At 40.5% G+C, this 72089-nt stretch overlaps 2 protein-coding genes and 2 non-coding genes across 4 annotated transcripts; all 4 read right to left on the reverse strand.

Moving 5' to 3' along the window:
• Positions 1 to 32780: 32780 nt before the first annotated feature.
• Positions 32781 to 36582, reverse strand: LOC131253223 (probable LRR receptor-like serine/threonine-protein kinase At3g47570). The gene is made up of 2 exons (XM_058254131.1): positions 35215 to 36582; positions 32781 to 33474 (listed from the first exon to the last, which is right to left on the reverse strand). Exons 1-2 carry the CDS (start codon positions 35990 to 35992, stop codon positions 33029 to 33031), a joined length of 1224 nt encoding a protein of 407 aa, XP_058110114.1. The 5' UTR covers positions 35993 to 36582; the 3' UTR covers positions 32781 to 33028.
• A 61-nt stretch (positions 36583 to 36643) lies between these two features.
• Positions 36644 to 37948, reverse strand: LOC131254218 (putative receptor-like protein kinase At3g47110). The gene is made up of 2 exons (XM_058255216.1): positions 37216 to 37948; positions 36644 to 37068 (listed from the first exon to the last, which is right to left on the reverse strand). Exons 1-2 carry the CDS (start codon positions 37946 to 37948, stop codon positions 36644 to 36646), a joined length of 1158 nt encoding a protein of 385 aa, XP_058111199.1.
• Positions 37949 to 51723: 13775 nt separating this feature from the next.
• Positions 51724 to 51830, reverse strand: LOC131254459 (small nucleolar RNA R71). Its single transcript, XR_009175573.1, has one exon. It is a non-coding gene; the product is annotated as a small nucleolar RNA R71 (small nucleolar RNA).
• Positions 51831 to 67895: 16065 nt separating this feature from the next.
• LOC131254460 (small nucleolar RNA R71) lies at positions 67896 to 68002 on the reverse strand. The gene has a single exon (XR_009175574.1). It is a non-coding gene; the product is annotated as a small nucleolar RNA R71 (small nucleolar RNA).
• Between the last annotated feature and the right edge of the window lie 4087 nt (positions 68003 to 72089).

Raw genomic sequence — 72089 nt, forward strand, 5'->3', positions numbered from 1 at the left:
TGGCAGCAACAAGTAGTTTGGTTCTATAATGCCCGAGTCAAGGTCAGGTGTTTTCGAGTCGGGGACATGGTCCTCCGAAAAACATTCCTCAATACTAAGGAAGTTAGCGCGGGCACACTGGGACCCAATTGGGAAGGACCCTATATCGTCTCAAGCACCATCCGACGTGGAAGTATCGATTGGAAGACCTAACCGGGCAATTGCTACCTCACCCTTGGAATGTCGAGCATCTAAAGATATACTACCCTTAGGTCAACCGAATATGTAAGAAGACTCAAAGATGACAAGCGTGTAAACTGAGTCAAAGTGAATTAAAAAAAACCAAGTTATATTCATTCATCAGTAAGTTTGCTACATCAAATTACATTTTTCTTCAACGTTAAATTGATGGAGTAAAAGGATTAAGGACAAAAGAAAGATCAGCCATGACGTGCAAGCTTCTTCCTCGGCTATAGATACCCTCGAGCCTGCCTTAGAGGTCGGAGTGCTGGTGTGAGTGCCAAAAATCAAGCTGGTTAAAATGCTGGTGTGAGTGCCAAAAATCCAGCTCCAAGGTTCATCAGGAGCTAGCTCAGGAGGCAGCTCAGACTTAGCTACTACCGCCACTTGGAGCGACCTCTGGAGCTGCCTCGGATTCGACCTCGATACCAGCCGCAGCATCAGCAGACCCGGCAGCCTCAGCTTCTGGACCCTCAGATCCAGAGGCACCTTCATCAAATCTCGAGAGATCAAGGTTGGGAAAAGATTGCTTCATCAGAAGGATACTTGTAATGCCCTGAAAATCAGGGGTCGAGCAGAAACCCGACTCCCGAGTTCCAACACATCACTTATGCAACATAATTAATGATGATTTAATGTTGTCCATATTAGTGCGTAAAACATAAATGAGATTATACCAAATCAGCATATCATACTCCAGAGGTAATTAAATTTTACTAGCGGAAGACTGTGATATGTATATAAACTGTATAAAAGTAATAGCAAACCTTCAGAGTATGAATGTCACTAGGTTAAATAATTACAAGTTAAAATTCAAAATGTACAAAATAAGAAAGTGTAATATTCTCTATCCAAAACCTTGAAGCACCGACAGCGCAACTCCAGGTCTACATAGACCCACCAGAGAGTTGCATATAGGAGAACTCTTCGTCATCGAAATAGTCTGGCTTTGCCTCATAAGCATCGCCAACACCTGCAGCTAAGACAGAGTCTAGCTGGTGTTTAAAATACCATCCCAGAATGTGGGAGTGAGTGATCAACTCAATGGAGCTATAAGGCAAAGGTTAACATGTTATCAATTCAATCAAGCAGTAATAATAAAGCGATACAATCAAGCATCCCTAAGTACTCTGGTTAATGCATAATGATATGTATTAATGATGCATGCCCTCGCCTACACTCCCTCTGCGATCTTCCTCTTACAGTCGCGACATGCACCCCTTCCTCTGTGCTCAACACCAATGCCAAAGGCACATGCAATGCGGTGTATGAGCGTGATTACTAAGTTCTTATTAGACCTTTTCATACAGCAGAATTGGGAAGCTAAGGTACTTCCCTTATATCATTTCCTAAGCAATGATCCATTCTAGGGTCGTCAGTCCTAGTTAATCTCATAAGATGTTGCGGTATCAGGTCGCTACAAAGGGTTCGTCACCTCAATGCAGGCCTAGCTTATACTCTAGTTGCTACGAAAAGGCTCGTCACCTCAGCACAGTCTCAGAGTATGCTCGAGGTCACTACGAATGGATAGTCACCTAATCGTAGGCCGATAACTCGAATACAGTGTCCCATACCACCATATTCGGCTCATGAGCTTAGGTTGCTCACTGGTCACTACGGGTGGGCTCATCACCCCAGCATAAGCCGACAGCTTGACCACGGTGTCCCATACCACCAGTCTGGCTCATGAGTCTTAGGAGATTGAGGTACCAAGGTTAACGGGATTTCCACCGGTGAGTTTGGTACCTTAGGTTCAAGCAGTAGCGTCCATACATGGTGAACATACAAACCACACTATTTAGATTACAACTACTTGAAGGAATTTATGCATATAACTAAGGTAGTTGAGAATCCTTTCTCAACAACCCTATTAAGTACAGTTCATCTAACAACTTCTCATGCGGACATTTTATCGAACACTTATACTACACATATCAATATACATAACATATGTTGATTATAACATATATTTGGACAATTCCTCCCAACAAGGAGTTGTTACATACACAACAATCATGTATTTGCATTCTATAGACATGGCAGGCACAAATCATAATTCCACATTCATTCAGTCATTTCAACAAACACATAGAATGCATTGAAAATAGGCTAACCTACATATATGTGTAATATGCTGAAACATCCTAACTACGCATATGTGATAGCACTCAAGTCAGTCATAAATCATTGACTGACATTGAAAGCCTTGAAAACCATAACCTAAACATTTATAGTCCGCACCTTATGCCAGTAGACACGTAACGAACTCAGTTCGTTCTCTAAATCGCCGTCTACGGCATAACTGCAACCTACAGTATGAAATATATTAGCTATTTCATCCTTTACTCTATTTGAAACCCTAAAATAGGTTAGGGCTAGGATTTCTTACCCAAAAATGGAACCAGGATCGCTGGTATAGCGATAGGTAGTGGTGATACAATACGTAGAGCGGTAGGGAAGAATCTTTGCAGTAAACCCTAGATTTCCCTCACACTTTCTCTCTCTTTCCTTCTCTTTCGTTTCTCTTCTCTCACCTAAGGTTTTAAATTCGTATGGAATGAGAGAGAGGGGGTTTAAGGCCTTTTTATAAGCCCAGGACTGATGGAAATGGCCCCAGGGCCAAGGTATACTTGGGTTATAGCCAAGAGGTGGCTGTTTTAGTCTAACGGAGCACTTCTGGTGGCCCCTTTTCTGCGTACGGTCAAGGGAAAGTTCCCTAACATTGGATCTAGGTCAGTAAGTTTTCAGTCCAATCGGATTTATAAATCGACCGTGGCAGACTAGTTTCAGTTCAACGGTCATCGCCACTCGATCAGGGCCACAAGTATACTGACATGTGTTGAAAATTTTTCCTGATCCGAGGGTGTAATTGGGTCAGATTTGACGGTCTGAATCCTTATATTTGGCCTGCAAGTGAACGACTCAATTTACTTAAATATGAGTTCATTTTCTAAAGATATTCACGTTTCTCACACACTTCTCTCCGGGCTCAAGTTATGCATTTCTAAACACTGTTAGGACTTGATTTTTGAGATGGTTGTCAAGCCCAGCAAAGAGGTCATAGTTGTATAATTTCACAAAAATCAGACTTTCAACGGTCCAGGTCCGATATAGAGTTTCAAGGTGCTCCCGAGAGTAACCGGGTTTAGAGATTAATTCTAGATTTTAGAGTAAAGTAGCATTAATGATTCTACAAGTTTTGGGTCTTGCAGATCATATTTAAAGTGATCTAAGCTGATTTCACAGATAATCCCATTTAACACTCAGTTAATTCTCGTCTAATTTCTAAAGGATTTGGTCCTAAGTGATTTCTGCCTGAGGTGGAACTCGGATTTTTGCATGGATTTTTCTGAGACGTTACACAAGCTATGTACCCACTCTGATACAAGCGATCCCTCTCATCCGAAAACTCTTGAGACTCAAGAAAGGCATTTATGGCCTGGTCCTTGGCCTGCTTGGCCTCATCTTTGGCCTGCTCGATGGCTACCCCGACTTCAGCCTTAACCCGGGCAAGCTTATCCCCACAAGAGGCATGAACTTGATGGGCTCGCCGACTCTCCTCCTAAGCCTCTTTCAGTAGCAAGGCCACGCGAGCACATTCGGCCTTGGCATCTTTGACAACTTTTTTAGTAAGACCTAAGTCGCCCGACAGAAGCCGACCCGAGTTATAGTGCCTTCAAGCTGCACCTCCAGCTCAGTGATTCGTTTCTCAGCCTTAGTAAGATTTGAGCTACCCCTAAGCACGCAAGGGGCAAACTGCAAGAAGAAAAAATGAGGTCAAAATCAAATCACCGAGACGAGTGGGAAACTACTAATGACAACAAAATATCAAAAACCTTACCTCAAGCAGCACCTTCGTCGCATGGGTAAGAACCCTCCTTGAGGGGGAGCTACAGAGGCCAGCATAGTTCTTCTCTCCCGAATGAGAGATGGCCCAAGGGACCATGGCTGACACATCGCGCTGAAGGGTTGAAGGCTCCTGTTGAGTCATCTCCCCCCCTGAGGTCTCCCCCCTTTGCTCCTCTCTCAGGTCCGAGACCCGCTCTGCAACGGGCCCTGGCTCAGGAGCCACCTGGGACTCGGTCAGAACCGTGTCCACCTCTTCCGCCCTTTCTTCTGGGTCGGAGAGTACGACCACGGTTGGGATGACCAAGGTAGGGGCGACCGGGGCGGATGGCCCCTTAGCCTTTAGAGCCGGTTTCGGCTTCTTCGAAGGCCGAGTCTCCGACAGAAGCGCCGACCTCGGAGGAGCCTTCATCTTGGAAGCTGGTTTCAGAAGGGGCCGAGCCTCATCCATATCTTCATCAGTAGAAGTACAGAGTCAAACTAGACTCAAGAAAAGAAAGATGAGTTAAAAACAGCTTGAAGAAAATGCAGTAGGATTTTCTTAAGTTACCTCTTACAACCGAGTCTAAACTTGCAAGAAGATGACGCTCCGACTGAAGAAGTGTCTTCCAAGACCGATCTTCCGGACTCAGTGCCTTCAGATCCTTGATCCGAGCTAGAGCATTGGCTTCTAGCTTCGGCCTTTTCTTGAGAATATATGCAGAACATATTCAGTCAGACTCAGAAATACAATAGCAAGAAAATACAGAGAGAAGACGCGCTGAGTCACCTGCTTTAGAGAATGCTCGAGGAACACGAGGTTCGAAGAGTCCAGACTCGGCAGTCTCCCAGTGACCGCATGCCCAGAACCACCTCTCTCTCCAGTGCTTGTTGGAGATAGGAGGGTTGGTTATCAAAAACCGCCTTTCTTCCGCCAAGTGCACAAAAACAACCAGCCGGGCTGTTGGGGGTTTGGCCGTACTTGGTAGAGTAGAGGAACTCATCGATCGGCAGTGGGGGCTGCTCTGTCTCAGCCCACAATACTGAACATCCGAACAAGTTCCTTAACCTGTTCGGAACTATCTGTCTGGGAGCGATTCAGAGTCGGGAAAGAAAATCCCAAGCAACGGGTTGAAGGGGCAGACGCAAGCCACATTGCATGACAACTTGAAAAATTATGACCATCCCAGTAAGAGGATGGTCAGGTAATTCATTCGGGAGGGGGAGACAAAGAATAACTGAGTCAGGGACATGGTACCCGACTCGAACTCTTTCCAAGTCTGCCTCAGTTAAGACTGAAGGGACCAGACCCTTCTACTCATCTCCAACTTCCTCTCCCTCGGCAGCCTCCCCTTCCTCGTTTGCCAATTCAACGGCCCATGCCGATTTCCTAAGAGGAACCGACTCAGTGGTTTCCTTAAACTCCTCATCCTCTTCCTCTAAGTCTTCCCTAGGAGGATTTGGACTCCTAGGGGCAGTCGTCAGTGATACACCCCCACCAGAAGGACCTGCAGAAGCAGGACATTCCGCTAAAGTCCCAGACACTCTCTCAGAGAACTGAAAAGTTTCATTGGCACCAATCGCCATCTGTCAGCAATGAGGGCAATTCCAAGACATTCTAAAGATGTCTCGTTTCGTCCTCCTCACCGAAAATTCCCTCTTAGGGACTTGAAGAATGCATTACCATTAAGATTAAAAAGGAAAGGGAGGGAGAGAAAACTCACTGGAGAGGCGAGAAGCACACAGACGGGGAATGGAAAAGGAAAAGGAAGATGGAAATAATGGAGGAAATGGCGAAATGTGGAGACAGTGAAGACAGGCAGGGGAGAGAGGGAGAGAGAAGAAGGAATCGGGAGGAAGAAGGACACACGAAAATGAGGAAATGAATCTCGCTCCTCCTTTTATAACCCTGTCACGTGGTAGAGGCATTTAAGGAGGAGTCGTATCGATGCAAGTCTCGACTCCCCCGCCCGACACGTGGCGCACGCCGACTGACGCAAGTAACGCCCTCGCCACGCGTCCAACGTTCATAAGTGGGCAAAGCGTTCCGACGGCTGTCCGTTCGTGCGACCTCGAGCAACGAATCGATGCCTGTTAAGGATGATACAAGGAGCATTAAATGTTCCATCATAGCCCCGGTCTCCAATGCGAACCGACTCAAAAAACTCGTTACTCCTTAGTGTCGACATAGCTGACACAAGGAGTAAGGGGGCTTACTGTTGGGGAAAAATATGACAAGTCCGGAGACCCAGTTATGGAATGGACCAATTCTACTGACACTGCCCAAGAGTTCGAGGCAACAATTCAGACCGAGACAAAACGAAGCCTAAAGGAGAGACTTAACTCAAATTTGTAGGAAATGAATCCCGACCGAGGCTCAAGAGTCAGGAGTCATACACAAAATATATAAGACGCATAAAGTTAGCTCGGCAAACGAGGCAATAACGTCTAAAGGGATTGATTGAGGCCCAAATGCTAGAAGTCACTTGACCGACCATAAAACCGACCTGTGTTAAGTCGGTTACAGTGTCGGCTATCGGATTAAGGAAGAACATCGGCCATTAGCCGATCCAAATACCTCCCAATCCCACCTTCTTCAACTCATCTCAACCATAGATCCACTTTCACTACTAGAAAAATGGGCAAAGGCTACAGATTTAATCCGTAGCCATAGACATATAGCTACGAATTAAATCCGTAGCACATCCGTGGCACGACCGTCGTCGTAGGTCCCGAAATAATAGGTCAAAAACCTATGGTTACGGATCTAATCCGTAGCCATAGGTTAAAATAGCTACGGATATAATCCATAACAAATTTTTCTGTAGCCAAAAAAACCTACAGCTACAGATATTATTGGTAGCTAAAAGTAGTGTTGGATCCGTAGTAATATCCTGCAATTTATAACAACTACGGTTAATATCCATAGCTATAGCCTACATTAAAAAAATTTTTATAATCATTCATTCATTCATTCAACTACCACCTGCATAATCATTCATTCATTCAATTACCACCTTCATAATCATTCATTCATTCAATTACCACATGCATAATCATTCATTCATTCAATTATAATCATTTATTCATTCAATTATCACCTGCATAATCATTCATTCATTCAATTACAACACATATGAGCTGCCTCAGATTGAAGCAATTACTAATGGTGAAGAGTTACAAGACCATTCAGCAATGGTGAACCAAAAACCATTCTCTGGCCTCATATGAGCTGCCTCAGATTGAAGAAAGGCAAGAGAAACACTTTCATTTCAGTTGCGGATGACTTTCATGGCCAGCTGGTGAGTAGTCTTGTTCTGCAACTTTGCAAGTTCATCCATGGCATCATACGTGTCTTTGTTAGTAAAAAGCTTTAGATTAAATCGTGTCAGTGCCTTTGTTATGCCCTCCCACTTCTCAACTGTCTCTTTCAGTTTGTTAAAGCCCTGCATAGGACAAGAAGAAACTTAATGTATGCTTACTTTGCCAGTATAGAACCATTCAGAATTTTTATTAGTTGCCCCAGGAATGATATGTAGATGAAAATGGGGCAAAACCAAGCATTAAGACACTGCTGATATAGAAATTTTCTGTGGTAGTGTTCTTTTAAAAATGGTTAGACATTTGCTAAATTTCAAATCCCAAAACCCATGAAATAATTCAAGTTGCAAGTATGACTGGAAGAAATTCAGATGTTGTAAATAACATGACACAAATACAAACTTGGGTACTCACCAAGCGGGTTGTGAAATCGCCGAAAGATTCTCCTTGTTGGCGTTTGCGACTCCAGTTGTAGGTTTAGGGATTTGAGAATACATTTACGTTTTAGGTTTAGGTTTAGGTTTTACGTTTTAGGTTTAGGTTTAAGTTTTACATTTAGGTTTAGGTTTAGGTTAGGTTATAGGTTAAGGTTTAGGGAATTGAGTTTAGGTTATAGGTTATAGGTTTAGGTTAAGGTTTAGGATATAGGTTAAGGTTTAGGTTTAGGAAATCGGGTTCGGGTTCAGAATCGGGTTTATGTTTGGGTTTTCAAGTTTAGGATTAGGTTTAGGTTAGGAAGTTGAGATTAGGATTAGGTGTAGGTTTAGGTTTAGGGATTTGAGAATACATTTAGGTTTTAGGTTTAGGTTAAGGTTATAAGTTTAGGTTAAGGTTTAGGTTTAGGTTATAGGTTAAGGTTTTAGGTCATAGGTTTTGGTTTATGTTAAGTTTTTAGGTATAGGTTAAGGTTTAGGTTATAAGATATAGGTTTAGGGAATTGAGAATAGGTTAAGGTTTAGGTTTAGGAAATCGGGTTTGGGTTCGGGATCGGGTTTAGGTTTGGGTTTTCAAGTTTAGGTTTAGGTTTAGGTTAGAGAGTTGAGATTAGGATTAGATGTAGGTTTAGGTTTAGGGATTTGAGAATACATTTAGGTTTTAGGTTTAGGTTTAGGTTTTAGGTTTTAGATTAAGGTTATAGGTTTAGGTTAAGGTTTGGGTTTAGGTTTAGGTTAAGGTTGAGGTTTAGGTTATAGGTTAAGGTTTTAGGTCATAGGTTTTGGTTTAGGTTAAGGTTAAGGTTTAGGTTTAGGTTTAGGTTATAAGATATAGGTTTAGGGAATTGAGAATAGGTTAAGGTTTAGGTTTAGGAAATCGGGTTCAGGTTCGGGATCGGGTTTATGTTTGGGTTTTCAAGTTTAGGTATAGGTTTAGGTTAGGGAGTTGAGATTAGGATTAGGTGTAGGTTTAGGTTTAGGGATTTAAGAATACATTTAGGTTTTAGGTTTAGGTTTAGATTATAGGTTATAGGTTAAGGTTATAGGTTTAGGTTTAGGCTTAGGTTTAGGTTTTAGGTCATAAGTTTTGGTTTTGGTTTAGGTTAAGGTTGTAGGTATAGGTTAAGGTTTAGGTTTAGATTTAGGTTAAGGTTTAGGTTTAGGTTATAAGCTATAGGTTTAGGGAATTGAGAATAGGTTAAGGTTTAGGTTTAGGAAATCGGGTTCAGGATCGGGTTTATGTTTAGGTTTTCAAGTTTAGGTTTAGGTTTAGGTTAGGGAGTTGAGATTAGGATTAGGTGTAGGTTTAGGCTTAGGGATTTGAGAATATATTTAGGTTTTAGGATTAGGTTTAGGTTTTAGGTTATAAGTTTACGTTAAGGTTTAGGTTTAGGTTTAGGTTTAGGTTTTAGGTCATAGGTTTTGGTTTAGGTTTAAGGTTTAGGTTTAGGTTTAGGTTAAGGTTTAGATTTGGGTTATAAGGTATAGGTTTAGGGAATTGAGAATAGGTTAAGGTTTAGGTTTAGGAAATCGGGTTCGGGTTCAGGATCGGGTTTAGGTTTGGGTTTTCAAGTTTAGGTTTAGGTTTAGGTTAGAGAGTTGAGATTAGGATTAGATGTAGTTTTAGGTTTAGGGATTTGAGAATACATTTAGGTTTTTGGTTTAGGTTTATGTTTTATGTTTTAGGTTAAGGTTATAGGTTTAGGTTAAGGTTTAGGTTTAGGTTATAGGTTAAGGTTTTAGGTCATAGGTTTTGGTTTGGGTTAAGGTTATAGGTATAGGTTAAGGTTTAGGCTTAGGTTTAGGTTTAGGTTATAAGCTATAGGTTTAGGGAATTGAGAATAGGCTAAGGTTTATGTTTAGGAAATCGGGTTCGGGTTCAGGATCGGGTTTAGGTTTGGGTTTTCTAGTTTAGGTTTAGGTTAAGGTTAGAGAGTTGAGATTAGGATTAGATGTAGGTTTAGGTTTAGGGATTTGAGAATACATTTAGGTTTTAGGTTTAGGTTTAGGTTTTAGGTTTTAGGTTAAGGTTATAGGTTTACGTTAAGGTTTAGGTTTAGGTTTAGGTTTAGGTTATAGGTTAAGGTTTTAGGTCATAAGTTTTGGTTTAGGTTAAGGTTTAGGTTTAGGTTTAGGTTAAGGTTTAGGTTTAGGTTATAAGCTATAGGTTTAGGGAATTGAGAATAGGTTAAGGTTTAGGTTTAGGAAATCGGGTTCGGCTTCGGGATCGGGTTTAGGTTTGGATTTTCAAGTTTAGGTTTAGGTTTAGGTTAGAGAGTTGAGATTAGGATTAGATGTAGGTTTAGGTTTAGGGATTTGAGAATACATTTAGGTTTTAGGTTTAGGTTTAGGTTTTAGGTTTTAGGTTAAGGTTATAGGTTTAGGTTAAGGTTTAGGTTTTGGTTTAGGTTAAGGTTGAGGTTTAGGTTATAGGTTAAGGTTTTAGGTCATAGGTTTTGGTTTAGGTTATGGTTATAGTTTTAGGTTTAGGTTTAGGTTAAGGTTTAGGTTTAGGTTTAGGTTATAAGATTTAGATTTAGGGAATTGAGAATAGGTTAAGGTTTAGGTTTGGGAAATCGAGTTCGGGTTCGGGATCGGGTTTATGTTTGAGTTTTCAAGTTTAGGTATGGGTTTAGGTTAGGGAGTTGAGATTAGGATTAGGTATAGGTTTAGGTTTAGGGATTTCAGAATACATTTAGGTTTTAGGTTTAGGTTTAGGTTATAGGTTATAGGTTAAGGTTATAGGTTTAGGTTAAAGTTTAGGTTTAGATTATAGGTTAAGGTTTTAGGTCATAGGTTTTGGTTTAGGTTAAGGTTATAGGTTTAGGTTTAGGTTTAGGTTAAGGTTTAGGTTTAGGTTTAGGTTATAAGATATAGGTTTAGGGAATTGAGAATAGGTTAAGGTTTAGGTTTAGGAAATCGGGTTCGGGTTCGGGATCGGATTTATGTTTGGGTTTTCAAGTTTAGGTATGGGTTTAGGTTAGGGAGTTGAGATTAGGATTAGGTGTAGGTTTAGGTTTAGGAATTTGAAAATACATTTAGGTTTTAGGTTTAGGTTTAGGTTATAGGTTATAGGTTAAGGTTAAGGTTTAGGTTTAGGTTTAGGTTTAGGTTTAGGTTATAGGTTAAGGTTTTAGGTCATAGGTTTTGGTTTAGGTTAAGGTTATAGGTATAGGTTAAGGTTTAGGTTTAGGTTTAGGTTAAGGTTTAGGTTTAGGTTATAAGCTATAGGTTTAGGTTTAGGAAATCGGGTTCGAGTTCGGGATCGGGTTTACGTTTGGGTTTTCAAGTTTTGGTTTAGGTTTAGGTTAGGGAGTTGAGATTAGGATTAGGTGTAGGTTTATGTTTAGGGATTTGAGAATACATTTAGGATTTAACTTTAGGTTTAGGTTTTATGTTTTAGGTATAGGTTAAGGGTTTAGGTCATAGGTTTTGGTTTAGGTTAAGGTTATAGGTATAGGTTAAGGTTTAGTTTTAGGTTATAAGCTATAGGTTTAGGGAATTGAGAATAGGTTAAGGTTTAGGTTTAGGAAATCGGGTTCGAGTTCGGGATCGGGTTTAGGTTTGGGTTTTCAAGTTTAGGTTTAGGTTTAGGTTAGAGAGTTGAGATTAGGATTAGATGTAGGTTTAAGTTTAGGGATTTGAGAATACATTTAGGTTTTAGGTTTAGGTTTAGGTTTTAGGTTTTAGGTTAAGGTTATAGGTTTAGGTTAAGGTTTAGGTTAAGGTTTAGGTTTAGGTTATAGGTTAAGGTTTTAGGTCATAGGTTTTGGTTTAGGTTAAGGTTATAGGTTTAGGTTAAGGTTTAGGTTATAAGATATAGGTTTAGGGAATTGAGAATAGGTTAAGGTTTAGGTTTAGGAAATCGGGTTCGGGTTCGAGATCGGGTTTAGGTTTGGGTTTTCAAGTTTAGGTTTAGGTTTAGGTTAGAGAGTTGAGATTAGGATTAGATGTAGGTTTAGGTTTAGAGATTTGAGAATACATTTAGGTTTTAGGTTTAGGTTTAGGTTTTAGGTTTTGGGTTAAGGTTATAGGTTTAGGTTAAGGTTTAGGTTTAGGTTATAGGTTAAGGTTTTAGGTCATAGGTTTTGGTTTAGGTTAAGGTTATAGGTTTAGGTTAAGGTTTAGGTTATAAGATATAGGTTTAGGGAATTGAGAATAGGTTAAGGTTTAGGTTTAGGAAATCAGGTTCGGGTTTGGGATCGGGTTTATGTTTGGGTTTTCAAGTTTAGGTATGGGTTTAGGTTAGGGAGTTAAGATTAGGATTAGGTGTAGGTTTAGGTTTAGGAATTTGAGAATACATTTAGGTTTTAGGTTTAGGTTTAGGTTTTACATTATAGGTTAACGTTATAGGTTTTGGTTTAGGTTAAGGTTATAGGTTTAGGTTTAGGTTATAAGCTATAGGTTTAGGGAATTGAGAATAGGTTAAGGTTTAGGTTTAGGTTTAGGTTTAGGTTATAGGTTATAAGTTTAGGTAATTGAGAATAGGTTTAAGTTATAGGTTTAATGTGTGGTTTAGGTTATAAACACGGCCACTAACGCAAATGGCCAAGCCCTTTCAATGCTGTCCATAGGAAATGGACAGCTTCATCATGGTCATAACAGCGGTTCTCACCTTCTAGGGACCCCCGCTCAATATCCGAATAGCTCCGACGCACATCCGGGTCTGCTTCATCAATTTCAAAATAATATATAAACATGGGCTTGTCCAAATGGCCAGGCCACCCATATTGTTGTCCATAGAAAATAGACAGCTTCATCATGGTCATAACAGTGGTTCCCATCTTTCAAGGACCCCCGCTCAACATCCGGATAGCTCCGACGCATATCCAGATCTACTCCATCAATTTCGAGATAATATATAAACATGAGTCTGGTTATTTCATCAATGAATCATATAATATGAAGGAAAGAAGACTCACCAATTTAGCTAGCAAGGAGAGAAAGTGTGAGTGCTTGGAATGTCGTCCTTTCTTTGAATAATAGATGCATATTCCACAATGCAATCTGAGAATGAGTAATTTTTTTAGTTTCTCCGACAATGCATATGGGCACAGATGTACATATAAAGATTTTAAAGATTGTAAAATAGAGTAAATGATTATATTAACTTCCAAGTATTGATTAAGAAGAAAAATGTAAATGATGATGGGAATGAAATCTCGATATATTAAATTATTGAAGGACAATGAGACATACCAAGACTACAGGTGCTCGGAGCAAGATAACTGCACCAATGTTGTACCTAGCTGCATTGATAGAACAAAAAAATTATATGAATGAAATGACAAAAATCCAGGATATCATGGACCAAGAGGAAGATGAGTACCCTCAAGAAAAAACTTATGCCAAGCATATTTAATGTGACGAACTTTCATTATGTCTTTGGTTGGCTTCACCAAAGGTTTTATCTGCACTAGTAGGACAGATTAATAAATAACACCAATAAAACAGAAATTTACTTAGATGTAAAAGCTGAATGCCAATTTGCAACACAGAAGCAACAACCAAAAAATTGTGTATCTAAACATATAAATAAAGCGCTAGAATTTGAGTACATCTGAGTGAAAAAATAACCAAGATCTACTGATGACACTACCCGTAGAAAGTCAATACCCCTTGGATAACTCAATCCTCTATCAATGCAATTAGCATTTCTAAAGGAAATTTAAAAATAAATAAATAAAATTTAAATCTGACTTTTAAATTGTACTTACCGATAGTTGAAATTGTGGTAAAAATCTCCCCCAGCTTGAGCTTGAGTCTGTTTTCTATTACAATTAGTGAAATCAACACGAACTTATAACAATAGGTACTAGGTCTTTGATCCAGGGGTGATCCACAATAAAAGGTACCATTTACCATGAACTAAAACCATATATTATCCATACCTTGATTGGACTCACTACAAGGGTAATCTTTCAATGATGGCCCACTGCTTCTGATAATCACTACATGCATGCCTTTGTACACATCTCAAAAGAAAGAAAGACAAAAAAAAAAAAAACACTGAAAACAGGGATTGCAACTTTCGAACAAATGAGATTTAGGATACAGGGATGTATCTCAGCCTTGAATTTTTCATGAGCAGATTCAATTATCTTCAATGCAACTTCATTCACTATCAAAAAAATATCATAAAATATATAAATCCTTAAGAGTATCAAATAATAAATCCAAGTAAACTCACAAGCAAACACACCCTCAACTATAGTCCTTACTCAAGTTAAAATAAATAAAAACTTTTTTCCACACAAATACACATAATATAGGTCTGTAGTTATTTGAAAAATCTAATTCAACTTGAATTCAACCTTCTGATAGTATATAAGTGCCATTAAATTGTGTATTGTGGAGCTTCCCCAGTGTCCTTAATGCACTTGGTGTTTGGACCAGTGCAGAAAACACAGCCTGCATTATGCAGACTAGTGTTTTCCTTCCTTTTCTCCCTCAAATTGGGTCGACATGCATTTCATATCTCAACCCTAGACTGACGGCACACATCCTGTCACCCTTGAGAACCTAACTTCCAAATGTATCCTAAAGCAAGGCACGTGGTATGGTTTCTTGCAAGAGTTCTTGATGAGGTTTTTACTCTTCTGATGATCTCATTTTTGTTTCACTTGCTAGATATATAAGATTCCCTCTAGAAAACTGCAAGTTTCATCAGTTTTCAATTTTTTAAAAAGTACACAATGCCCGATTGAGCAACAGAATGAAAATAAATTCAAACATGAAACTATTTGAATTTCCAAAATAGAAATAACAGAAGAGCTTCACAATAGATAGAATCTTTGGCAACATTCCTAGGGCCCATTTAAATACCCAAATGATAAATAAAAATGCTCTTGAAGGACCATAAAAATAAGAGAAGCTTGAACCTCAGCAGTCAACTGAAGCATACCTCAACTGGGTCATGTCCCTCGTATGGTAATTCACTTGCAGGGACCATCGGCAACTCACATTCCACAACCTGCAACACAAACTATAGTTAACAAAGATAAAATTGGAGCAATTAAAATTCTTACACTTCCCACACATGGAGACGATATAGAAAACTTCTCCCATGATGCATGAGTCCAAGCCATATGTTGTCTGCATAGGACAATGGTTTTATTAGCAATAGCATGTCGAGAGGCAAACAACTGCTCTAGAGCAAATTTGGGTCATCCTACATCATCATATGCTGACCATCATTATCGTAAAACCATGATAGTGGCTGCACTTGTTGTTCACCACCAATTACTAACGGTACATGCATCCCATTATGAAACTACAAAATTATGATGGTATCAATCACTATTTTTCTAGAAATATAAGACATTTGTATTATCCACGCCCATGATCAATGCCATCCTGTGAATTTTCAAAAGTCGCAGGAGTGTGATTTTTGCACAATAGCAACAGTCACAGAAGGAGAGTAACTTTTGCACAATAGCGAAAGCATAATTTTGGACAGCAAAAAGTTCAGTTCATAGGAATTTGCAGTGTTCTGTAGTTTAGAAATGAATGTTCTTAGTTGGAGTTGCAACTGAGTTCAGCTTGACCCATAGTCCACGGGAAAATTTAGTTTTTTTTTTTTTTTCAAAAATCTGGATTTCATTGATGATCTAAGATTCTTATAAATGAGCAACAGACTCAGGCCAATAAAAGGGACCAAGACTTGAAGCTGTACAAGGCCTGCACATTCGGGAGGGCCACCAAACGGAGGCCCGCCTATCATATCTCAAAAAGAAAACAAAGAGAGGGCTAAGAAAATCGAACCACTCCTAAACCTAACCTATCAAGGACCAGCTCCCCTCGGGAGAAGAGGGGGAGATCCGAGATAGCCTGGAATAACCTGTTTTGCTGGTTAGAGCTACCTAGCGGGCAAGGCTGTCCGCCACGGCAATGGACTTTCTGGGGAAAATTTAGTTCAATAGCAATGAATTTAGTAATGCATTTCAGTTCACAGAAATTCCAATGGTGTGGACTTCAACAAAATGTTCAGTTCAAGCTACAGCCCGCATTCCAGTTCAAGTTCAGTTCACAAATGAGTTCCAGTTCACAGATTTGTCTAGAGTTTGGTCTATGAATCAGTTGACAAATTAGATTAGAATCTGCTGCAATCACATGATACAATCCAGTTCACATGAGTGCATGAATCAGTTTACAAATGAGTGCAAGAAAGAAAAGTAACCATTGATTTGGAAAAAAAAAACCATTAATGTGCATCACTTCACAAAAACCTGCAACCCATCACTGCAATCACAGAATAAGTCAATGAATCACTTCACAACCATCCATCGATCTGCATCACTTCACAAGCATGTGCATTAGTTACAAAAGTCTAGGATCTTTTGCAATAAGGAAAAGTCAATCAGTTACACAAATGAGTTGATGAATCAGGCGACAAATGAGTGCATGAAGCCCAAGTATTACTCCTACATGTGGTGACAGGTCTGCATCGATGGCTATCAGTTTAGAAATGAGTGCACAAAAGGAAAGTAACGATTGATTTGAAAAAAAAAAACCATTGATACAAACCACTTCACAAAACCTGCAACCAAACTCAGCAATCACAAAAAAAAAGGTTAATCTATGAACCACTTAGAATGCATCTCCACTGATCTGCATCACTTCACAAGCGTCTACGTTAGTTTCAAAGTCTAGGATCTGCTACAATCAGGAAAAGTCGATCAATGAATTAGCGCAAGGATAAGTTTTTACCATCACAACCTATTTGCATTTACAGTTTGTAATAGGAATTATAGAACATTCACAACCACATTTGCATTCATTTTAGTGATTCTAAAATGTGTTCATTTCACATTCCCAACCCTATTTACATTTATGAATCAGAAGTTTCACATTCCCACACATGAATATAATGGCAATACAGAAAACTCAGTCCACATGCATATTTAAAGAACCATGACATCTTCATTGTCTGTTATCCTTAAACAACTATGAAGCAAAAAACCCTATTTACATTTATGAATCAGAAGTTTCACATTCCCACACATGAATATAATGGCAATACAGAAAACTCAGTCCACATGCATATTTAAAGAACCATGACATCTTCATTGTCTGTTATCCTTAAACAACTATGAAGTAAAAAAAAAAAAAAAAAACATGAGATTGTGCATTTATGCTCAGTATAGGTAACCTAACCATGATCATAGTTTTAAAACTTGCTGACTCAACTTGCTGACCACCCCAACCAGCAAGGCCTATTGTCTGCGGGCTTTTAATCCTAGAAGAATTGCGCTGATGTGCTCTACCAAAATCTGCAAATAAAATTAAAAATGTAGGGTAGTTTGAAACGGACTAACAGATTCATGTTAATGTACAGAAGTAAGCACACACATTGCTATATGGAATTACTTAAATGGCATCACCAATTAATTTAAGAAAATTTGTATTTCCTCATCAACATGAGTGACTCGGTTAGGATGCAATCTGCTTCCTATTCATCTCCCTTCGAAGTTAAGCCACAAGTTAGGCTGCATGGTCAACACACTAACAACAATAGGTTCCCTTCATCTCAAATTACAGTGTCAGTTGTCTTCTTGATCATCACATGGGCCACAGTAGAAACAGCAATAACAACATGTGAAAATCAAGAGAAATTCTCTGCACGAGGATTTTTTATTTTTTTTTCCAAAATGAAAAAAATTCTATTTGTCTTTTTTCTTTTTTCCATTTTCAAGAAAAGAGTCCTCAAATAGTAAATTTCATTAAGGTAATCAAATCCATGAGTAATATGTTGTTTTGGCGGAAAGCAGCAAGTAAACCTCAGAGCAAAATTAGGGTTGAAAAGGCCCAACCCTACATGCAAGTTCCAGCTCATCAGAGCCTATCAGATCATACTGTTTGCACTTGCTGCATCTTCATAATGTTACAATCTGGTATTATTATACCATTTTTCTTTCTCATGGGAACCCTACTGTATGTATATACTATCAAAATATGATGCAAGTGGGGCTCTGTTCGAAGTTCAAACCTAAAACCATAGCTAGACTCAATAGCAATCAGCAACGCAACCAATTTAGAAGAAGCATTGACAGATATGTCAAACTGCAATTTATGGATAGAACTACAGAGAGATTGGCTTCTTGTCTGACATTTGGAAGTTCAAGCTACGATGGGGGACTTGCTGCCAACTTGGACTTCTTTGGTGGCGGGTTTCCTCCAGAAAGCATCACATAGGTATAAAAGCACAGCATTGCAATACTCACAACAACATAGAACCCATTAGGAAAGACTTTCTTTGTCAAAGAGTATGTCTGAAAGTGCTTTGCAAGAAGGGCAGCAGTAAGGGCTGATTGCCCCAAGATGAATGGTAAGCTGGATTTCCCCTGCCTCCAAACTTTTAAGCTATAGATGCTTAAAGCTAGCAAAGCACCTCCGAAAAGAACTGTATGATCTAGCCATTTCATCAAACGGATAGCATGCCATTTCATCTTACATTTAGCATGTATCAAATCTGAAAGATAGAAAAAGAGAGACAAAGAGAAGAAGATATCAAACCTATTGAGAGGAGCTTCATGGCATGTGTTTCTTCGAGTAGGAGTTTCACGGCTGCTGCAATGGAGAGAGATAGAAGAGACATCAGAGAGAGGGAGGAGAATGAGAGATGGAGCAGAGATCGGGAGGGAGAGAGTGGATTGGGAAACAGAGAGGGAGAGAGAGAGAGGGGATTAGGGAATGGGGAGAGAGAGAGAGAGAGGGGATTAATGAACGGAGAGAGAGAGAGAGAGAGAGAGAGAGAGAGAGAGAGAGAGAGAGAGAGAGAGAGAGAGAGAGAATGAGGCCGTTTTGGGCGCGGCTCTGTTTTGAGCGCGCGCCTAAAATTGGGTGTCGTTTCGTGAGAAAGACCGTGGACGGTCCTGACAGGGGGTTCGTGGGGCCCACCATGATGTATTTGGTTTATCCATTCCGACCATTAATTTTATTAAATTATTTTAGTATATGATACAAAACTTAAGATATATTGAAGTTGCAAGTGGACCACACCATAGGAATCAAATGTGATTTAATCTCCATGTTTCCTACCGTGTGGTCCACTTGAGCCTTCGATCTATCTGATTTTTTATTTCATGCTCTAAAATAATATTTCCAAATATATGGACGGCTTAGATAGAAAATATATATATTTTTAAGCCCCATAGAGCCCCTTATAACACAGTCAATTATTAATGGTGCATCAACCCTTTAGATACGGATTAAAACCATAGTAATTATAGCTACGGTTTATATCCGTAGCAAATATTTAATGTAGTTTGTATCCTTTGCCCCTTTTTTTGGTAGTGCGAGCGAGGAAAAGACGGTGTAAACTTTAAATACCATCCCGAAAATCTTGTATAAGGATCTCTAATCCCGAGGATCTCGGGATCGGATGAAGTCCGTAAACGAATCAAACCAAATCTCCTAGGAATTGGGAAGAGAATCTCCGCACGCCGGGACCTCTCACTCCTATAAAGGAAGGATTCTCCATATCAAAGGTACACAGAAAAATACCTCAAAAAGTCCTTCCTTCTTGTTCAGTTACTAAAACATCAGAGGTTCCCCAACCCTGGCCAGGGTCCCCTTTCCATCTTTCCTGTGCAGGTAGCGACTAAGAAGGAGGTGCGTCAGGTTTTTTGCATCAATAAGGTTCAAGGCGGTAACCCTATCAGGATGCCGGTGACTGCATGTGACTCCTTGCCAGTGGCAGAAGTGGAGAGTATCATTCCAGGAACTCAGGGAATGGAGAGGATCGTCAGTTATCATATGTTTGAAGTGAAGCAAAGAAAGCCGATCGGTTTCGTTGGAGAAGTGAGCGGCAGATCCGAAGAAGCATGGAACGCTGATGGAAGAGAGAAGGAGAAATGACCAAAATACCCTTAGGCTGATATGTGCGAGCTCCATTAGATGGAGTATGTGAACGCTGGAATGTACAGGAAAAGTGAGGAGACAAACTCCAAGTAATAAAAGCGGTCGAAATCAATAAAAGTGCGTAAAATTAAAATTATTAAAACTTCCGTAAAAGTCTTACACAATAAAGTATCTTGTATTTTCCGCTACGTGGAAATAGACCGTAGATTACTTCACAACTCTGGTAAAGACAAATGAGCAAGATTTTTTTTTCCTCTCTCTGAGTGGATTTAGATGGAAGTTTCATCCACTCCGTTCATCCATTTTTACATATCATTTTAAGGCTTGATCCCCAAAAATGAGAGGATATAAATATCAGGTGGACCACACCACAGGAAAACAATAGTGATTGGATATCCACAATTAAAATCCTCCTAAGGCCCACTGTACTATTTATTTGACATTTAGTCTTTTGATTAGGTCATAAAGACCCAGATGAAGGGAAAAATCAAACATCGGTTTCATCCAAAACTTTTATGGCCCCCAAAAAGTTTTTAATGGTCAACGTGCAATCAACATTGTTTCCTGTAATGTGGTCCAATTGAGATTGGGATATACCTCATTTTTTCTATAATATCATAAAATGATTTATAAAAATAGATGGACGGCATGGATGAAACACATACATCATGGTGGGGCCCACAGAGCACCTACTACCAGCCATTTGCTGATGGCATGGGGAGTAGCCAATCCGTGTCCATTTTTCCAGCTTCTCCTAGGCTCCACTTTGATGTTTATATTCCATCCAAGCCGTTTACAAGGTCATTTTCACTGGGATGAAGTGAAAATATCAAAAATTAGACCGAGACAAAACCTTTGTGGCCATAAAAATGTTTCAGCGGTGGTCACTAAATCTCCACTGTTTACTGTCGTGTGGCCGATTCAGGTTTTAAATATACCTTATTTTTGACTGCATATCCTAAAATGATCTCTAAAATCGGATAGACCCCACGCGGATCCCTTGCGCAGGAATTTCTTGCGAAAGCCTTTCGCAGGAAATCCACGTCCAGGGTTGATTGGCAACAAATCGAGAACGATAAGCTGTAGAGAAGCTTTTACACATAAAGATGCACCATTTATAAGAACCCTTCCAAACTTGGTAGCATTTGAGTATCAAAGTTGTCGATTGACTCCTAAGTGCAGTTTGAAGATCATCCCTTATCATATGATGAGCCTACGTACCAATATGGATATAGACACGGATACCCGAAATCCATGACACAAATACAGTTATAGGTTTTACGCCTATAACATCGTATTGATATTTAGTTCTATGAATTTTATTAGAAAATTTTTACACCGTGCTAGTAGTTTAAATTTTATTAGACCGTGTAATACTTTTCAGTATTTACTAAACCATTAACATTTACAAAATCTTTCAGTCAAGATTCTTTACAAACAATTCTTTGGTGTTTTTCTTTTATGAGAGAACCATTAGGAATTAGGAGTCTATGAAAATATTGAACCTGGTTTAATATATAGTTCAACTGTATCCAGGTAGTAGTTCCACCCAGATCCCTTGCGCAGGAACTTCCTGCGAAAGGCAGAACGGAAAGCATATACAAATCGGGAACGGATTGGCTACTCCCCCATACACCAGCCCCGTGGCTGATGGTCGGTTCTCTGTGAGCCTCACCATGATGTATGTATTTCATCCATTCCGTTCATCCATTTTTACAGATCATTTTAGGATTAATACAAAAAATGAAAGGGAAATAAATTTTAGGTGGACCACACCACAGAACAAAAATAATGAATGGATATTCACAATTAAAACCGTCCTAAGGCCTACTGTACTCTTTATTTGACATCCAATTTGTTGATTTGGTCATAAAGGCCCAGATGAAGGGAAAAAATAAATATCATCTTGATCCAAAACTTTTATGGCCCCCAAAACATTTTTAATGGTCAAAATTCATGAAACACTGTTTCTTAAAATGTGGTCCATTTGAGATAGAGATATATTTCATTTTTTTTAATCGTATCATAAAATGATATATAAAAATATGTAGACGGCATGGATGACACACATACATCATGGTGGGCCCCACAGAGCACCGACCACCAGCCAATGGCTGGTGTCAGGGGGAGTAGCCAATCCGTTCAGGTGTACCTTAGAAGAGTTTTGGATCAAGCCCATCTTTGTATTTTTACTCTACCCTGGTCTGGTTGACCTTTTGAAAGTCAAATAAACATTACATCAGGCTTTAGAAAGTTTTTAATGGTGGCATTCAATCATCACTGTTTTTTGTGATTGTGGTTCACCTGAGATTTGGATTGATTTCATTTTTTGGACCACTTCTTAAATGAGCTCGAATAATAAACGTGGCCTAACAATAATCCTGAGATTTTATTTTTTTTAATTTTAGTATTATTAATTTTTCGTGGTCTAAGTTTTCCAAAGATTCAAGACGTGCAGAGTTTGCTTACCCTTTGCCGCGATCCACCATCCAGCGTGTCACTGTCCCACTGGAGGTCACATGCTGAATAGTCTAATGATGCAGACCGTGCATACTGTAGAATCATTTCTATACGGCCTACCTTAAGAAAGGTAATCTGATTGGATGATTGTGACCATCTCTATCTGGAGATGAGATTGAAATAATGAAAATATAATTTTCTCTCTGGTGTAGCCTGCACAAATTTTGGATCTATCTAATTCTTTGTTCCTATGATCTAAATGCAAGGAAGGCACCTGATGTACGGATCAGATGTCAATTGCAGAACAAGGTGCCCCAAAGTGCTCAGATGTTATGTGAGGAAGCATTGATAATCATGAGGCCACCGTTGAAAGGGCCCAGCTTGATGTTTATTTTCCATCCTACCTGCTCATAAGGTCTCAAGGACATTGAAGAAGTGAAAACAAAAATATCAGCTTCATCCAAAACTTCCGTGGCTCCCAAGAAGTTTTCAACTGTGGGCATTTAATCTCCATTGTTTCATGTGGTGTGGTCCATTTGAGCATCTGATATGCCTCTTTTTTGGGTTCTTACCTTAAAATGACCTATTAAAATGGGTGGACGACCTAGATAAAACACATACATCACAGTGGACCCCACAGAGCACCCGCTAGGACCTAGTCCGACGGGGCAGGGGTAGGACGAAATCTGCGTCCGAGTCAACACTGCTTACCTTCGTAGGCAACCTTGGATGCGTGATACAGGAAAAAGAAAGGGCACACCGGTTGGATCACCCTACTCTATGGCTAATTCAATCTTGACCATTCATCGGACCTGAAAAGTAAGTGTGCAGAAGTCAACCGTTCTTTTCCATATCGAGAACGGATTGGCTACTCCCCCTGCCACCAGCCCTGGTGCTCTATGGGCCCCACCATGATGTATGTGTTTCATCCATTTTACAGATCATTTTATGGCTTGATCCCAAAAATGAGAGGGATATAAATCTCAGGTGAACCACACCACAGGAAAACAATAGTGATTAAAATCCTCCTAATGCCCACTGTAGTATTTATTTGACATCCAATCTGTTGACGAGGTCATACAGACTTGAAGGGAAAAAACAAAGATAAGCTTGAATCAAAACTTTCATGGTCCCTGATAAGTTTTTAATGGTCTACGTTCAATCAAGACTGTTTCCTGTAATGTGTTCCACGTGAGATTGGATATACCTCATTTTTGGTCTCATAACATAAAATGATCTAGAAAAATAGGTGGCCGGCATGGTTGAAACACATACATCATGGTGGTGCCGACAGAGCACCGATCACCAGCCATTAGCCGGTGGTAGGGGGAGTAGCCAATCCTTTTCCTTCCATATCATCCTAGGTAAATAAAAAGTAATAAAAATAAAAATAAAAATACACTAGCCAGTGGCTAGTGGTGGCATCACTAGCCAAACCGCGTCCTCCCAAGACAAGCATCCTATCTCTTACGCCAATCCTCCTGGCCTGGCCCATTTGGTAATTAACCATCATTTCAGGGTTAAGCCGACAAAATTAAGGCCAGGCCAGGACAGGCTGGCCCTTAGTAGGAAATCTTCTGCTAAATATCTCAACCTACTAAACTGGGCTAATTATCTAGGCTTATATCACACCAATTCAGAAACAATCACATAAATTCCACATCCCACATGAAAATCCAAATATTCAATTACAGGGGAATCTATATGGATCCAGGCCTACATACGTTAGGGCTGGATCAATGAAAATTATAAACCAAACAATACTCAAAGGGCAATAGAAATCAACCACACATGCATAAGAATTAGTCCTTAATTCAAAGGATTCCCCAATCTCAATTCAAGGAACCCTAGAATGAGAAAATAGGCAAATCAATTAGGGATAATGTAATTTAGGGTCAGGATTTATGAAATCATGTATAAAAGAAAGGAAAATAGAAGGAAACCAGAAACAGCTCCCGCGTGCGAACAACGGGCCCGGGTCGGGCGCACGTGCAGAGGAGGCCGGCCGCACGTGTGGTGGGGGCCCGAATCCCAAAACAGACTCCTTGGCCTTGGTCGGCCAGGGGAGGTCTCCAAACCCTCCAAATTTCGTCACAATCCGATATGCGGTTGAGGCACGGTGCTCCGCTGAAATTTTAGCTCGTTTGCGGGCCAAAATCTGGAATCTTGCTGTAATGAAGAAATCTGATGCAACAAAAGGGATGAATTTGAAGAATGGATGGTGGGGAAAGATGGAAAGAAAAGATGATGGAGGATGGGGGTGAATCGTGATCGATGTGGCTTCACACCACAGTAGTTAACCCTTCGAAAAGGAAGGGCTTCGCACTCACTTTTGAATTCTTCCAAAGCTCATGAAGAGAGCAGAAAAATAAAGCAAGAATTTTTTTATTAACTTCAATGAATCCAAAGAACTAGAAGGGGTGCCTATTTATAAGGAAAATCTTATACCCAAAACTCGCACCATGTACGCAACCTATTACTTGGTGATGAAGTAAACTAAAATAAAAACCAAATAAAGAACTCTAAAGCGTTCACAATATTCTAAATAATAACAATAAACAAAACCTAAAATATGAAATCAATTCGACGAGTGGGCCACGATCATGAGATCCCATGATAGGCTTTTCTTGATTATCGGGTCCAATCTTTTGAACCAAATTTTGTCTTCTAGGTAGGAGGTCCTCCCTAGACATTGTCATCGAGACAGATCGATGGTGAGGCCCTCCTACTCCGTGCGTACGTGCGTAGGTGAGGCGGCGTGTGTGCGCGTATGCGCGAGATGTCCCCATCAATTCTCCTTGGCTGCGAAGATTTTGCCACTGGCGAAATAAAACTCCTAACCACTCCAGGATGTCAAGATCAAGTCTCTGGAGCTCCTGCACAGTGAGTTACATGCTGTCTGAAGTTGGACGTGACTTCCACTTGACCAGGTACTTCTGAAACTTGCCATTCGACGTTAAAACTATTTGATGGTCCAGGATATCCTCGATTTCCTCTCTGGGTGTGTGAAGGTTAGGTATAGGAGGGAGTGATTGAGAAAAAATATCAGGAAGAATAGGTATGGGAGGTAGAGGCTAGGAAAATGGGTTGTGATGGGTAGGTATGGGAGGAAGAGGCTGAAAAAATGGTCGGGATGGGTAGGTATGGGACGTAGAGGCTGGAAAAATGGGTCGAGAAGGGTAAGTATAGGACGTAGAAGCTGAGAAGATAGGTCAGGACAGGTAGGTATGGGAGGTAGAGGCTGAGAAAATGGGTCGGGACGGATAGGTATGGGATGTAGAGGTTGGAAAAATGGGTCGGGAGGGGTAGATATGAGACGTAGTAACTGGGAAGATGGGTTGGGACGGATAGGTATGGGAGGTAGAGGCTGGAAAAATGGGTCGGGAGGGTAGGTATAAGATGTAGAAGCTGAGAAGATGGGCCAGGACAGGTAGGTATGGGAGTTAGAGGCTGTAAAAATAGGTTGGGACAGATAAGTATAGGAGGTAGAGGTTGGAAAAATGGGTCAGGAGGGGTAGATATGGGACGTAGTAATTGAGAAGATGGGTCGGGACGGATAGGTATGGGAGGTAGAGGCTGAGAAAATGGGTCGGGAGGGGGCCATGGATTAATGGAAAGGTCGGATGAATCAGGATGGTTAGGCGAAATGCTAAACAATGCATCAATGACCCCTTGAAATGTAACTAGATCCTCCACATTTAATGTAGAACTAATTCCCATGAAGGGTGGAAGATTTGTCACATACGCATTGAGACCGTTTCATTTTATAATTTTGACGGGTCCAACACTACGCATGTAAACTTATGAATGGCCCCTGGAGGATACCGCTCGGGCCTGATGCGGACCATCACAGAGTCCCTTACATTGAATTCTTTGAAACATTTATGCTGGTCTGCAGAAACTTTGTAATGTTCATTACTAGTAGTAATCTTCTGCCTGATTTCTTGATGCTATGAATGAATGTGATGCACAAAAGACTCTGCAGGCTCTGACGGCCTATGGGACAGTGACATAGGGACAAGATCAATAGGTTTTTCAGGTTTATAACCAATAACGACTTCATAAGGACTGAGACCTATGGACCTATCGACGGAACTATTAAACGCAAACTCGGCTGTAGGTATTACGGTGTCCCATGTTCTGTTGTGCTCTATATCCCTCTTAAGAGGAGACTCATCCAGTAGATCATCAGGAAAGACATCACGAAACTCATCTACTACTGGAATGACCTTAGTGGGTAACTCTATAGTAGCATCTGGGGCACTCTCTCTAGCCACCAGGCCGTACATGTTGTGTCACTCAAAATAGTGGTCTTGATGCCCCTGTTGGGGTAGGTGCACGGGTGCATGCCCATGACTGATTCCTCGGCCACCTCCATTCATTGGTCTATCCTCCTGACCACCTGTTTGAGATTGGACATCTACCCCAATGCTGGGATTTGTCTTGGCGGAGGCCTTTAGTTGGGTAATGCGCATCAAATTGAACAAGCATTGGTCTATATATTGTTCATAGCACTTACCTAAATACTCGATTTGCTGGGACAACTTGTTCATTGACTCTAGTAGTTGCTCCAGTTCAATGTAGGGTGCAAGCCAAAACTATGACCCGTGCGTGTGGGCATACACTGGCTAACTCAACTTAAGGACTTTCTATGACGACTATATGCGTCTAAAAACTAAATGACCTTACGAGACTCTATATGAAGGAGACTATACACCGTTACAAAAATTCAGATATATATATCAGGGACTACGGTTTTCTAGCAGCTATATATGATGGATTGGATGCATGAATGACTCAAACAAACTAAACCCTAAATATGTGGTGAATTCTCCAACAAGAACCCTACGCTCTGATACCAAATTTGATGCAGGACATGAAAAATAAATATGATATGTAAGATTTCAAGCTTAGATCACACCAATTCAGAAATAATCACACAAATTCCACATCCCACATGAAAATCCAAACATTCAACTAAAGGGGAATCTATGCGGATCTAGGCCTACACACGTTAGGGCTGGATCAATGAAAATTATGAACCAAACAATACTCAAAGGAAAATAGAAATCAACCACACATGCATAAGAATCAGTCCCTAATCCAAGGGATTCCCTAATCTCAATTCAAGGAGCTCTAGGATGAAAAAAGGAGTAAATCAATTAGGGATAATGTGATCTAGGGTTAGGATTTATGAAATCATGTATAAAAGAGAGGTAAATAGGATGAAACCTGAACCCAAGACAATCCCTGCGTGTGGACAGAGAGCCAGGTACGGGCGCACGTGCGCCTGAGGCTGGTCGCATGTGTGGTGGGGGGTGGAATCCAGAAATAAATTCTTAGGCCTTGGTCGTCCAAGCTTGGGCTGCAAAACTCCCAAATTTGACGTCGATCCGAGCTCTGGTCTGAGTGTGGTGCTCCGCCGAAGTTTCAGCTCGCCTGCAGGTCGAAATCTGGAAACCTTCTGTAATGAAGAAATCTAATGCATCAAAAGGAATGAATTTGAAGTACGGATGGTGGGGAAAGATGGAAAAAAAATATGGAGAATGGGGGTGAATCGGGATCGATGTGGCTTCGCACCACGGTAGTTAGCCCTTCGAAAAAGGAGGGCTTCACACCCACTTTTGAATTCTTCCACAACTCACGAAGAGAGCAGAAAAATAAAGCAGAAATTTTTTTATTAACTTCAATGAATCCAAAGAACTACAAGGGGTGCCTATTTATAGGGAAAATCCTATACCGCAAAACTCGCACCATGTGCGCAACCTATTACTTGGCGATAAAGTAAACTAAAATAAAAACCAAACAAAAAAAATCTAAAACGTTCACAGTATTCTAAATAATAACAATAAACAAAACCTAAAATATAAAATCAATCCAACGAGTGGGCCACGATCATGAGATCCCAGATGGGCTTTTCTTGATTATCGGGCCCAATCTTTTGAACCAAACTTCGTCTTCTAAGTAGGAGGCCCTCTCTGGACATCGTCATCGAAACAGATCGATGGTGGGGCCATCCTACTCCGTGCGTACGTGCGTAGGTGAGGTGGCATGCATGCGCGTATGCGCAAGATGTCCCCATCACCGGGGTTGCACCTGGTTGTTATTGGGTGATGGTCCAAAGACTTAAACACTGTTCTTCGCCTAGCTGTTAGGTCTTCAGGAATGTTCAAAAGCGAAGGTCTAGCATAGCCAACCATTGGGCCAAAACTCAGGCCTTAGACCAAGCCAGGTTCCTCTAGGACCGGCATCGTTCCAACAAGGGTGCACTCAGACTAGGCTTGGGATATAGCCCAGCTCAGTTGCAGCTCAAAACCTTCATAATCAAAGTTTTAACAACATGAAATCAGTGATATCTATTAATTAAAGCATGTCAGAGATTATTAAATGATGCATAACAAATTAAGTTTTCCCAAATACCAAATCTAATTCTATAATGAACCAGCCAAATGTCTTGTACAAGGACTACTTGGGATAAAATCTAGATAGATTGGACTCGTGCTGACTTATTGGATCAGGTTGCAGGTAAACCCGAGCTCAAACCAACCTCAAGAGGACCCAAGCTGCAACCCAAACCCAACCTGATGACCTTGACAACCCAGCCTGACCCAATCCAAAGACCTCTACAGCCCAACCTGACCCAACCCAAACTCAGGTTGCATTAATCAGTTTCGGATTGACCCAACCCAAGTTGCAGTTCTAAGTACTTGTCCAACAACTGATTTCTAAGTTATAAACCTTCCAAACATCAAAAAGGGGAAAAGGCCAGCCTATCGTGAGAAAAATCAAACTATAAATTCTAAAATCTGAGGCAATTCAAGCCACCCTCAGATTTCCCAGACCCACCCTATCAAGAAATAAAAGCCCTCTAATTATCTAGGGGAGGTTTGCCGAGGATTTAAAAAATGAATGAGCAATTGGCCGTTACCACCCCTACGTGCCAGGTCGTCAGCCACACCATTTGCTTCCCTAGGAGAGTGAGTGATGGAAACTTCTATCTAATCCATGAGGTACTTGATCCTTGCTCACCAGTAGAACATGGTCTATGAGGGAGAGGAGTTCCCCTTGAGGATTCCTACAACTGCCTTGGAATCACTCTCCACCTCCACCTTAGAGAAGCCCCGATCCGCGCAAAGGGACAGGCCCTCCCTGATAGCCCTGATCTCAGCCCGGGAATTAGATCCAAAACTGTAATAAGAAGCGAAAGCGAAAAGGAAATCACCCGCACAATTTCTAGCGATGCCGCCTCCCCCCGACGGGCCTGGTTTCCCCAGGGCCGAACCATCAACATTTATCTCGACCCAGCCCAGCTTGGGTTTCGTCCATCTGATCACCTGGACCAATCTCCTATGTACTGTTGCACTATCAATTCTTAGCTCAGTTAGAGCAGTAGCCGATGCACGGTTGGCGTTTTTGGGGAGGGGTAGAGTTGGGCCGATCCGGTGGATCCAATGATGAACGCGGGCTATCACTTTGGAAGCACAGGGAGGGGAATCGTCAAATCTGGTTGTGTTTCTGGATATCCAAATTTCCCAGAAAATTAGAGTGGGAACTAGGCCCCTTAAAGTATGGTGACGGTCAGATTGCGCGGTTGTCGTCCACCATTTGGAAGCTTTGCCGAAAGCTGAATTGTTGGCGAACGAGTGGACCTGAAACAGAGGCTAGAATTAATTCCACACTAGCAACACCAGCTCACCCGAGGAGAAGACGTGGTCAATGGTTTCCATGTGGTTCAGGTGAGGGGCTCGGCAAAATACATATTTGGAAGCCATGTGGATCCCTTTGGCTTGGGTTCTAACACTCGATGCCTTTGAGAATGATTTTCCAGGTAAGCATGAATAGTTTAGGAGGAAGTTTCGAGTGCCAAACCCACCTGGACCACGGTTTATTTACCCCGAGAGGTCTAGACAACAGCCAAGCCGATCCTACCCTGAATTCACCTGAGGAAGTTTTAACCCAAATCTGTTTGTCCTCCCTCACTGAAGTGCATATCCCCTCGTCTGACACATGGTCTAGCACAACTTGTGGAAGGAGAAGTCTTGCCGCTGCTGGATCCCACCAGCCACTGGGACCAATGAAATGATTAATTAGGTGCTCCTGCTGTGCTGTTGGAAGCAACTTCCAGTCCGTGGAGGGGCCCAGACTGGACCAATCATCTTGCTAGAAACTGCACCCTCCACTTCCAATGATCCAGTGAGAACTAGATGCAACTGCCGCAAATTGTTTTCGGATCTGCTTCCACAGCGGCGAGGCCCAGGCTGCTAGGGGTGTGCGGCGATCGGACTTGATGTCTGCCGAGTATTTCTCCTTCATAAAGATTGCCCAGCAGCTATCCTTCCCCCTGTTCTTGATAACCCACGCCATTTTCATCCCGAAAGATTGCATGACTATACTCAAACTTCTAACTCCCAAACCACCCTCTGATTTTGGGTAGGAGAAATTCTTCCAGCTGACCCAATGGCAGCGTTTTCTGTCCCTCTCCCAGCCCCAGAAAAAAATCAGCAAAGGCTCTTTCCAGCTCTCCGAGAAGTGTGCAAGGGATATCCATCGCTGCCATCGTGTGGACCGAAATGCTGCTGAGAGCATGGTAGACCCAACCCAAGTTGCAGTTCTAAGTACTTGTCCAACAACTGATTTATAAGTTATAAACCTTCCAACAGTGAGGACTTGGGAAGTTAGACATTACCTGCGAAGAATGAAAATCCATGCTTAGAGGATTTGAAACTCAAGCTTTAGCCTTAAAAACTTTCATCCATGTACAATGCACATCTAAATAATTTACAAACAGCATCATCAGCTGCAGGCCTGAGGGATAGATCCCATGCAAAGAGATTTTGTAGAGGTGGACTGCAACAAACTTGTCAATGTTCCACATGTGTGCAAGCTTTTGGTTCTACTTATGTGGTGCTTAACTTGAATACTTCATCTACCGAAACGTAGACTAGATCATTGATTACGTGGGCCTTAGTTGTATGTTCCCTAAGTTGTTGATGATCTTCTTCCTAATTATCCATTTATGTCATGTGGCATGGCCAGCAAGAGTGTATTCGATTAATTTGGGGTTGAGTGTTTGTTAAAGGATTGCCCCGTTCAATGAATGGTCAGAAACTCTCAAGCTTGTGCTTGAGAGTGGTAGAATGTTCATGTTCCATATCATTCATTTGGTGGAGGCCCACAGAATTCTGAAGGATTGGACAAAAGGTTGCAGGTGTTCTGTTTTACCCTCCATTAGTTGGTTACATCAGGTCATTGATCATCTTACCATGGCCCATTAACAGTGCAATCAACCAAATGAACGGTATCCATGGACTGTTGTGCACTGGGATAGATGTCAGATTGTTCGTACCTGGGAACATCTAGCACTGTAATTTCTTAGATTGTGTGCTACTTTCATTATTCATACCTGGGACCATTTAGCACTGTAATTTTTTATATGGTTCCAGTACATGGTGGGCTCCATCTAGATTACACGGTTACACATCATCCATTGTATATTGATGTAGGACAAGTAAATGACAACTCAATGGGGACCCAAGATCGCATAAATTGAGATCGGAAGGTTTGATTGCACAGAAATGGCCTAAACATGCACCATACCATTGGATGGCCATTTTTTTGCCACCAGTTATTCATTTTACGCGCTCTAAACTCTAGCCAACCACCAATGGTTCTTTGATCCCAGGATGAGCTTCACAACATTCAATCATTCTAGGGATCGCACAACATATCCCAATGTTAAAACCATGTACAGAAGTACAGACTCGATAACTCGGACTGGCTCATCCAGCCTCGAGTCGAGTCGCAACTCGGCCAAGTCAGGGGTTACTCATCTAGGTGACAGGTGGATGTTAAACCAGATCAGACCTCACCAAGTCTGAGTCGACAAATGAGTCGCAGGGGACTCATCCCAGTCTTAAAACCATTTTGCACCACTGAGTAAAACCTTGGGCACCAGTGCTGCATTAGAGCTGAACTCTATAATTTAATCTCCTCTGATTTTAAGAAGTGTGGCTTTGGAGACCACCTCTTTTTGCTTGCTTTTTTTTTTTCTTGGAAGATGAACAGTTTTTTGGAAAGCAAATACTGCACCCGATACAGCTCTTTGCCTGCATTTGTTAATGCATTTTGGATATCAATGAGCTTACAAAAGAAACATTAGACACCAGAAATGTGATTAATTTTCTTATTGTGAGCAATCATATACTTGGGAGGTTGGAAATGATAGAGACCATCACAAAAAAGTTGTTCCCTTTCCCATATTTCCATGAAACCATAAATTCCCTCCCCTTTTTTCCATGAAAAGCTTCATACTCTGGCAGTGATGATAAGCAGGCACTTGGATATTACTTAGAAATTGCATACAAGCAAGTCAATAAAATCGTTTGAGTAGCAGCCAATGGTCCATATTTAACATGCATGACTGATGCAGGAGCTTTTAATGGTATCTACCATCCATGGTGGGACCCACAATATGAATGATTTGGATATTTGAAAGTAGAGCAATGTTTCACATTCATCAGGCAAAACAACATAATCTTTTAATGCGACTCAGTGGATGAGACTACTCTCTAGTGGGTAGTCCAATTGGCAAAGACCTTTCATTGGATTATAATGTCATTTTGAAAAGGGTTGAATAAAATGCTTTAGTGATTAAACATCTCAATAACCCAATAGCATTCATATAGTTATAAGATGATGCCTTTGTCTCATACATTCATGGGACAATCTCCCTTTGCCTCACATGAAATAAAACATACACACAAAAAAAAGAAAGAATAGGAAGCCATCTTCCCATATATTCACCATCAAGACAAGCCAAGACTAAATATATCTAGAGCTTGTTAAAAAAGTATTCAACAAACTTATTTTAGTTTGAAATCTTTCTCAGCATAACTACCAATAATATCTCATGAATGACTGATGTAAGATGGACCTTCACGTAACAGCTGTGACCTAATTACTTGTTTGTCTTGGTGAATCTCATCCCCGAGATATAAGTCCTTGATCGCATTCATTTCCATGAGAACAACTTCCATATCCATTCGTTCTCTTGGAGATTCCATGGAACACATCACACCAATTCTGACCATTGAAATCAAGCAGTCACCCATTCTATTCATTGTATTGATATGATTTACACTGCATTGAGAAACTTCTGCTTCTTCTTCAAGTAACCGTGGTTCAACAATCTCCATTACACGTTCAGGCAAAGCCAATTTAACGAAATGATGAAGGGTTAGGTTGTCCTTAAACATGTCATTAGTTGGCCCCTTTCCAGTGATCATCTCCAATAGAAAGATTCCATAGCTGTAAGCATCTCCTTGTGTAGATGGTTTACTGCCCATCCCATACTCTGTAATTCATATTCACAAATTGGAATGTAAGTGACCATTAGATGATATCGAAGGTTGAATTTTGAGAGGGGGATGAGAGGGAATATTCTTTTGAACAAGTAATTGGCATATTTTCTATTCTAAGGATCCGAATTTATTTATTTATTTATTTTGTTAGCTTGTTAGTACACCCCACTGTCAGTTCATGCTTCACCGTTAGCCACCTCCACTAGGGATCGATACCAAGACCTCAGTGTTGAAACGAAGTACCTTTGACTCAGTCTACCACTTGAGCTATGGATCAGGGTGTAAGGATCCGAATTTATAACATCAATTGATGTGCGTGGGAACTTGTAAGTTCTTGCTAAGATGTTCTACATTGAACAAGACTACTACCTAATGGGTGGACCAGTCTCACTTTTGAACATGGTTGTTTTCACGCTGCGGGCTACCATGTCCCACACACTCAAATAGGCACATGTAAAGGAATGTGCAGGTCTAAAATACCTTTTGGAAATAACTGACTTCTCCCTTCCTGAAAGCTGTAACATGTTTCATCTCTCAATACAATTACAAAGGGTAGCAAAGGGTGTGCTCTCACCTTTTGCTGTGTGTGTGTGTGCAGATATAGAGAGAGGTTTGAAGTCCTACTGGTTATAGCACAAGTTATGGTTCACCCAACAGATAACTTCTAACCTTTTAAGTGAATGTAACATCCAAAACTTACAATAAGTTGGCCTACAATGAAGATCACCTAGTGCAAAAATCAGCCCATTTACTCATCATATGGATCACACTTAGGAAACAATGTCTAGAGCGATCAACATTGATAAATATCAAGATAAAAGGGAGTCACCCACCCAATTAGTGGAGGTAGCTGATTTTAATTTGCAAAGGAAATCCTCATGATGGGACCAAGCTATTGCACTAATTAGATGTTGGAAGTACATGAAAGGTTAAAATTAATTTGTTGGGTGGACTGTAACTTATGGTGTAACCTGTCATCTAACCGACAGAAATATGGTCTCTTGTGAGCAAGAACGCAGGAGACCATTCATGTAAGCAAAGGGGTTGCCGGCTTAGGTGGGCCCAACGATGATATTTGTGTGAAATCCACTCCGACCACCAACTGCATCAACCTATTTTAGATACAGGGACCAAAAATCATCTCCATCCATAATTCAGGTGGACCAAACGATCAGAAATACTGTACAGGGCAATGCCCAATTTCCAAACTGTTTCCCTTCTAGTGGCCCACAAATCATGGATGGGCCTGATTTTTGGGCCTCAGGCATAAACTTTAGTGTGCCATCTAATTTCTGGAGTGGATTTCATGATGATGGTATTATCATTACGGTGGGCCCTGTAAAAATCAAGGGTAGACGTCTCTCTCCCCATTGTTTCCTTTGGTTTGGCCCACATGAATCACAGGTTAATTTGAATCTGATTTCTTGGTCCTGTATGTCATTCAAGATGATGCATCTAATGATCGGAGTGGATTCACTTAAATATCATAGTGAGCCATGTAAAAATCAAGGCCTCAACTACTTGCATAGTATGACCCACCTAGATCACTGACTAGTCTGATTTTTAGGCCTTGGTCGTAAAATAGGCTGACGCATCTGTTGGTCAAAGTGGAATTCACATACACATCACAGTGGGGCCCACCAGAGCCCACCCTCACTTTGTTGGCATGTCCAGTCTCCTGTGAACATACTAGGACTCAAAATAATATAAAAGGAAAAGGATGAAATTGTTACCTGGAGCGATGTACCCAGCAGTTCCCATCACCATAACAGTCCTGGTTTGAGCAACCTCAGATAAGAACTTGGCAAGCCCGAAATCACCCACACGAGCAATCATGTCATTGTCAAGAAGAATGTTGCTCGGTTTTAAATCTCGATGAATGATTAACCTTCGGTATAGATAAATCAGAGCAGAAGCCACATCTATAGCTATGTTTAGCCTTTGAAGAAAGTTCAAGTTCCTCTGCAGCTGTTCCTGGCCATCACTGTGCAACCACTTGTCTAGACTTCCATTGGGCATGTACTCATAAACTAGAGCTTTAAAATCATTACCCTTAAAATCAATGCTTGAGCAACAAGTTAAGATCCTAATAATATTCCGATGCCTAATATTTCCCATGGTTTCGCATTCGGACATAAAACCCCTCATAGCTCCTCGGCGTTCGAGGTTGAAGACTTTCACTGCTACTATAGTTTTATAACGATCTAGAAACCCTTTATATACAGTGCCAGATCTTCCGGTGCCGAGCAAATTGGCAGAAGAGAACCCACCTGTTGCTTTAGAGAGCTCTGCATAAGACAAGTTCATAAAAGAATCCTCCGCAGAAGGCACAGCAAAATCTTTCCTTCTCAACTTATTCACGGCATAACGTTTCCTTCTCGACTTATTCACAGCAGAAGGATTCCTTCTCGACTTTCTTACCCAATAAAGAGTGGCAAAGAAGCATGATAATGAAATAAGAAACAGGTCAGCACCAATTATTGAGAATTTTACTTTTGAAGCAACAGACATCCCTTGTTTCTTGGAAGCTTGGCTAGAGCATGGAGGCAATTGTAATTCTTGAATACACCCACAAAGCTTACTATTTCCGAGTACTGAAACTTGACATTTCCAAAGACCCCTTGTTTTGGTAATTCACCCTCCAAATTATTGAAGGATAGATTTAGATACTCTAGAGCAAACGTCTCCAAGCCTTGTGGAATCTTTCCAGATAAGTTGTTGCGTGAAAGATCCAGGAGTCGAAGGCCTTTTAGATTAGCAAATGCTGGAGGAATTGATCCTTGAAACAAGTTCCCATCCAAACAGAGATACTCTAAACCGAGACAATTGCCTAGTGAGCTTGGAATTTCGCCTGACAATTTGTTATTAGAAACACTGAATCTTCCAAGAGCATTTGAATAACTGACTTCGAATGGAAGATCGCCAGTAAAGGAGTTACTTTCAACACGGAGTTCAGTCAGAGAGGGAATGCTGAAAAGTGATCTGGGTAAGGTACCGCTCAAGTTATTATTCTCAAGGTGTATAAACTCCAAGAATGTAAAATTTCCAATGCTTGAAGGTACGGTTCCCCATGGATTGTTCTCAAACAAATCAAGTTTTTACAATTGGGTGATATTGCCCAAGGAAGATGGAATTTCCCCTGATAATTCATTCTCACCCAAGTCATCTCAATTCGTTAAGCTTCACAACACCAATGGGAATAATACCTGTAAGAGAGTTGTACTCCATTCTCAGTGTTGTTAAGCCGACAAGATTCTGAATCCCAGATGGTATGCTTCCGAATATCCTGTTACTCCCTAACCATAGTATTCTCAGCTGGGTTGAAAGATTGCCCATAGAGTCAGGCAACGAACCGCTGAGACGATTATCGCTTACGTCCAATTCTTGCAAGCTACTGCAATTTGTCAAAGAATGGAGAAAACTCAAGTCGTGAGATTTCCCAATTCCAAGTCGATTGCCTCCCAAATATAATTTGGAGAGACCCTTGAGTCTTCCAAAATTCATAGGCACGGACCCACTAAAACTGTTGATAGCAAGTTTAATAACTAAAAGCCCAGAAGCATTGGATAATGAAACTGGTATGGGTCCTGTGAATTGGTTTCCTTCAGCATGAAGTTGTTGGAGATTAGGAAGAGTGAGGCCTAAGTAAGGTGGAAGGTTTCCTTGCAATCTATTCCATCCCACGTCCTAACACTTAATAGAGGAGAGATTGTATAGCAGTGGCGGAATCGTACCTGAAACTTCATTTTCACTTATGCTAAGAACCTCTAAGCTTACCAACTGGCTGAATTCACCCGGGATGCTGCCCGTCAGACTATTTCTTCGGAGATAAAGGTAAGTGAGAGACGAAAGGTTTCCAAGTGAAGGTGGTATGCTTCCTATAAGATTGTTGTTACCAAGGTCCAATCTTGTGAGCTTCAATAGAGAGCCAACCTCAGTTGGAATCAGAATCCTCCCAGACAGCTGATTCCCGTAAAGATTAAGGACTTCGAGTTTCAAACAGTGGGTCAGATTTGCTGGAATTTCTCCGGTGAATGTGTTATTGGTGAGACTGAGATACCGCAGGCGACGCAAACGGCCTCTCTCTTCAGGAATCTTCCCGTGGAAGCTGTTGTTTGCGAGATTGATTATCCTGAGGAAGGTGAGGTTCCCAATGAAGGGAGAGATGCGGCCCACCAAGTTCTGGCCGGTGAGGTTCAAGGCGGTGACTCTCTGAGGATGCCGGAGACCACTGCATGTGATTCCTTGCCAGTAGCAGAAGTGGAGATTATCGTCCCAAGAGCTCAAGGAATTGAGAGGATCGTCGGTTACCTGATCTTTGAAGCAGAGCAAAGAAAGGCGATCCGTTTCGTTGGAGAAGTTAGCGGCAGATCCAATGAAGCATGGAACTTGAATGGAACAGAGAAGGATGGCACTGATTAGAAATAACCAAATTGCCCTTGTTAGGCTCATGGGCAACAGCTCCATCATTGAGTTTCTGAATGCAGGAAAGTGACAATGGTCGGTCGATGACTTGTCCAAGCTATAGTAATAACAAATTATCGGAAGTGGATTGTATGGTGTGTTGAACTGGTAAAATTATGTAGGCCCACCATGATGTATGTGTTATAACTACACCTTTCAACTGTGGGTATTTAATCTCCCCCGTTTTTGGTGATGTGGCTCATATGAGCTAGGAACTGCCTCCTTCTGCACCCATGTCTTAAAATGATCTATTAAAATGGATGGATGGCATGGATAAAACAAATCCGTTGTGGGCTCTGGGAATATGGAGTCGGTCCTAGAAAGGATAGTCATAGGACCCAATCTGGGTACGAACTTTAAACTACTGAGTAAATTCTATAAGGCCCACTGTGGATGTATGTGTCTTATTTATTTTGTCCATCCATTTCTACAGCCCATTTTAGGACATGAGTGTAAAATTGAAACACATAGAAAAGCTCAACTGAATCAGACCACAGGAAATTGTGGGGCTAATGACATCCGTTGAAACCTTATTAGGGCCCACCTGACCTATGAAGTTCCCATTATACATTGGAGGAAACCAAATTGCAATCAGTGATGCAACAGCGGTTATACTATCGGGCTTTCAACATGAAGGGATGACAATTTTCAGAATCAAGATTTGTCGAACATTAACATCAGCAGTAACAGTTAAATGGGTGAATGTGTCAATTAATTCATGTCTAATCAAGCATCATCTATGTCACTTCCACCAACCTGAGCTTCTTGGCTCAACCAGTAGTTATATCTGTCAGGCCCCAACACCTTAAACCTGTACATTAACAAACCTTCAGCAACTAGATGTACTCTATTAATAGTAATCTCCACAAGTGGTGTGATAAAGAACCTGAGCACAGTCTACTATATTCTGTCAAATCAAGACACTGTGTCCTGTGTGTTAGATTGCCTCCGCTTTATGAAACTCCCTGAGCTTAGGTCTACTCACACCCGGCCTATTAAATAAGAGGGTCAGCATATTTTGACAAAGCACCAGCTATTTTTAACTTGGACCCAATCCCAACCAGACCTGAATTTTTATCAGTTGTGTCTAGGTCTAAAATTCTAACCTGATTGATTCTTGTCTGAGTCTCCCTTCAACTCAACCTGGCCCATTTTCTCCCCCGGGTAGATATGGTGGTTTTCGTATAAACAGATCATGGAGCAATGGATAAGGAGACTGAACATATTCAAAATAAATAAATAACTTAAATGGTCAGAAGGGTTGCAATACTCTGATCTGAGAATTCTATTTTCGTATATCCAATTTACAGCGGTCTCTGATTCAACCAAAGAATGCATTAAAACACACCATACAATTTGATATTTGCTGATTTGGATTTCTAGCATTTGGTTGGTTAAGTACCTGATGTCAGGCCGTGATCTTGAACCGGAGACCTCAGCATTGAAACATGCCCATTACTACTACAAATAGAGGAATGATGCTTGTATAATTTGAGTGGGGTCCATCGTTCACGTAATCCAAACCATTGATATGATGGGCCACATCACCCATTGACTGCACCAAAAAATCACCAGGACTGGAAGATCATGAAAGTATAATATTTGGCCTTGTTACTGTAATACGTTAACTGTCTCGTTGATGGCCACCTATTGAACCGTTAGGATTCTTCCAAATGTGGGAAGTTTTGGTGCACTGACCGTCCAGAGTGGGGTCGTCAGTGCTGTATCGCTTTCATGACCTTTGCTTGAGTCCCTTTTCTTTTCTTTTTCTTTTTTTTTTTTTGCTTTTGTTTCGTGATAATTTGAGTCCTTTTCATTTTCCTTTTTCTTTTTCTTTTTTTTTTCTTTTATTTATTTTTTATTATTATTATTTTTGCTTTTGTTTTCCTCTCCTTGTATTTTGCTTGTTGCTCTTTCCCAAGGGGCCCTTGATTTTAATATCGGGTTTCTTTCCGTGATAAATGGAATTGGTCATTTTCTCTATTTAAAAATAAAGAAAGGAAGAAAGGCGTTTGCTAGAAAGAGATGTGGAAGAAAGGGGGCACCGTTGGGAGGACTGCAATACGTCTGTTGAATCCAAATACAAAATTGAATTAACAAAATAATAATAATAATAATAATAATAATACAGCACTCCATGCCTTCTGTCAAAGAGTAACAGTAACCTTTTTGTTTTTTCGTTTTTGGAAGAACCTTCTGGTTATTAATTTAAATCATACATTTAGGGGGGCCCATGATTTCTAAGAAACACCGTATTTCCAATGAGGAGACCCAGCTGACCCATATGGCCTATAAAAGTCATGTTTTATAAAGAAAGAAAGGAAAAACAATTGATCCCAACACACTCATGAAGGGTCAGAATCTTCCCACCCATTTGGTATACCACCCTTCAATATAGCTGTGGATGTTATGGTTAGTAGCGGTGAATGGAGCATGTATACTTGTGGCTAGGCTCCAACCCACAGGCTGCTTATATACATGGTTTTGGTTGGTGAGGGGTTGCTAGTGTGCCCATTTGGTAATTGACCATCATTTCAGGCCCAAGCCCATATACTTAACTGGGCTGTACCTTTGCAGGAAATCTTATACTACATATCACACAACCTCCTAAACTGGGCTATTGATCAATCAATCAGGCCCTAGAGTTGCAACTGGCCTGCGCTGCTTCAGATTTTTTTTGTTCCTGGCCTGACCCATGAGCAGAGGACATGATTCCAAGCCCAGCTCACAATATCAATATAGTCTAAGATTGGTCCAGTCACACCAACAACGGTCTTGGCCAAGCTGTTAGGTCTTAAAAAGGATCGAAAGCAAAGGCTCAGCACAACCAGCTATTGGTTTGGATGGCATATAAGCATTATGGTCGGGTCCAGGATGGTTTCAACGGTGGACATTTCCATCCTGACCGTTTTCTGTCGTGTGACCCACCTGAGTTTTGGATCCGCCTGACTTTTAGACTCCTGTCCTAATGTAAGCATGAGAAACCGAAAGGCGGTGGATTTCTCACAGATATCACCGTGGGCACCACAGCGAACTTCCTTTCCCACATAGCTTCCACCCACAAGGAACTTCCTTTTGTAAATTCGCATCCAATGTGGAAATTAATGTTTCATCAAAAATCTATTATTTTGGTTTTCCATGAACGGAAACTGTCTTTAAAATAATAAGAAAATTTAAAAAAATTAAAATTAAATAATAAAAAAAACCTGCATTCAATCCCTCATATTAGCCCCACTTATAATTATATTAACGTGATAAAATGTTGTACGTGAGCAGACACCACAAAAAAATAATCCTATGGAAAATATCAAATGAAAAGAGAGAGAACATATGAGAGGTGATCTTTTTCTCCTTTGATGGATTCAAGCTGCATGTACCCTATCCAACTTCCTATAAGGAGAAGTTATATGGGTTTTGAAATAATGTTGGTGACAAATCCACCTTGTCTATTAATATTATCATATTGGGTTAGGACATGACTCTAAAAATGAGATAAATCCAAATCTCAAATAATCTATGCTATAAGAGATAGTGGAAATGAAAATAGATGCATTGTGATGTTTGAGTTCGAGTATGCTTGCCAACAAATCAAGATTTAGGTTTAGGAAATCGGGTTCAGGTTCGGGATCGGGCTTAGGTTTGGGTTTTCAAGTTTATGTTTAGGTTAAGGAGTTGAGATTAGGATTAGGTGTAGGTTTAGGTTTAAGGATTTGGTTTAAGGTTTAGGTTTAGGTTATAGGTTTAGGTTAAGGTTATAGGTTTAGGTTATAAGTATAGGTTTAGGTTAATATTGTACATTATAGCTTTAGGTTATAAGTTTATGCTAATATTGTAGGTTAGGTTTAGGTTTAAGTTTAGGGATTTGAGAATACATTTACGTTTTAGTTTTAGATTTAGGTTTTACATTTAGGTTAAGGTTACAGGTTTAGGTTATAGGTTTAGGTTTAGGTTTAGAGCTTGGTTATAGGTTATAGGTTATTGGTTATAGCTTTAGGGAATTAAGAGTAGGTTAAGGTTTAGGTTTAGGAAATCGGGTTCGGGTTTGGGATCGGGTTTAAGTTTGGGTTTTCAAATTTATGTTTAGGTTAAGGAGTTGAGATTAGGATTAGGTGTAGGGTTAGGTTTAAGGATTTGAGAATATATTTAGGTTTTAGATTTAGGTTTAGGTTATAGGTTATAGGTTTAGGTTTAGGTTTTAAGTTTAGGTTAAGGTTAGGTTATAGGTTACAAATCGGGTCAGGTTTGGGATTGGGTTTAGGTTTGGGTTTTCAAGTTTAGGTTTAGGTTTAGGTTAGGGAGTTAAGATTATGATTAGGTGTAGGTTTAGATTTAGGTTATAAGTGTAGGTTTAGGGTTAGGGATTTGAGAATACATTTAGGTTATAGGTTTAGGTTTAGGTTTTACGTTTAGGTTAAGTTTACAGGTTTAGGTTATAGGTTTAGGTGTATAAGTGTAGGTTATAGGTTTAGGTTTAAGTTATATATTTAGGTTATAGGTTTAAGTTATAAGTATAGGTTTAGGTTAATGTTGTATATTATAGGTTTAGGTTATAAGTTTATGTTAATGTTGTAGTTTAAGGATTTGGGAATACATTTAGGTTTAGGTTTAGGTTATAGGTTTAGGTTAAAGTTATAGGTTTAGGTTATAGGTTTAGGTTAGGTTTAACTTTAGGTTATAGGTTATAGCTTTAGGGAATTAAGAATAGGTTAAGGTTTAGGTTTAGGAAATCGGGTTCGGGTTCGGGATCGGGTTTAGGTTTGGGTTTTTAAGTTTATGTTTAGGTTAAAGAGTTGAGATTAGGATTAGGTGTAGGTTTAGGTTTAAGGATTTGAGAATACATTTAGGTTTTAGATTTAGGTTTAGGTTTTAGGTTATAGGTTATAGGTTTAAGTTATAGGTTAAAGTAAGGGTATAGGATATAAATCAAGTTCGAGTTTAGGTTTGGGTTTTCAAGTTTAGGTTTAGGTTTAGGTTAGGGAGTTGAGATTAGGATTAGGTGTAGGTTTAAGTTTAGGGATTTGAGAATACATTTAGGTTTTAGGTTTAGGTTTAGGTTATAGGTTATACGTTTAGGTTAAGGTTAAGGTTATAGGTTAAGGTTTAGGTTATGGTTTTTGGGGTCAAGTTAAGGTTATAGGTTTAGGTTTAAGTTTAGGTTTATGTTATAGGTTTAGGTTAAGGTTTATGTTTAGGTTATAGGTTATATGTTATATGTTATAGCTTTAGGGAATTGAGAATAGGTTAAGGTTTAGGTTTACGAAATCGGGCCCGGGTTCGGGATCGAGTTTAGGTTTGGATTTTCAAGTTTAGATTTAGGTTTAGGTTAGGGAGTTGAGATTAGGATTAGGTATAGGCTTAGGTTTAGGGATTTGAGAATACGTTTAGGTTTTAGGTTTAGGTTTAGTTTATATGTTATAGGTTATAGGTTAAAGTTTAGGGAATTGAGAATAGGTTAAGGTTTAGGTTTAGGAAATCGGGTTCAGGTTTAGGTCTAGGTTTTCAAGTTTAGGTTTAGGTTAAGGAGCTGAGATTAGGATTACGTGTAGGTTTAGGTTTAGGGATTTGAGAATACATTTAGGTTTTAGGTTTATATTTAGGTTATAGGTTTAGGTTAAGGTTATATGTTTAGGTTTAGCTTATAGGTTATAGGTTATAACTTTAGGGAATTGAGAATAGGTTAAGGTTTAGGTTTAGGAAATCGGGTTCGGGTTCGGGATCGGGTTTAGGTTTGGGTTTTCAAGTTTAGGTTTAGGTTTAGGTTAGGGAGTTGAGATTAGGATTAGGTGTAGGTTTAGGTTTAGGGATTTGAGAATACATTTAAGTTTTATATTTAGGTTTAGGTTTTAGGTTTTAGGTTTAGGTTATGGTTTTAAGTTTAGGTTATAGGTTATAAGTTTAGGTTATAGGTTAAGGTTTAGGTTATAGGTTTTGGTTTAGGTTAAGGTTATAGGTTTAGGTTTAGGTTTAGGTTAAGGATTAGGTTTAGTTTAAGGTTTAGGTTATAAGTGTAGGTTATAGGTTTAGGTTTAGGTTAGGTTATAGGTTAAGGTTTAGGGAATTGAGAATAAGTTAAGGTTTAGGTTTAGGAAATCGGTTTCGGCTTCGGGTTTAGGTTTGGGTTTTCAAGTTTAGGTTTAGGCTAGGGAGTTGAGATTAGGGTTACGTGTAGGTCTAGGTTTAGGGATTTGAGAATACATTTAGGTTTTAGGTTTAGGTTTAGGTTTTAGGTTTAGGTTTAGGTTTTAGGTTTAAGGTTATAAGTTTAGGTTTAGGTTTAAGTTTTAAGTTATAGGTTATAAGTTTAGGTTATAGGTTATAGGTTATAGGTTAAGGTTTAGGTTATAGGAAATTGGGTTCGAGTTCGGGATCGGGTTTAGGTTTGGGTTTTTAAGTTTACGTTTAGGTTAAGGAGTTGATATTAGGATTAGGTTTAGGTTTTAGGTTTAGGTTTAGATTTTAGATTTAGGTTAAGGTTATAGGTTTAAGTTATAGGTTTAGGTTTAGGTTATAAGTGTAGGTTATAGGTTTAGGTTTAGGTTAGGTTATAGGTTAAGGTTTAGGGAATTAAGAATAGGTTAAGGTTTAGGTTTAAGAAATTGGGTTCGGTATGGGTTTAGGTTTGGGTTTTCAAGTTTAGGTTTAGGTTAAGGAGTTAAGATTAGGATTAGGTGTAGGTTTAGGTTTAGGGATTTGAGAATACATTTAGGTTTTAGGTTTAGGTTTAGGTTTTAGGTTTTAGGTTTAAGATTATAGGTTTAGGTTATAGGTTATAGGTTATAGGTTATAGCTATAGGGAATTGAGAATAGGTTAAGGTTTAGGTTTAGGAAATCGGGTTCGGGTTTGGGTTCGGGTTTAGGTTTGGGTTTTCAAGTTTAGGTTTAGGTTAAGGAGTTGAGATTAGGATTAGGTGTAGGTTTAGGTTTAGGGATTTAAAAATACATTTAGGTTTTAGGTTTAGGTTTAGGTTTTAGGTTTAGGTTAAGGTTATAGGTTTAGGTTTTACGTTTAGGTTAAGGTTACATGTTTAGGTTATAGGTTTAGGTTATAGGTTATAGGTTATAGGTTATAGCTATAGGGAATTGAGAATAGGTTAAGGTTTAGGTTTAGGAAATCAGGTTCGAGATCGGGTTTAGGTTTGAGTTTTCAAGTTTACGTTTACATTAAGGAGTTGAGATTAGGATTAGGTGTAGGTTTAGGTTTAAGGATTTGAGAATACATTTAGGTTATAGGTTTAGGTTAAAGTTATAGGTTTAGGTTAGGTTTAGGTTATAAGTGTAGGTTATAAGTTTAGGTTTAGGTTAGGTTATAGGTTGAGGTTTAGGGAATTGAGAATAGGTTAAGGTTTAGGTTTAGGAAATCGGGTTCTGGTTCAGGTTCAGGTTTAGGTTTGAGTTTTCAAGTTTAGGTTTAAGTTAAGGAGTTGAGATTAGGTTTAGGTTATAGGTTTAGGTTTAGGGATTTGAGAATACATTTAGATTTTAGGTTTAGGTTTAGGTTTTAGGTTTAGATTAAGATTATAAGGTTTAGGTTTAGGTTAAGGTTTAGGTTTAGGAAATTGGGTTCGTGTTAAGGTTATATGTATATCTTTTACGTTTACGATAAGGTTAAGGTTTAGGTTATAGGTTTTGGTTTAGGTTAAGGTTATAAGTTATAGGTTTTGGGATTTGAGAATAGGTTTAGGTTTAGTTTTTGGGGTAGATCCAAAGCTCAAGTGGACCTCGAAATGAATTGGGGCCACAAAAGTTTTTGATCAAGTTGATATTTGTATTATTCCTTCTTCAGGTCTAGGTCTGTGTGAACTTACCAACAGGTTGGATCTCAAATATTCACCATGGTGGGTCCCAGGAAGGAATCAACGGTCGGGGGCACTGTCCCCATCATGATGTTTAGTTTTAGGTATTAGTTTTAAGTGTAGGTTTAGGTTTAGGGTTATACTGGGGTCTGCTCCAACAATTTCGATCTAATACATAAACACGGCCTGTCTAAATGGCCAGGCCACTCCAATGTTGTCCATAAAAAATGGACAGCTTCATCATGGTCATAACAGCGGTTCCCACCTTTCAGGGACCCCCGCTCAACATCCGGATAGCTCCGACGCACATCCGGGTCTGCTCCATCAATTTCGAGCAAATACATAAACACGGCCTGTCCAAATGGCCAGGCCACTCCAATGCTGTCCATAGGAAATGGACAGCTTCATCATGGTCATAACAGCGGTTCCCACCTTCCAGAGACCCCCGCTCAACATCCGGATAGCTCCGACGCACATCCGGGTCTGCTCCATCAATTTCGAGCTAATACATTTAAAAACAACATAAAAGGTAAGTAAAGCAAGAAACATCCATATGAAGATATTGAGGGGAATTACTAGTGTATCTATATTCCTTCTATGTAGGGTTGCTATTATCCTAATCTAAATAGTCAAGAAATTCAACATGATTTCAAAAGGGGGGATGCTATTATCCTCACTCATTCATTTATTTTTCACTGGTAATTGTCTCAAGTACAAGTTTCTGCTTCTATGGAGTTGGAACTCTCAACACCTATATAAAATGACACTAACAAAGGCCCAACCTGTTGTGTTGCGATAATTCCGAATGGAGTTAATGTTGAAAATGAAACAAGATTGGTTTTTAGTAAATTTCTGAAAATTGGGATCATTTCATGCACTCTTTGATGATTCCGATATCTTGTTTACTTGTAATTGCTTCATATTCAAGAATGATGAAACTTGCAACCATGTGCAAGAAAAGTAGGCACCAGAAAAGGGAAAAGCAAGTAAAATCAGGTTTGACAATGCTAGAAGCCAAGTCATATATGACAAAAGTGAAATAAAAGTTGATGTGGAATTCCGAACAATTCTAGTGAGGAATGGTTAATTTATTCAAATTAACATATCATGTAGCATACTTTTCTAGCTCATATCTGATGTCAAGTACTACTTCTTTGATAGCAATTACCTTATAAAGGCACTTGTAATTGAGTCAAGGGAAGAGGTTCTCCATAGGACAGAAAAGGATCGTGAGAGGTAGGCCCACCTTTGATAATTATATGAAATCCACTTCAACCATTAAATGCCAAGCTAAAATTTAGACATCGAGACTAAAAATCAAACCCATTCCTAATTTAGGTGGCCACACAACAGGAAATAATTTGGAGGGTGAGTGTTACTATTTTATTTTGTATGGCCCACCTAAATCATGGATTAGGCTAATTTTTAGTCCTTATCACTAAAATAGGGTAGTACACTCATTGATCAGGGTGGATTTTACATAAACATCATGATGGTCTACATATGAGAATTTTTAAATGTGTATGTAGTTTAGTCAATAACTAGCATAAAAAATGGCTTGAATTTGACTTCAAGAATTAGTGGACCCTACTAAAATGAAGTGATGCATCTACTAATCAAGGTAAATTTCATATAAACATCATATAGGCCACATTTGAGAGTTCCTAAAATTGATCTCATCTCTCTACATCATTTGTTTTATACATCATATAAGCCACATTTAATAGCCATGCCTTGCAAAAGTTGGTCGCATCATATAAATCACTATGAATTCAGAGGTTTTATGCATGATTTTACACCTTCCCCTATGGTGTGGCCCACCTACATCTTGGATTGACCAAATTTTAGGATCTGTGGTGAAAATGTGATGGCACATCTAGTTGAATCTGATGATTTTTGTCCCACTTTGAAATTAGTTAGTACAAGTCAAGCACTCCATGTGCCCAGACAAATCAGGCTAACTCAGTCCTTGTAATTTCTGGTATCTAATAAAAACTCAGATTCATTCCACCTTAGTTGAGTCAGATCAACTCTAAATCTTGTCTCTGTTTCTATTTAACTCTAATATTTAGTGTAACCCAAGATTCCCTTCAGCTTCCTCTTAGATCAACTCTAAATCTTGTCTCTGTTCCTCACACGTCACACTTCTCAATCAGCTAGCCACATTTTCTTATCATGAAAAAATAATGGAGCTTATATCATTCCATTCCACTTGCATCACAAGACATTGAACAATAAAGCTTCATTTATTAAAGGCAAAAAATTAGTAGCATGATGAAACTACTACATAAGAAAAAACTCAAGCTTCACCATCTATATATCATTTAAAGGAAAATTTCTGTTCTATAGAAGCATGATTTATAGAAAGAAATGAGGATGCACTCCAAAGTCCAAATCTAGAGAAATGAACAGGCTTGTGAAGTATTCCACAGGAATTTTGTTTCCAATTGGACCCTGGCATAAAATGCTTGCAAAAGTGGATTGTATGTTGAGGGTCAAATATTGCATATCAGACCCAGTTGTTGCATAGATTTACACGCATGATACCGCTTAATGGCCTGATTAATCGTGTTTGTGATGCAGGGCGTATTCACGAGCTTGGACTGGAAAAGGGTACTAAAAGCATGGATTTAATGGTTTGAAAGCATCAGAGCATGGGACGGACCCTAGGAGACCAAGATCGACGGATTTGCATGCCAGGGATCCAAGAAAATTGAGAAATTGAAGCTCAAGTGGCCTGAAAAGTGTCCAGAATGCAAGATCATAGGGTTACCACTATCTGATCAGTTCAAAACTCCATACGTGGCCTGAGGACCATAAATGAACCGTACACATAAAATTTCATCCATTGGATCGCTGCAGAAGTGGCCCAACGGTCATTTCAGCCCACAATTTACTGATCTGGGACCTACCTGATCTCTGGATACGCCTCATCTTCGGTCTCAACGTCTTAATTTTGACGATTCAGAAGATGGATGGTGCAGATTTCTCGCGAACATCATATGTGGATCCCATATGAGACAGATGTGCATGGTGCATAAGTGCACTAGCCGTGCACGGCATTAAAGGCAAAAAATCAAATCGTCTCTGACCGAGACTCTTCTTCAGCGCCGTGACTCTTTCTTCCAACGTCCGCACACGGACGTGCGGACGAATCTTTGTGGGCCCCACCACGCATCAAAGGGCAGATCCGGACCGTCTATAAGACGCACGTGCCCCCTATCACTCAGGCCTAGGTGGATGAATGTCAACCGACACCGGAGATTGGTTTTCGAGCGTTAAAACGGACGACGGACGGCTGAATGAAAACATCCATGGACCACACCGATTTGGATCCAAAAACAGTGATTCCCGCCTGGTTTTTCGAGCAGAATACAGTGGACGGAGTGGATTTCCCAAAACAAAAGCTTTGTGGGCCCCACCATCAGACAGCGAGAGTGCGTAATGCACTCTGTTTCGCAACCGGAAGCCGTCCGATTTTTGCGGCGGATTGTGCACTCGTGGGAGCGATCGGACGGACGATCTGAACCGTTCATCATGTAGGACTGCCCGAAAACTCCCAGAGGACGTTGTCCTTTTGAAAAAAAACAAAGAAGAAGAAGCACGAGAAGTTTCCGAGTCAGCAGGCCCTGCTACGCACGTTGCTGCGTCGCTGGCTGCGAAGCTTTCCGCAGCCTAATCCTTTCAGGACTCCGCAGCTCTGGAGGGAGTTTTTCATCTTTAAAAAGGAAGGAAAACGGAGGAACAGGGAGAGAAACCGTGGGTGGCGGTCTTGGCTTTGAAGAAAGAGGAGATCGTGTGGAGGTTGGCTGCTGCTGGTGGCTGGAGGGATTCAAGCTGCTGGCAACGTGTGAAGGACGGAAGAAAAGAAGACAGAGAGAGAAGATGGGAGAGAAAAGATAAGAAGTTTTTCTTATTTTTCTTTTATTTTTCATTTTCATTTTCTTTTTATTTGCTCTGAGTCCAAGCCATTCATGTCTGGCTAAACCTCTTAGCTAGGGCTAAGAAGTGAAGCCTGTAGCGAGATGGGAGATTTTACTGTGTGCCTTTAATTCATAAACTAAATTTGATATAGTTGATTATTAAAGGAATATTTTTCCTAGTCTTTTATGGTCTGTTGTGACTGAAATTACAATGGGTTTGCAATGGCTTTGAGTATTTCTTTCCCTTTTTATGTTTATGAAGTCAGGAACCCCTGTTGTTCATCATTGTCCCATGGGCATGGTAGGATGACAGTACCCTTCCTGATCCTCATACATTGTTGGTTGGTTGGTGATTAGTTTAATTCTGTTGTTTACTTTGTCTCCTGGGCATGGCTTGGTGATGGAATCCATTCTAATTCATATACCTTTCACCTCTTGAAAACTATATCAAACGAAGTCTAGTTAAATTCCATGATTTCTGAAGCTGGCTTAAGATCTCCCCGATCTCTACAAGTGGATCCTCTGAATCCCTAGTTTCCTTCCTCTGAATTCCTTCAGTTTTACATTAATCTCTCACCATCATTCATCAATTTATATTTGATTTAGATTGCATCTTAGTCTAGTTCTAGTTCTACTTGGTTTCAGATAACGTATAGGTATCAGTCCCTGTGGATTCGACCTCGGTCTTACCGAGTTTATTACTACATCACAACCCTGCACTTGGGGAGTAAACAAGTTTTTGGCGCCGTTGCCGGGGACTGACGGCTACGTTTTTTTGAAATTAATTAGTTTTAGAATTAGGTTAGGATTAAGATTTTACTTACTTTAGGATAAAAGTTTTTATTTTATTTTATTTTATTGTTTTTAGAACTTAACCTGTTTTCCTGTTTTATAGGATCCTGACATAAGTTTCTAAATTGGTAATTTCTTCCCAATCTCTCTACTTTTTCTACTTCTTAGAATTAGGGTTTAATTTTTGAAAATTTTTAATCCTAGAGTTTTTCTATTTTTAGGAAGTTGTTTATTTTTAGAAACTTTCCTCTTTTGTTTTTTAGTTTCTAATTTTAACTCTTTTAGAATCTAAACTTTGTTTCCTAAATTCACCTTTAGAAATTTTCTATTTATAGAATTTTTGTATAGAAACTAACCTTCCTATTTTGTAGGCCTTTAAGATAGAAATTTCTAATTCGGTAAGCTCCTTCCTTACTTTCTATTTTTCAATTCTCTTTTAGTAATTTACTTTCTAGTTTAGGACTCTCCTAATTTATTTTAGAAATTTTCACTTTCTTTTAGGAATTCTTTCTTTTAGAAGCTAGTTCACTTCTAGCTTTCTTTTAAAGGATTGTTCTTCTTTTTTTAAAAAAATCTAACTTATTTTATTTTATTTTGCAGGTTTTAACTCAAGACTCCAATTTGGTAATTTCTTTCCAACTCTCTCTTTCTTTCTAGATTTTCTTTTCCTTTATTAGGATTATGTTTTTAATTGAGGGCTGCGAGTGTTTTCATGCCCAAGGGGGCCCGTGACAACACTCGATGTCTCTTGACTGAAGGAGGATTGGTTGAGGGGTTGACTATCCATCGCAGGACTAGACACTGCTCGAAATCCCCTGAGTTAACTGAAGTTATGGCTGAAGACCAACCTCCTCTACTTCCACCCAGGGTGGAGGATACCCAAGATAAGAATGAGGTATAACAGGCACCCCCGCCTCGTACTTTACGAGATTATCTACAACTGGCGGGAGTGAGTACGCCCTCATGCATGATTTTTCCTGAAAACACAGGACAAATGGACATCAAGCTAGGAGTTATCCAACTCATTCCCAAATTTCATGGATTTGAATCAGAAAGTCCATATTTACATTTGAAAGAGTTCGATGAGATTATAGCTACATTATGTTTTCCTAATGTATCTGAGGATACAATTAGGCTGAAACTCTTTCCTTTTTCCTTAAAAGAGAAAGCTAAGACGTGGTTACATTCACTGCGTCCTAGATCCATTGGCACATGGAATGACATGCAGAGGAAATTCATAAAAAAATTCTTCCCACATCATAAAACGATTACCCTCAGAAAAACAATCATGAACTTTGCCTAAAAGGAAGATGAAACATTCTTCTAATGTTGGGAAAGGTTCAAAGATTTGGTCAGTTCATGCCCACAACACGGATTTGAAATGTGGCGCATTACAAATTTCTTCTACGATGGACTGACATCTTCCATGCGCCAAATGGTCGAGACAATGTGTAATGAAGAGTTCATTAATAAAGATGTCGACGAGGTATGAGACTACCTCGACAGGGCTGAAAAACACAATCTTGGGACTATTACCCAAAGTCGAACACCACGTCTAGGCCGACTCAATTAAAGGAGAAAGGTGGATTATATCTCTTGAAAGAAGAGGATGATCTCAAGTGTAAAGTGACTACGCTCATAAGGAAAGTTGAGGCCATGGAAGGAAAGAAGGATAAGGTCAATGAAATTGTTTGCGGCATCTGTGATTGCAACATTCACACAACTGAAAATTGTCCTACAATACCCGCCTTTCGAGGAGTGTTGAATGAACAAGCCAATGCCGTAAACAACTATCAAAGACCTTTTACTGGACCTAACTCCAATACATACAATCCTGGCTGGAAAAATCATCCAAACTTTAGTTGGAGGAATGGACAAACGGCGACCCCTCCAGGTTTCTTCAATCAAAATCCAAATCAAGTGAAACCTCAAGAGGAACCGGTTCAAAATCCCATACAAGAGCTGGCTCAGGCAATGCGGGGAATTACAGATTTTATGTAAAAGATAGATTCTCGTATGACGGTTATAGAAAAGGGGATGCTTCCTGCACAACCTCTCCCCAATCCTAAACCGCAGTACGAGATTAATGATCCCAGCTCTTCAAATCAGATGGGGCACGCTAAATCCATCACCACTCTTAGGAGTGGAAAGATCATTGATAAAACTCTTCCAGTTAGGCCCGAAAAGCCTCAAGAACCAGAAGAGGACAACAATGATGGAGCTAGTGATGCCCCACAAAAATTAGAACCGGAACTTCTAGAGAAGCCAGTTGCTCCATTCCCCCAACGGTTGGTTTCACCAAAACCTCTCTCTAACTCTCAGGATATCCTAGAGGTGTTGAAACAAGTGAAAGTCAACATTCCTCTACTTGATGTCGTGAAACAGATTCCTTCATATGCCAAATTCCTGAAAGACTTATGCACGACCAAAAGACGGCAAAGTATTCAAAAGAAAATCTTCTTGACCGAGAAAGTGAGTGTCATCTTGAAGCAAGACGTGCCGCAGAAATTCAAGGATCCTGTAGCCCAACCATATCATGTGTAATCGGGAACCATCGAATTGATCATGCACTTCTTGACTTAGGAGCGAGCGTCAATCTAATTCCCTACTCGGTATACAAACAGTTAGGTTTGGGTGAATTAAAACCCACCCTAACCACACTACAACTTGCTGATCGCTCTGTTCGTGTACCAAGAGGGATAATTGAGGATGTGTTAGTCCAGGTCGATAGATTTTACTACCCTGTAGATTTTATCATCCTGGACACCGAACCCATCAATAACATGAGCACTCAGATTCCCGTCATTCTTGGTCGCCCATTCCTTGCCACGTCAAATGCAATTATCAATTACAGGAATGGTGTCATGACTATGTCTTTTGGAAATTTGACATTGGAGTCAAACATTTTTTTCAATAACGGCAGCAACTCAGAGGATGATGACGATTTCCACGACATTAATATGATTGACTCTTTCGTGGAAGATACGACACCGCTGACCTTATCCTCCGACCATCTGGAGACGTGCCTGGCCCACTCCCATGATTTTGATGATGACATGATTAGGGAGACGTGTGCCTTGCTTGATACTGCACCGGTACTTGAAGTTAACCGGTGGAGGCCACAATTTGAAGAATTGCCACAAACCGATGTAGTGCCTCTACCGTCTAACCTCAAGCCGCCGAAGCTTGACCTAAAACCTTTGCCCTCTGATTTGAAATATGCCTATTTAGGTCAAGATGAGACATACCCGGTGGTGATCTCTGCCCACCTGGAGAAAGAATAGGAGAGTATGCTCATATCTACTCTCATTGAGCATAAAGGAGCCCTGGGATGGACGATAGCGGACCTCAAGGGAATCGATCCCTCGATTTGTACTCACCGCATATATCTTGAGGATAATGCAAAAACTGCTCGACAACCACAACGTAGACTAAATCCAAACATGAAGGAAGTGGTTAAAGCCGAGGTTCTTAAACTATTGGACGTGGGTATCATATACCCTATATCTGATAGTCAATGGGTGAGTCCAACTCAAGTGGTCCCTAAGAAGTCCGGAATCACCATCGTAGCCAATGCTAATAATGAACTCGTGCCAACTAGAGTCACTACTGGTTGGAGAATGTGCATTGACTACAGGAAGTTGAATACCGTCACGAGGAAAGACCACTTTCTTTTACCATTCATTGATCAGATCCTGGAAAGGTTAGCTGGTCATTCCTATTACAGTTTCCTTGATGGGTATTCAGGCTACAACGAGATAGAGATAGCCCCGAAGACCAGGAAAAGACCACATTTACATGTCCCTACGGCACCTTTGCCTATCGAAGGATGCCATTCGGACTATGTAATGCCCCTGCCACCTTTCAGCGATGTATGCTTAGTATCTTTTCTGATATGGTGGGGCAATATCTAGAGGTCTTCATGGACGATTTCTCTGTTTACGGTCCATCTTTCAGCAAGTGCTTGGAAAGTCTTAAATGTGTGCTGAAAAGATGTGAAGAAAAGAACTTGGTACTTAATTGGGAGAAGTACATTTCATGGTTCAAAAGGGAATTGTCCTTGGGCATATTATCTCGTCCAAGGGAATCGAGGTAGATAAGGCAAAAATCGATCTTATCTCTAACCTACCTCCACCCAAGAACATCAGAGACGTGCGATCCTTCTTAGGACACGCAGGATTTTACAGTCGATTCATAAAGGACTTTAATCTCCTCTCTCGCCCTTTATGTAATCTTCTTCAAAAGGATGCTCCGTACGAGTGGACTGAGCAATGCCAGGAAGCTTTCACCAAGCTTAAGGGCACGTTAACCACTGCACCTATCATGCAGCCACCCGACTGGAGCCTTCCTTTTGAGCTTATGTGTGACGCTTCTGATTATGCTCTTGGGGCGGTCCTAGGCCAGAGAAAAGATAAGAGGCCCTACGTCATTCATTACGCAAGTAGAACTTTAAATTCTGCCCAGGTGAACTACTCGACTACGGAAAAGGAACTCTTAGCTGTAGTGTTCGCCTTAGACAAATTTAGGTCCTACTTGATCGGATCCAAGATCATTATCTACACAGATCATGCGGCACTTAAGTATCTTCTTTCGAAGAATGATTCTAAGCCCCGTTTGATACGATGGATCCTTCTACTCCAAGAATTTGATTTGAAAATTAAAGATAAAAAGGGAGTAGAGAACGTAGTGGCCGATCACCTTTCTCGCCTTAATACCTCTGAGTCCCTTGAGACGACTCATATCAATGACATGTTCCCTGATGAACAACTGTTCAGAGTCTCCCATTCACCTTGGTTTGCTGATATTGCTAATTATCTTGCTACAGGTGCCATACCGACACAGTGGACTGTGCAAGATAAGAAGAAATTTTTCACCGAGGTGCGCAACTTTTTCTAGGATGATCCTTATTTATTTAAATATTGCCCAGACCAAATTCTAAGGAGATGTGTACCAGACAATGAGCATCAGAGCGTCATCTCCTTCTGTCACTCATAGGCCTGTGGTGGTCACTTTTCTGCTAAAAAGACCACGGCCAAGATTCTGCAGTGTGGCTTTTACTGGCCCACTATGTTTAGGGACACTCATGAGTTTTGCAAAGCTTGTGAGCATTGTCAGAAAATGGGAGCATTGTCCCGTCAAAATATGATGCCTTTGAATCCCATCCTTATCATTGAAGCATATGATTGCTGGGGCATCGATTTCATGGGACCATTCCCCCAATCGTTTGAAAATCTGTATATTTTGCTCGCCGTGGATTATGTCACTAAATGGGTTAAAGCGATTCCGTGTCGAACTAATGACCATCACACGGTCATTAAATTCCTAAAAGAAAACATCCTTTCTCGATTCGGAACGCCTCGAGCCATCATTAGTGATGGAGGCTCACACTTTTGTAATAGATCATTTGAAAGCTTAATGAAGAAATACGGTATCTCTCATAAGGTGAGCACCCTGTACCACCCATAGACAAGTGGCCAAGCCGAGATTTCTAATAGGAAAATTAAACACATTTTGGAGAAAATGGTTAACCCTGATCGTAAGGATTGGTCAATCCGATTGACCGATGCCTTATGGGCATACCGTACTGCCTTTAAAACCCCTATTGAAATGTCTTCCTTTAGACTTGTCTATGGGAAAGCTTGTCACTTGCCTGTGGAGCTGGAACATAAAGCGTATTGGGCGATCAAAAATCTTAATTTCAATCTGGACAACGCTGGCTCGCTACGCAAACTTCAATTGAATGAACTTGAGGAAATCCGGAATGATGCGTACGATAATTCGAGAATTTACAAGGACAAGATGAAAGCATTTCATGACCAACACATTTTGCGAAAATCATTCACGCCTGGTCAGAAGGTCCTTTTGTACAATTCTCGATTACATCTCTTTCCGGGTAAGCTTCGATCTCGTTGGACCGGCCCTTACATTGTTGTTACTGTTTTTCCTTATGGGGCCGTTGAGATAAGAGATCCCGACAATGGCAAGGAGTTTAAAGTCAATGGACATCGATTGAAACCATTTGTCGAGAAATTTGATTCAGAGGACATGTCCATGCCTCTGACTGATCCTGTTTACCAGGATTGATCTCCTAGTCTGATGGAGGTATAGGTAGGTTTCCTGTTTTCTTAGGACTAGGGTAGTTGCTTTATTTGTCTGGCTGAAGACGGTAAACTTAGCGCTCCTGGGAGGCAACCCAGTTCTTCATTTCATTTCGTTTTTATCATTAGTTAGTTCAATGTTTGTGGGTAACATTACTGCAAACCCTCACGAGACTACAACTCGTCCACTAGGGGCAACCTAGGGGTTTAAAGGCTTGTTGCATACGCTAAATGCAATCGAGAGCACCTACGAAAGTGGTATAGGTAGGATTTTATTTTTGTTATTTTACTTCTGTTGGTTTCTCTCTTGTGCTGACCCGCTCTTACGTAGATATCTTTGGAAAGCCTCTTGATTCTTTCATCCAGGTATTATCTTTCCATCACTTCTCATTTACTTATTTTGTCCCATGTGCATCGCATGCTTATTTCTTTTACATTGAGGACAATGTAGATTTTAGGTTGGGGGTGGGAGATTAGGTCACCTAATCAGCATTTTCTTGGTTTTGAACAAAAGTTGTGAAAGTTTTAAAATTTTTTTCTGACATTTTGTTGAATTTGAAGTGATTTTGACAACCATCTTGGATTTAAAATTACAAGATAAGTGAAGTTGGTAATTTATGACTCTTAGATTCAGTTATCTATTATATTAGATTTCACAGTTAAGTTTGAAGTGTTAATCTATGATTAGAAGTTTTAAACATTGATTGAGTCATGATTTTACAAGAAATATCTCGCTTGCACATTAAGGTTTAAGTTTGATATTGAAGGGTTAAGTTGGTAATCACTAAGCATGTAAGGAACCGGCTTGGAAAATTTGCCCGTCATGATCAATTAAAGAAAAAGAAAATATCCATCTTAAAAAAAGAAATAAAAATAGATACCTTTGGAAAGGGTTGGGTGTCTCCTATCTTCAATAAATGAAAAAAAAAAAAACAAAAAGAAGAACTGAAAGGCAAATTCTGGTTAAGTTTTGAGTGTCCTAAATACCGTTTTGATTATCAATGTTATCATAGAAATTATCCATTGGATTTCTTAATGATGATAAGCTGAGATTTTATTATACACTCATGATACTCATTGTTTAGAATTGTTCTAATTAATGCATAAATACTTTAAAGTTGATTATGAAATTTATTGTGCACTTGATTCCAGGAGGAAGTAATATCCAACATTCATGCATCTTAGAATTTTCGAATCTAGATTGCTTTTTAAAAAAATAAAATATCGCTTGAGTTCATAAAAAGTGTCCTGTAATTCTCAACTTATTTTTCGCATACCTTGCTCGGGACTAGCAAAATGCTGGTTGGGGGTTGTGTTGAGGGTCAAATATTGCATATCAGACCCCAGTTATTGCCAGGATTTACAAACATAGTATTGTTTAACGGCCTGATTTAATCATGTTTGTGATGCAGGGCGTATTCACGGACTGGAAAAGGATACTAAAAGCATGGATTCAATGCTCAAGCACCAGAGCATGGGACGGACCCTAGGAGACCAAGATCGGCGATTTGCACGCCAGGGATCCAAGAAAATTGAAAAATTGAAGCTCAAGTGGCCTAAAAAGTGTCCAGAATGTAAGATCATAGGGTTCCCACCATCTGATCAGTTCGAAACTCCATACATGGCCTGAGGACCATAAATGAACCGTACACGTAAAATTTCATCCATTGGATCGCTGCGGAAGTGGCCCAACAGTCATTTCAGCCCACAATTTACTGATCTGGGGCCCACCTGATCTCTGGATACGCCTCATCTTCGGTCTCAACGTCTTAATTTTGACGATTCAGAAGATGGACGGTGCAGATTTCTCGCGAACATCATATGTGGATCCCATATGAGACAGGTGTGCATGGTGCATAAGTGCACTAGCCGTGCACGGCATTAAAAGCAAAAACCAAATCGTCTCTGACCGAGACTCTTTCCAATGCCGCGATTTCTTCTTCCAGCGTCCGCACACGGACGGGCTAAGAAGTGAAGCCTGTAGCGAGATGGGAGATTTTACTGTGTGCCTTTAATTCATAAACTAAATTTGATATAGTTGATTATTAAAGGAATATTTTTCCTAGTCTTTTATGGTCTGTTGTGACTGAAATTACAATGGGTTTGCAATGGCTTTGAGTATTTCTTTCCCTTTTTATGTTTATGAAGTCAGGAACCCCTGTTGTTCATCATTGTCCCATGGGCATGGTAGGATGACAGTACCCTTCCTGATCCTCATACATTGTTGGTTGGTTGGTAATTAGTTTAATTCTGTTGTTTACTTTGTCTCCTGGGCATGGCTTGGTGATGGAATCCATTCTAATTCATATACCTTTCACCTCTTGAAAACTATATCAAAGGAAGTCTAGTTAAATTCCATGATTTCTGAAGCAGGCATAATTTCTCCCTGATCTCTACAAGTGGATCCTCTGAATCCCTAGTTTCCTTCCTCTGAATTCCTTCAGTTTTACATTAATCTCTCACCATTATTCATCAATTTATATTTGATTTAGATTGCATCTTAGGCTAGTTCTATTTCTACTTGGTTTCAGATAACGTACAGGTATCAGTCCCTTTGGATTCGACCTCGGTCTTACCGAGTTTATTACTACATCACAACCCCGCACTGGGGGTGTGAACAAGTTTTTGGCGCCGTCCAGCCAGATGTAGGTCATCAGTTCCATTTTCAACATCCAGCCAAATAAAAGCAATCAAGCATCGTGAAAAAATATAACTTAAATGGAATGTTGCATTGGATTATGCAATCAGAATTAAAAATCCAAAAATCCAAAACAAACCCAAATCAATTCCCTAGTGATTTTTGAAGATTCTGCTTGGATAAAGCTTTTGTAGTGGCAATAATCCATTTGCAACCTAAAAATCAACAAGAATTGCATGATTTGGACAACTTGGAGTGAGGTAAATGTATACCACTTTATTGTGGTTATATGCATTCCTCTAAAGGGTTATCTAATTCTTAATCCTTTCAAGTAACACATGGATAGTAATGGTGGACATTAAATAACATGATGCCATTTTCTTAGAAACCCAAATGATGGAAACACAAAATGTAGAAGAAAATATAGTAACCAATGTATTGAACACCTGAGAACTGAACTAATGCTGGGCATCAAGAAGATTGGAATTGAGGTTAAAACAACTATAATTTAAGATGAAAGCCAGATATGGAAGGAAGAACTAACCTGTTGTTGATGATCGTGGACAACATTTGAATGACTTGAAAAATGTATGGTTGATATGAACTTTAGATGATTAGATGTGCATAGTCGAAACTTGTACCCTAACGACCGCGTTGTTGCCGGGGTTCCAATGCCGCGTCTCACGCGCCGATGCGATACCCAGGCCAAGAGATGTGGGCCTGCGTTCGTTCTAAATAAATGCCACGTGTTGTAAATTCCAAGGGAATCTCTACGATCCATCACATCAATCAAGTCAAATACATCATCCATACCCCATGCCACCTCACCCTACCACAAGTACAAACAACCATTACCTTTTTTTCTAAGTCAACCCTCTCTCTCCCCACCCATTCCTCCTTTACTCAAATTTCAACCAAGCCCATACCTTCCCATCCCCATTCCTTATAACACCCATTTCATCTATCTCTTTTCATCCATCACTCCTCTCTCCCTCATTCTCAAAAACAACAACTCTCCAAACTCCCAAGAGAAGCACCCAACGTCCAAGCTTTCCAAGAGAAAAGCTGGTGTGGCCCACCTTCATACCACTCAATCCCACCATCCAAGCTTCATCTCCACTGTTGAAACTCTTTCCTTAGAGCTCTAGAACCCATTGGTGGAAGAAGGAAGAAGAGATCAAAGGTGGGTGTTTGTTTATAATTGGATCCGTCCTTTCTTTCTTTGATATTTAATTTTCATTTGCATAAGACCCATCTTGATCTATGCATTGTATAGGGAGGGCCCATAGTGGTGGGGTCCCTCCCCTTCACTGATTTCTCTCTCTCTCTCTCTTCTCTTTTATATTTTTCGGCCCATCTGATGATGTGTGATAAATCCAGATCGTCCAGTAGCCACTTGGGTCTAATTGGATGAGAAAAACAAATATCAGTTTGATCCTGAGCTCGGGTGGGCCACATTGACGTAGACGCCACTTGATCTATGCATTTTACTCACACCATTCACGTGTAAGTGGACCCCACTTGTAGCATTCATCCATCAGGCTGTCCACCGTCCAGGAAGGGATGGTGAAACCCACCTTAAGTATGTATTTCATACACACATCGTCCATCATCCAGTCTCTGGATGGTGGAACCATTATGTACTACAGTGTTACATTCACATTGTCCATCCTGTTTGCTTGAAGTGGGACCCCATTTAGATATATATTACATCTTTGTCGTCCATCCCATTTCTTATCTCATTTTAGGCGTTGAGCCAAAAACTGGAACCAATCCAAATCTCTGGTAGGCCACACCCTCAAAAAATGTTATTTTTAATAAATAATAAATTATTAGGGTCTGTTGTGATGTTTTGTGCGTCAAAACATACCTAATATTGGGCTTGTTTGACCTGTCCCGAGCCCAGTAACCCGGTAGGCGGACTGGATCGCCCTGATGTGAGCCCCATGTATAAAAATCCGTAGGATAACCAAAATTCAAAAAAAAAAACATCTCTAGGCGCTGTTGCTGTCAACGTCCAGAGGACGCTGACGCAAGCAGCGTCCTAGCTTAGGACGGGCAAGGAGAGTGGCCCCACCTCAGGCCCCCACCGTGATGCATGTGGAGCATCCACACCGCCCATTTGATGGGTCCCCTTTATTTATGGTGTGCCTCCAAAAATCAGCCATAATCAGAACTCAGGTGACCCACACCATTTATAATCTTGTGAAGACATGCTAAGCCATATAAAAGCACTTTCTGAGGCCCAATTGAGATCTGGATGTGCCTGAAACTTGGCCTGACTCTTTAACCAAGAGGGACACACATAATGGATGGGTTGGATTTGTGAACCACAGCTTGGTGGGCCGAACAAATGAATATGAGTGTTTTAATGGAGGGTATCCTCTTTTTTTTTGTGTATAGTGTGGCCCACACAAACCATAGGTTGACTTGATTTTAAGTCCTAGGCCCCACCATGATGTGTGTATCATACCCATATTGTTAAACCATTTTTTTGGGTTGTGGGCCCTATTGCATTGTATGGCCCACCTTATATGTAGGGGTTGTACACACACTATCCCTCTATGGGACCCACTGAAATGCATGCATGGTATATCCATGTTGTCCATCTACTAGGGATGGCGGGCCCCCTTGACATGGGTGTTATATATATCCAGCCGTCCATTTGTTTGGCATGGGGCCTGGACCCCACCTTAATATGTGTATCGTATATTGCACCGTCCATTTCTGGACGGTACCATGTAGGCCGACCTTTGATGTATATGCTGGAAATCCAGCCGTCCACCTATTTTACCAATGGGACCCACCCTTGATGTGTTTATTCTATATCCATACTATCTATCAGGTGGACGACACTGCAACCAGTGAGGGATTGAACGTTTACCATTGAAACCCCTTTTGGGAGTGCAAAAGTTTTGGACCAGTATGAAATTTGTTCTTCCTCTTGATTCAGGTCTTTGTGACTGTATCAGTAGATTTGGATGGAAAATAAACGTTGTGGTGGGCCCTAATAATTTTAACGATGATAAATCATTATCACCACTGTTATCTATGGTATGGTCCAGATGATCTCCCATTATGATCCATTTGGATAGCACTCTAAAATGATCTCTAAATAAAATTGTATGGTATAGATAGCCCACCTAGAACGATGGGCCCGATTTGATGTATTTGAGGCCCACTGGTTATATATATTTGAGGCCCATGTGTAGGGTCCACCTATTGTGTATTCGAAGCCCATTGGTTATGGTCCATTGTGATGTATTCGAGCCCATGGGCAAGGCCCAATGAGATGTATTTCTGACCCATATGACGAGGCCCATTGTGATGTATTTTTTGGACCATGAGAAGCGGCCCATAGTGATGTGTAATGGGCCCATGTATTGCGGCCCATAGTGATACGTATTAGGACCATGTCATGCGGCCCATTGTGGTGTGTATTAGGCCGTGAGACGTGGCCCATTGAGATGTACTTCCAAACCATTTGGTAAGGCCCATTGTGACATATTCAGGGCCCATGGGTTGTGGCCCATTGTAATGTATACGAGGGCCCATTAGTGCGGCCCACTTGATGTATACGAGGCCCATTATGATATATTTGAGGCTCATGGGTTGTGGCCTACTGTGATGTATTGAGGCCCACGGGTTATGGCCCATAATGACGCATTGAAGGCCCATTGTTGCGGCCCATGTGTTGCGCCCCATTATTATGTATTCGAGGGCCAGGTAGTATAGCCCAATGTGATGTATTTATGGCTCATTTGATGAGGTTTGATGTGTTGTATATGAAGCCCATTTGATGCGGCCCATGGTGATATATATGAGGTCCATTGTGATGTATGCGAGGCCCATCGTGATGTGTATTAGGCCCATGAGTGAGGCCCATGGCGATGTATATGTGGGGCCCTTATGTAAGGTCATGGGCCACTATATGTTTGGCCCTATGTGGGCCACTCCCCAGGAGCATGTCCACATTGATGGGCAATGATGGTTAAATGTCTACATTGCGACCTTCCCTTAGGTGCCGATTATCGAGGTCGATGCGGATTATCGATACAGATTATGAGTATGTGACAGCATAGCATCATGATACATGCACATACGCATCATCTGCATGTTTGTTATGAGATGTGGTTGACCATTGCATATGTCATTGGGCAGGTTGTTATGAGACTCCCTGATAGGCGGAGGTTATCTCACATGAGCGCACGGTATGCGCAGGATTGATGCATGACTGGATTGTATGACTCATGCATCTTGCATTGTGTGTTGTGATTACTATACGCCCTAGCGACATTAAGGCCATAGTCTCCATAGGTATATCGTGGATGACCAGATGGGACACCGAAAATATGTTATTAGCATCGGGCTGTCATAGATGGCCCTGGGTGAAAATTTTTAAACCCTCTTGGTACCAGAGGATGCCCCAACGTCGAGACCGAGTGGATATATATGAGCGCATGAGAGCCGTATACCAGTAGGCCGCGTCTCCCACTGTGTCGTGGTCGGTTGGGAAGGGTTGTTACCTTACCCGTCTGAGGGAGTAGGCATAGCTAGGTTGAGTTTGACTAGCTCGTGAATGGGTCCGCTATCGACATGCCGGCTAGGTATTAGCTGACTACTGGTCAGGCGGATAGTGAGGTCTCTTTCACTTACTCAGTTATACACTTGATGGGGCGACAAGCTAGTGTAGAGTGTACTAGACCCCGGTGATGACCCAGAGAGGAACCGTATTGATATGTGGACTTATTGAGCGGGAGTTGCATACTCATTCATTCATTCTTTCACTATCCACTCGGGCTGGTGGTGTGTAACTATTTGTTACATGTAACTCCGTAATGGCCAGGATTTCGGTTGGGACGCGCGACTAACCTAAGATCAGGAGTTTATCACATTGAGTCTGACTATCCAAATTTAGATATGTGACTAGTTTGGATAAAAGTCCCTTGTGATGGACCTCATAGCTTGCGATACTACGTACTATCATCCCGACTTCACTCTAGCTTGGTCATTTCATTCACACCGCATATTACATTGCATCCATGGCATATGGCATTTCGTGGTTGCTATGTTTCGCATTTATATGACATAGATGAGGTTGATGGTATTGAAGCTCTTTAGAATTGCATATTGTATTGCATTCTCAATATCTGATATTGGTTCATTATATTTTTGCATTACATAGCCGATTTACATTACTTTCTTATTATATGACATTGGCTTGTGTTGAGGGTCAAATATTGCATATCAGACCCTATTATTGCCTGGATTTTCAAACATGATACTGCTTAACGGCCCGATTTAAATCGTGTTTGTGTTACAGGGCATATTTACGAGCCTGGACTGGGAAAAGGTACTAAAAGCATGGATTTAACGGTCTGAAATCACCAAGGCAAGCGACGGACCCCAGGAGACCAAGATCGACGGGTGTGCACACTAGGGATTCAAGAAAATCGAGAAACTGAAGCTCAAGTGGCCCGAAAGACATCCAGAATGCAAGATCACAGGGTTCCTACCATCCGTTCAGCTCAAAAATTCATACATCGCCTGAGGACCATAAATTAACCGTACACGTCGAATTTCATCCGTTCAATCCTTGTGCAAGTGTCCCAACGGACAGATCAACCCATAAACCCTTGATTTGGGGCCCACCTGCTATCTGGATATGCTTCAAAATTGGTATCAACACGTTAAATGAGATGAGAATACAGATGGACAGAGCGGATTTCTCACAAACATCGTCAAAGGGCCTCATGTACGTCATGTGTACACGGGAGACAAGTGCACTAGCGGTGCACTAAAAGTCTCAAAGTCGGTTAGCATACGCTGACCGACTCCATCGTCTCCAAATCAAAGACGGAAACAGCGTCCGCCGTTGTCCGACTGTTTTGCAGTAGTGGGGCCCACCTATCATACATATGTACGATCTGGACCGTTCATTGTGTCCGTAAGATGGGTACTATCACAATCATGGTGAATTTTTGGTCCCATGCACCCGATCACAAGACATCTATGTTCAAACTTGAGATGGACGGCCGAATGAAAAGCTCAGTATGCCACACCAAATCCAGTAAAAAACTATCCGTTTCATCTAATTTTTCGAGTTGAATATAATGAACGGGGTTGATTCTTCCAAAAACATCCCTGTAGGGCCCACCGAACATGTCAGCGTGCTCTATTTTTCGTAGGCCCTGCGTCCGTGAAAACCGGACACTGTGGGCTGTTCTGTGATCAAGGGCACGGTCGGATCCATGATCCGGACCGTCCGCATGCTCAATCAGGTGGTCCTGACCCCCACCAAGAAGTCAGATTCCGATTTTGGACGATCAGTCGTCCAAAATTTCAATCCAAACGCAAGTGCCTTTTGCGTTTCTGTTGCTGCGCACGCTGCTGCATCGCTGGCTGCGTAAGAAATTTTTCTAAGAGCTTACGCACACTGGCTGCGTAAAGAGTTCTTCACCACCTCTGGCTACGCACAAGCAATGATTTCAGCACCTCTCCTGGTGTCTATAAAAAGAGAGAGGGAGATCGAAAGCAAGGGAGGAAGGACTGGGAGATTAAGTAGGAGAGAGAGAGAGTTCCAATTGTCAGGTTTCTTTTTGTTTTGATTTATTTTTATTTTTTATTGTGATTAGCCTAATCATGTTTATGTTAGGCTAAACCCCTTAGCTAGGGCTAAGGGGTGAAGCTTATAGCGTGATGGGAAGAATTTTATGCCTTTAATTCTTGTTTAAACTGAATGGATTTGGTATTGGGTTGATTGTAAGGGAATGTTTTCAGTTTTTAATGGTCTGTTGTGACTAAAATTACAATAGGTCTGCGATGGCTTTGAGCATGTTTTTTCATTATTTTTTATGTTTATGACGTCAGGAAGCCCTGTTGTTCACCATAGTCTCATGGGCATGGTCGGATGACGGTACCCTTCCTAACCCTCATAACATGTTGATTGGTTGGTAATTAGTTTAATTCTGTTGTCTACTTTGTCTCCTGGGCATGGTTTGGTGAAGGAATCCATTCTAATTCCTATACCTTTCATCTCTTGAAACTTATATCAGGTAAGTTCAGTTAATTTTCATGATTCTTGAAGCAGGCGTAAGATCTCCCTAATCTCTACAAGTGGATCCTTTGAATCCCTAGTTTCTTACCTCTGATTTCTCTTGGGTTTTAGATAATTTATTTCATAATATTCTTTAAATTCTATTTTGATTTAGATTACATCTTTTGCTAGTTCTAGATCTAGTTAGTTCCAGATCACGTACAAGTATCAGTCCCTTGGGATTCGACCTCGGTCTTACCGAGTTTATTACTACATCACAACCCTATACTTGGGGAGTGAACAAGTTTTTGGCGCCGTTGCCGGGGACTGACGGCTACGATTTTCTGAAATTAATTAGTTTTAGAATTAGTTTAAGATTAGGATTTTTCTAACTATAGGTCTAGGTTTTTCTGATTTCTAGAAACTAACCTGTTTTTCTTGTTTTGTAGGATCCTGACATGAGTTTCTAAATTGGTAATTCCTTCCTAAATTCCTCTACTTGTTCTACTTTTAAAATTAGGGTTTGAATTTTAGAAATTTTCTAATTCTAGTACTTTCCTATTTGTAGGAAATAGTTTTAGAAACTTTTCTCTTTTATTTTGGAAACTAGGTTATTTATTTCCCTTTTTAGAAATTAACTTTCTATTTTTTACCTTTAGTAACTTTCTAATTCTAACTCTTTTAGAATCTAATTTTGTTTCTTAATTTTCTACTCATAGAATTTTTGTATAGAAACTAACCTTCCTATTGTGTAGGCCTTTAAGATAGAAATTTCTAATTCGGTAAGTTCTTTCTCTTTACTTTCTAATTTTCAGTTCTCTTTTAATAATTTACTTTCTAGTTTAGGATTTTCCTAATTTATTTTAGAAATTTCCACTTTCCCTTAGGAATTTCTTCTTTTAGATATTAGGTTACTTCTATATTTCTTTTTAAGGATTTTCTAATTTTAGATCTTCTCTTTAGAAACTGACTTGTTTTGTTTTCTTTTGCAGGTCTTTAACTTAGGAACTTCAAATTGGTAATTTCTTTCCAAACTCTCTCTTTTCTTTTTAGATTTTATTTTTCTTTCTTAGGATTAGGTTTCAAATTTGATTGAGGGCTGCGAGTGTTTCATGCCCAAATGGGCCCGTGACAACACTCGACGTCTCTTGACTGAAGGAGGATTGGTTGAGGGGTTGACTATCCTTCGCAGGACTAGACAACACTCGAAATCCCCTGAGCTAATTGAAGTTATGGCTGAAGACCAACCTCCTCTACTTCCACCCAGGGTGGAGGATGCCCAATATGAGAATGAGGTGCATCAGGCATCCCCGCCTCGTACTTTACGAGATTATCTACAACCGGCGGGAGTGAGTACGCCCTCATGCATGATTTTCCCTGAAAACACAGGACAAATGGACATCAAGCCAGGAGTTATCCAACTCCTTCCCAAATTTCATGGACTTGAATCAGAAAGTCCATATTTACATTTGAAAGAGTTCGATGAAATTATAGCTACATTATGTTTTCCTAATGTATCTGAGGATACAATTAGGCTGAAACTCTTTCTTTTTTCCTTAAAAGAGAAGGCTAAGACGTGGTTACATTCACTGCGTCCTAGATCCATTGGCACATGGAACGACATGCAGAGGGAATTCATAAAAAAATTCTTCCCACATCATAAAACGATTACCCTCAGAAAAGCAATCATGAACTTTGCCCAAAAGGAAAATGAAACATTCTTCCAATGTTAGGAAAGGTTCAAAGATTTGATCAGTTCATGCCCACAACACGGATTTGAAACATGGCGCATTACAAATTTCTTCTACGATGGACTGACATCTTCCATGCGCCAAATGGTCGAGACAATGTGTAATGGAGAGTTCATTAATAAAGATGTCGACGAGGTATGGCACTACCTCGACAGTCTGGCTGAAAAAACACAATCTTGGGACTATTACCCAAAATTAAACACCACATCTAGACCAACTCAATCTAAGGAGAAAGGCGGAATGTATCTCCTAAAAGAAGAAGATGATCTCAAGTATAAAGTGAATAATCTCATAAGAAAATTTGAGGCCATGGAAGGAAAGAAGGATAAGGTCAATGAAATTGTTTGCGGCATCTGTGATTGCAACATTCACACAACTGAAAACTATCTTACAATACCTGCCTTTCGAGGAGTGTTAAATGAACAAGCCAATGCCGTAAACAACTATCAAAGACCTTTTACTGGACCTAACTCCAATACGTACAATCCTGGTTGGAAAAATCATCCAAACTTTAGTTGGAGGAATGGACAAATGGCTACCCCTCAAGATTTCTTCAATCAAAATTTAAATCAAGTGAAACCTCAAGAGGAATCGGTTCAAAATTCCATACAAGAGTTGGCTCAGGCAATGCGGAAAATTACAGATTTTATGCAAAAGATAGATTCTCGTATGACGGTTATAGAAAAGGGGATGCTTCCTGCACAACCTCTCCCCAATCCTAAACCGCAGTACGAGATTAGTGATCCCAGCTCTTCAAATCAGATGGGGCACGCTAAATCCATCACCACTCTTAGGAGTGGAAAGATCATTGATAAAACTCTTCCAGTTAGGCCCAGAAAGCCTCAAGAACCAGAAGAGGACAACAATGATGGATCTAGTGATGCCCCACAAAAATTAGAACCGGAACTTCTAGAGAAGCCAGTTGCTCCGTTCCCCCAACGGTTGGTTGCACCAAAACGTCTTTCTAACTCTCAGGATATTCTGGAGGTGTTGAAACAAGTGAAAGTTAACATTCCTCTACTTGATGTCGTGAAACAGATTCCTTCATATGCCAAATTTCTGAAAGACTTATGCACGACCAAAAGACGGCAAAGTATTCAAAAGAAAATCTTCTTGACTGAGAAAGTGAGTGCCATCCTGAAGCAAGACGTGCCGCAGAAATTCAAGGATCCCGGTAGCCCAACCATATCATGTGTAATCGGGAACCATCGAATTGATCACGCACTTCTTGACTTAGGAGCGAGCGTAAATCTGATTCCCTACTCGGTATACAAACAGTTAGATTTGGGTGAGATAAAACCCACCCTGACCACACTACAACTTGCTGATCGCTCTATTCGTGTACCAAGAGGGATAATTGAGGATGTGTTAGTTCAGTTGATAGATTTTACTACCTGTAGATTTTATCATCCCGGACACCGAACCCATCAATAACATGAGCACTCGATTCCCGTCATTCTTGGTCGCCCATTCCTTACCACGTAAAATGCAATTATCAATTGTAGGAATGGTGTCATGATATGTCTTTTGGAAATTTGACATTGGAGTCAAACATTTTTTCAATAACGGTAGCAACTCCAGAGGATGATGACGATTTCCACGATATTAACATGATTGACTCTTTCGTGGAAGATACGACACCTCGACCTTATCCTCCGACCATCTAGAGACGTGCCTGGCTCACTCCCATGATTTTGATGATGACATGATTAGGGAGATGTGTGCCTTACTTGACTGCACCGGTACTTGAAATTAACCGGTGGAGGCCACAATTTGAAGAATTGCCACAAACCGATGTAATGCCTCTACCATCTAACCTCAAGCCGCCGAAGCTTGACCTAAAACCTTTGCCCTCTAATTTGAAATATGCCTATTTAGGTCAAGATGAGACATACCCGGTGGTGATCTCTGCCCACCTGGAGAAAGAACAGGAGAGTATGCTCATATCTACTCTCATTGAGCATAAAGGAGCCCTGGGATGGACGATAGCGGACCTCAAGGGAATCGATCCCTCAATTTGTACTCACCGCATATATCTTGAGGATAATGCAAAAACCGCTCGGCAACCACAACGTAGACTAAATCCAAACATGAAGGAAGTGGTTAAGGCCGAGGTTCTTAAACTATTGGACGTGGGTATCATATACCCTATATCTGATAGTCAATGGGTGAGTCCAACTCAAGTGGTCCCTAAGAAGTCCGGAATCACCATCGTAGCCAATGTTAATAATGAACTCGTGCCAACTAGAGTCACTACTGGTTGGAGAATGTGCATTGACTACAGGAAGTTGAATACCGTCACGAGGAAAGACCACTTTCCTTTACCATTCATTGATCAGATCCTGGAAAGGTTAGCTGGTCATTCCTATTACAGTTTCCTTAATGGGTATTCGGGCTATAACCAGATAGAGATAGCCCTTGAAGACCAGGAAAAGACCACATTTACATGTCCCTACGGCACCTTTGCCTACCGAAGGATGCCATTCGGACTATGTAATGCCCCTGCCACCTTTCAGCGATGTATGCTTAGTATCTTTTCTGATATGGTGGGGCAATATCTAGAGGTCTTCATGGACGATTTCTCTATTTACGGTCCATCTTTCAGCAAGTGCTTGGAAAGTCTTAAATGTGTGCTGAAAAGATGTGAAGAAAAGAACTTGGTGCTTAATTGGGAGAAGTGTCATTTCATGGTTCAGAAGGGAATTGTCCTGGGTATATCATCTCGTCCAAGGGAATCGAGGTAGATAAGGCAAAAATTGATCTTATCTCTAACCTACCTCCACCCAAGAACATCAGAGACGTGCGATCCTTCTTAGGACACGCAGGATTTTACAGGCGATTCATAAAGGACTTTAGTCTCCTCTCTCGTCCTTTATGTAATCTTCTTCAAAAGGATGCTCCGTGCGAGTAGGCTGAGTAATGCCAGGAAGCTTTCACCAAGCTTAAGGGTACGTTAACCACCGCACCTATCATGCGGCCACCCGGAGCCTTCCTTTTAAGCTTATGTGCGACGCTTCTGATTATGCTCTAGTAGCAGTAGGCAGAGAAAATATAAGAGACCCTACGTCATCCATTACACGAGTAAGACTTTAAATCCGGCCCAAGTGAACTACACTCAACTACGGAAAAGGAACTCTTAGCCGTAGTGTTCGCCTTGGATAAGTTTAGGTCCTACTGATTGGATCCAAGATCATTATCTATACAGATCATGCGACACTGAAGTATCTTCTTTCTAAGAATGATTCTAAGCCCCGCCTGATACGATGGATCCTTCTACTCCAAGAATTTGATTTGAAAATTAAAGATAAAAAGGGAGTAGAGAATGTAGTGGCCGATCACCTTTCTCACCTTGATACCTATGATTCCCTTGAGACGACCCATATCAACGACATGTTCCCTGATGAACAACTATTCATAGTCTCCCATTCACCTTGGTTTGCTGATATTGCTAATTATCTTGCTACAGGTGTCATACCGACACAATGGACTGCGCAAGATAAGAGGAAATTTTTTTACCGAGGTGCACAACATTTTCTAGGATGATTCTTATTTATTTAAATATTACCCATATTAAATCATGAGATGTGTACCGGATAATGAGCAAATTAGTGTCATCTCCTTCCGTCACTCACAGGCCTGTGGTGGTCACTTTTCTGCTAAAAAGACCACGGCCAAGATTCTGCAGTGTGGCTTTTACTGGCCCACATGTTTAGGGACACTTATGAGTTTTGCAAAGCTTGTGAGCGTTGTCACAAATTGGGGGCATTGTCCCGTCGAAATATGATGCCTTTGAACCCCATCCTTATCATTGAAGCATTTGATTGCTGGGGCATCGATTTCATGGGACCATTCCCCCAATCATTTGGAAATCTGTATATTTTGCTCGCTGTGGATTATGTCACTAAATGGGTCGAAGCGATTCCGTGTCGAACCAATGACCATCGCACGATCATTAAATTCCTAAAAGAAAACATCTTTTCTCGATTCGGAACGCCTCGAGCCATCATTAGTGATGGGGGCTCACACTTTTGTAATAAACCATTTGAGAACTTAATGAAGAAATATGGTATCTCTCATAGGGTGAGCACCCCATACCACCCACAGACAAGTGGG

This window comes from Magnolia sinica, chromosome 8, assembly GCF_029962835.1.
Source record: "Magnolia sinica isolate HGM2019 chromosome 8, MsV1, whole genome shotgun sequence".
NCBI classification, from domain to species: Eukaryota; Viridiplantae; Streptophyta; class Magnoliopsida; order Magnoliales; family Magnoliaceae; genus Magnolia; species Magnolia sinica.

Excerpts from the sequence above, each read along its gene's own strand:
- LOC131254218 (XM_058255216.1), bottom strand. The coding sequence starts at position 37,948 with ATGGAGCTGTTGCCCATGAGCCTAACAAGGGCAATTTGGTTATTTCTA. Across the intron at positions 37,069-37,215 it reads AAGTGAAAATGAAGTTTCAG|GACCCATACCAGTTTCATTA; the intron begins GTACGATTCCGC and ends ACCAATTCACAG.
- LOC131253223 (XM_058254131.1), bottom strand. The coding sequence starts at position 35,992 with ATGTCTGTTGCTTCAAAAGTAAAATTCTCAATAATTGGTGCTGACCTG. Across the intron at positions 33,475-35,214 it reads TGCTGGGTACATCGCTCCAG|AGTATGGGATGGGCAGTAAA; the intron begins GTAACAATTTCA and ends TATGAATTACAG.